At 36.4% G+C, this 72089-nt stretch overlaps 1 protein-coding gene across 7 annotated transcripts; it reads right to left on the reverse strand.

Moving 5' to 3' along the window:
- Positions 1–10053: 10053 nt before the first annotated feature.
- Positions 10054–38563, reverse strand: LOC131047105 (kinetochore protein SPC25 homolog). 7 transcript variants are annotated; one of them, XR_009106093.2, is made up of 7 exons: positions 38326–38563; positions 38105–38170; positions 36717–36863; positions 34354–34452; positions 34101–34234; positions 33844–33966; positions 10054–10505 (listed from the first exon to the last, which is right to left on the reverse strand). XR_009106093.2 is itself a non-coding variant. In XM_057980941.2 (7 exons), the coding sequence occupies exons 1-7, from the start codon at positions 38450–38452 to the stop codon at positions 10501–10503; spliced, it is 636 nt and encodes a 211-aa protein (XP_057836924.2). In that variant the 5' UTR covers positions 38453–38562; the 3' UTR covers positions 10054–10500. The 7 variants fall into 7 exon arrangements, 4 of the variants coding, with proteins under 4 accessions (XP_057836924.2, XP_057836923.2, XP_057836922.2 ...); XM_057980941.2 differs by having other exon boundaries at positions 33844–33939; positions 34139–34234; positions 38326–38562; XM_057980940.2 differs by having other exon boundaries at positions 34139–34234; positions 38326–38559.
- Positions 38564–72089: the final 33526 nt, after the last annotated feature.

Here is a 72089-nt window from a genome sequence, read left to right on the forward strand (position 1 = left end):
AGCTCATAAGTTGTCAACTTAGCAATGATGGAGTCTAGGGATACCTTTGTCTTGTCTATAAACCTCAACTCCTGAATAGCAGCAACCCTTATTGCATAGACCGGTAATAAGGATCTCAGGATTTTGCTAGCAATATTGGAATCATCTATTATACCACCTGCACTTTTGATGTCTCCAACAACAGTTTTGATTCTTAATCCATAATGTTGAATGGTCTCTCCTTCAACCATCTGCATGTCTTCAAACTTTCCCCTAAGGCTCTCTTCCTTAGCTTGTTTCACATGCTCATCACCGCCATAGATATTCTCAAGAGCATCCCATACTTCTTTGGGATTGTCTTTATCTTGAACATCAATAAACTCAATGTCAAATAGACTGCTGATTAGGGCTTCCATGACTTTCCCATTCTCCTAAATCTCTCTCTTTTGATCATCGGTGAGACTACCGGTAGGGATAACATAAGCATTCTCAACATAGCTCCAGTGTTGAGCACCCATGCTTTTGATGTATATCTTCATTTTGTCCTTCCATATTTTAAAGTTGTCTCTGTTGAAATTTTGACCTTCCCTTTTCATCATTAGAGTAGGATCTTTTCCTCAAGCGGTTAAGCTTACAACACAGAGGACTTGGAAGATGCTCTGATACCAAATGATGAATAAATGATGAACAGTTAGTACCAAACCGGTACTGAGAGGGGGGGGTGAATCAGTATAGGCAAAAACACTTTTCCTCAACCAGTTTGACTACACGCAGTGCACTTTGACTGGCAAGCACTAACACCGGTCTAAACCAAATTACTACCAGTAAAACACAGTAAGAATGTCAAAGACATAAACCGGTAACCTTTAGCTTTCCATACAATCTAATACCTCATTTTCACTTCACCCTTATGCATAAACAGGTAATCTATCATCAGAAATATAATGACTGCTAGTTCAACATATTTTACCAGTTTGACATAAAGCACTAAACCATCACATGAAAGGCATCACACATGACACACTGATTTTTCACGTGGAAACCCAACTGGGAAAAACCATGGTGGGGATGAATACCCACAAGTTGTTCTTGAACTCTTTTGAAGTCCGCTATGTTAGGAGCCTAGTCCGATTAGAGACTTTTACAATAGGTTTTGCTAGGAACCAATCCTGCTAGGGATCACCCGGTTAAGGGATGCCTAAATACCAAGTTAAAGGTTAGAACCCTGTTAAAGCTTACCTCGCAAGAGGATTTGAAGAACTCATTGAATTGAGTCACCCTGTTAAAGGATTTACACAAAAGCCTGTTAAAGCTACCCGGTTAAGGGATTTTCCAACTGTTGAAATGGTTAGAGGTCAACAGGTAATACACTGATCTGATAACAGCACTCAATGCCAAGGCAAATCCACTTAAGCTCCTTCTCTTCTGCAATCACACTCTACAGGTATCAACACACTTCTTCGGTCTGGCAAGAATCAAGTATCACTCACTGGGATACACACATACCATTTGCCAACAACTTCAAAATGAAAAACATCATCGACCTTATAGGAAACAGATAGGTCGGTAGCATAAACCCTAAACCCTAAACATTTAGGTTTTATAATCTAGTCAATTCAATCCTGACCGGTGATCACACTGCATCGAATACAACAGTCTTGAACAGATCTCAAGAGGTTCTCCAATGTTCATTCTTTGCCACTCCAGGAAGCTGATAACTCATCACATGCTCTCCACCGTTTACAAAGACTTTGCACATTCCCAAGGTAGATAGGATCACTCTCCATGCAAGATCCTCAAGGAAATTCTTCACGCACACAAGGCTGACGTGGCAACACTATCTAGTCTTCATACAATGCTAACTCGTCACAAGATGTCATCGGTTGAATCGCACAAGCTTGGAATGCATCAACCGGAAACCCTGAAGCTGAGACTACCAACCGGTAGTTATGCCAAATGAAACCCCAATGGAAAACTTTCATTTACCGGTTCTCATTCCAACATACTGGTTCACTTTGAACAAACATACCACTTCTCATTTTCACAAATACCAGTTCACAACACCATACCGGTTCTCATGCCAGTTTGCTTACTACACCATACCAGTTCATACTTCAGCATATTGACATCAATGACAACATACAATATCATCCTGTCATCATGCTCTGCACATATGCCAACAAACATCACATACAATTCATGTTTTGTTGTGTCTAACCAATGTTTTACATGGAGATCATAACAATCAGGCCCAATCATAAGTTTGATAACATCTCTACTATTTGATGAAAGGTCAAGTATTATCATTCCAAAAACTTGACACCAAGTTCCTAACAACATCTTTAATCCTATCAGAACAACGAGCTCTACACATAATTGCCCAATTCCCTTATGAGGTAGTATCATCCAAAGTATTTCTCCTTTTCACATATTTTGATATTGTCCTTCTACTAAAACCAAAATTAGATGACAATGAAGAGATTTGTCTTTTTTGGGGCATTTTTTCATTTAGTATAGATATCAACATCAGTCTTCTTGACATGATATTATCTGTTGATCAATAATTTTTTCCAATGTTCACCAAACGTTTCTTAACATTTTCAACAATAGCTTTTTGTAGTTGAGAATTTTTCCTCTTTTTTATTTGTTGTATCTATATCCAACAATTTTAATGCATCTATTAACTCATTACGAGTAAGTACAATTGATAACAATTGGGCTTTCTCTAGTGTATCAAAATTATCGAAATGAGAAATTATTTCTTTTGTACTTTTATTCATTGACCTCCTTTTAGTATGTCTAGGTTGTTCACTAAGACATTTCAATTCATCCACATCCATTTCAAATAAATGATCTAAATTTTTATAAGAAATATTTATCTTCCCCTTTTTAGCTAGATCCACAATATGCTCATCTATATCAGTAGAAGATAACGAGCCTGACCCCTCTCCAACTTCCATTGATTCAACTTGGGCCTCCTCCCTATGTTCTTGAGCTATGTGTTCTTTAGCCTCATTTGCCTCGACTCTCACTTGAGAACTTCCTTGATGTTAAGCTCGTTCTGCACACAAAAGATGAATATATATATATATATATATAGAGAGAGAGAGAGAGAGAGAGAGAGAGAGAGAGAGTAAATTAAAACAACATCATTTTAAATGCACCTTGATTCAAAATATTTGCTAATCTAGAGAGTTCAGGTTTTAAAAGAGATCCTAAAAAGAGAGGTCCTAAAAATTCTTAAGGAGAGAGAGAGAGAGAGAGAGAGAGAGAGAGAGTAAATTAAAACAACATTTTTTTAAATACACCAATTCGAAAAAATTGCTATTTCTAGAAAGAGGGACCTTAAAAGAGAGAGAGAGAGAGAGAGAGAGAGAGAGAGAGAGAGAGAGAGAGAGAGAGAGAGAGAGAGAGAGAGAGAGAGAGAGAGAGAGAGAGAGAGGGGTTTTAAAAGATTTAAGTAGACCACAATAGACTAATTTCAAATTAGATTATTTTTTATGCATCTATTCAAAATGTCTGATAATTTAAAATAGCACAAACACACTTTTATTTAATCAAATTAAGATAATTTTGAAATAATTAAGATAAAATTATTAAATAAAAAATATTTATTCAATCAAATCAGCATAATTTTAGGTACATAATACATGTAAACTTAAAGAGAAATTAAGTAAAGATACATATGTGCATGATATCTTTGCATTCTTAATTGTCGATATCTTTGTTTCATATATAAAAAAGTACTTCCTTGATGTCTTCTTTGCCCTTGTCTTCTTATTACCCATGTCCTTCCTTTAAATTATCGCCCTTAAAATGACCTTCAAATGCCTTCTTTCACAAAAAATGCAAATTACTTTGTTATTTCGTGTTTAAAAAAATCAAATAAAACATCTATATTTATATGAAATCGTTAATTAAAAAACAATATGTCGGCCAGTGTCCGTACGAACATTGATAGTTAAAAAAAAAGCCATGTTTGTATGATCGCATCCATTACATGGTTCTTTGTGCCTCACACATTCATACGAACATTGGTTTGAATGAACACCCTTCACTCGAAGGGGTGTTCGTTTGAACCCACTTCCTATGCATCTCTCCCTCAAACTCTTCAGCATTCTGCAAAATTTTGGCCTTCAAACCTCTAGTTGAAGGCTCAAATGCGACAATCTTGACAACCCACAATGTAGGATGCTAGTCCTTGAAGCAAACTTTCTAACAACTATAGTTTTATTACATATTGAGTTTATTATGATCTTGTTTTTTAAATTTTACCAAATATAGGTTTTTCACCAAACATGAACTTCTATGTTCAACGCATTGGGGAAAATAGTAAACTAATTCAAAAAAAACTGAAAAATATCTATCCCCTAGGTATTAATGTCTTCTTTCTAACCCAAAAAAATGAATTTCGATATATATAAAACAAATGTTCCAACATACACCTATGTCTAAATTATAATTAGTCCGACTTTAGAACTTAATAAAATAAAAAATATTTGACATATTACTATGCAACCAACTGCATGCTCTAGGTATTGATGTTAGCAACCAAAATTCGAAAGACTCGAGTTTTAATCATTTATGGAAAAAAAGTTATGCGTTTCAAGATGCACCTCACTCTTAAAAATGTTGTTTGTTGTTAAAAACTACTTTTCAAAGGAGATGGAAAAATGAATAAAAAAATATAATTTGCAGACAAGATGTTACAAATCACTAGTTTACATCATCTTCAAATTCTTAACGGTTTAAAAGTTATCGTTGTCAGAAAGAGAAGGTTTTTCTTCGACATGTTCATCCAAGTGTCAAAGTTGGCCAAAAAGTGTAACCCACTATTGTGGGATCACCCTGCATACACAAGCTAGTCAAATTGTGTATGTGAGATGTATGCATGAGTTAATCACATTGTGAATTTATGATGCATACACTAGTCACATTTTGTAGATGTTTCTATGCATGAGTTAATCATTGTGTATATATGTGATGTAAAAATGCACTAGTCACTATGTGGATTGTGTCAATTTGTACATTGATGTTGGCATGGAAGTAATATTTAACTCTAAAGAATTAATTATTATAATATTATATATGGATTAACTTAGAAATATAGGTTTAATTAGTGATTAAGATTGAAGATCTCATTCCAATTGTTTGGATGAACTATTCTAGTTTAATGTATAAATTATGATACTTCTAATCCTTAGAAAGGGGTAGTAAGCAAGGCCATATTGAATGAACCCTCAAGGAATAGGTTTAAGTTTAGAGATTGGTCATGATATGTGAACTTTTCCTCTATGGTGCAAAATTGTATATTTGTGAACATACAAAGCTACTACCCTTGCCTTGATTGAGGTTATAAAACTAGCTCTTCTAATTGGAAAGAAGTTGCTAGGTCAATTAAGAGTGCATTAAAGGTGTAATGAAATTAGTTATAAAAAGAATGGTACTAACTAAGAGTGGTTATTACAAAATTGAAGTTATCCTCAACTCTAATATTTAAAAGTGCTAGCTAAATGATGCAATACAATACACTACGAAGAGGCATACATTAGCCACCAAATTCAAGCATGCAAACTCAACTTGGAGAAAATAGCAAGAATGTGCTTCCTTGGGTAACTTTGTGTAGCGTCCTAAAATTGCGACACTTGCAATTTCGACCGCATTTGGGTCTTCACGATGGCGATGCAACACGGAACCTGAATGGAGACCCCGAAACTTGTTCATGACATCAAAAATTGCATTTTTCAGCACCCTGGCCTGATCCTCCTTGCACCTTGTTGTCCCTGGAGGTGGGACCATGGCGCCCAGCGCCCTGGTCCTTCAGGTCCCCCAGGACCATGGCGCCCAGCGCCCTGGTCCCTGGCCCTATTTTGGGCCCGGTCTCTTATGGGGCTTCGGGTCTTTTAGTTTGCAAATTGGAAAATAATCTTCCTAGGTCGGCCTAAGGTCGGAAAAATCAGTCTTTTAACCCTAATTGACAAGTATATAAACTACATTTCCTCTCCCATTTTGGTAGATGGAAAAAAAAAAAGGGCAGAAACGATATTCAAGCATTCAAGCATTCAAGCATTCCTTCAAGCAATTGAACATTCTAAGTCTCCATTCAAGGCTAAGTGTTGCATTCAAGACAAGGATTCAACCATTGAAGAGGAGATCACATACAACATACAACATACAACAACAATTACACCTTCGCATGTAAGAATACAAACATTCTTACAACAAGGTACTAGTACTTGTTTTACATTACAATCATTTACATTTACAGCATTCTCGTTTCTTGGTTAATTCCAAAACCGGGGTTTGACCTAAGGGCAAACCCCTAATCCCTAACCCCCCAATCGTCCTCGCTTTTTAGTGTGTAGGTTGCAGGTATGCGGCTGTAATTGAAGATCTGGAATCCTTGTGCAGAGACGAACAGATCCCCCTTTGTTTCGCGGATTTTTCGGAGGACCGTGTGCACGCCGGGCGCCATCGTCCCGTCAACTTTTGCTCAAATTTGCAGGACAGCGCCGTCTCGACATTTTACTGCTAATTCCAGGTCCGCAGCTTCATCCCATATTCCTATCTCTGTTTATAAGTAAATCTTTCTCACTTTTCATGCATTCCTAGCTTAATCCTTCTATCTACATTCTTTACAAAAGAGGGTAGCCTTGCTGTCATAACCCTTGAAACTCATTTAGAATCCAATCTTGCATTGTGTGGGATTGGATCTTGTGGGTTTCAACCCCTCTTTTGAATGTAAAGTCTCCTCTAAGTGAAAACCGTCAACCCTAGTGACCCCCTTTCTCTCTCCTTGGAGTGGTGGGGGGAACACTTAGGGTTTGATCGCGATTTTCTGCTTTACACTTTGGTTGATCAACCTAAATGATTATTGAAAGTATGCTAGTGTAAGTAATGAGTATTTGGAAAAACTGTAGAAACATACCAAACATGAGATGAAAAAAGTGTAGAACTTATGTAATCAACTAGTTGCTAAATGAAGAGAAACTTTAACCAAATATTGTGGTCTAGTGAGTTGTAAATTAAAAATACAAAAATTTATTTCAAGTTTAACAAACGGTAAACAAAATATTGAAGTGGAACCTAAGTAGCCAATGGTTTGTGAAAGTACATGGATTTTCTAAATAAAGATTAACATTGAGAATTTTAACCAAACTATGAATGTTCAAGATATTGCAATCTCACTAGTTGTAAAGATATCTTGAAGAAAAAAAATCTGAAATTTATGGTTAAATTTGATTGTATTTTAATTATTAACTTCAACTTATTTTTTAATATTTGCAATCTAACTACTTGGAAGAAAAATCTGAAATTTATGATAAAATTTGATTGTATTTTAATTATTAACATCAACTTTAATATTTGCAATCTAACTACCTCATATTAAAGGATGTTGGGAGGTAATAATACCTCAGTTAATAAATTTGCTCATGTTTCTCTTTTCACATTTATTGGAGAATACATGACTACCCTCATTATTTTGCAATCTTAATTACTATTATCTCTAGTAATTAATGGGTGTAGGTTATTGTTTAAGTATTTAACAAAAGAGGTTTTCTTTAAGATCACTACTCCGTGTGTTGTGTAGCCCTTATGTTATACATTAACATTATAGTGTTCACAAAGTTTGCACTTTATAAATATATTTCACTAAGATGGATTCTAAAATATTGTCATTAAAATATCATTTATAAATATATTTCACAAGGATGGATTTTAAATTATCGCCATTGCAATACTATTCTTATGGTTATGAGAATTTTTCAACTATCTTTTAGATTAATTGTCACAAAAGTCAAAGGGTTATTCAATAATGTGTATAGTTTTAACCTATGTCAAATTATTGACACCCTATTCTAGATTTTGTGGTAAAGAAAAATATTTAATGCCTACATGGGCCAACCCATGTCTAACTCCCAAGCAGAAAAAGATGAAATAATAATATGCAAAAATAATATCTCATATGTGAGGTGACCCCCTTTAGATAAATAAATTTTTAATTAATGTTTATGTGGTCCCATAGTGAGACGACCTCCTAGCAATTCTTATGGTTATGGGAATTCTTCAACTATCCTTTGGATTAATTGGCACTGATGTCAAAGGGCTATTCAATAACATGTATGGTTTTAACCCATGTCAAATTAATGACCCCCTCTAGATAAATAATTTTTTAATTAATGTTTGTGGTGTCCCAAAGTGTGACGACCTAGCATGAAGCACCCACTTTGGGCAAAGGGAATTAAATTAATAAACATTTTTTTCGACTTGCTAGGCCAGCCTCCTAGGAAAGTCATTACCTTGTGTGAAGGGACATTGTGTGGGGCATATATAAGAGGTCCTTTGGAGGTCATTTCATGAAGTTTTCATTGAATATTATGCTGATTTTTAATGCAGATTTGAGCAGATGATAAGAGCAGATCCTTGAAGATTATTTTCAAAATTGAAAAGTAGATTTATTTCAGATCCTATGAGTGAAATTTGTTGAAGGGTGTGAACAGATCTTAAAGGTTAATTATTGCAGAATTGAAGGTTAATTTTGGAATCATGCAGGGCAATTCGTTGCAGACCTACAAGCCAAATTTGTTGAAGAATAGGAGCAGATTCTGAGATCTCATTCAAAGAGATCAAACACTTACCACATAATACTTTTGAAGTTGGTACCTTGTCTTCAAGAGATTGAAGTCTCTTATTGGATTGGTGACCCATGATAAGGTGATTGGTGTCCCCAGTGCGTCCCTGTGGGTTGGTGCCTTGTCTTCACAAGATTGGAGTCTCTTACTAGATTGGTGTCCGATGACAAGGTGATTGGTGTCCCCTATGGGTTGGTACCTATGAAGCTTGTAAGATATATAAAAGCAATATTTTGCCATGGCTTTCTCCCACAAGGGTTTCATCATAAAATTATGTGTGCATTTTATATTCTCCATTACTAGATCTTTCTTGTGTGGATACTTTTGATCATTGCTTTGTGATTGTTATAGTTTAAATAAGTGAAAATTGCCACATACTGATTCACCCTACCTCAAAATAAGTATGTTTTCTTCATTGTCCTCTTCTAATGTTCAAACTTTCTTTTATACCCAATAAGAGGACTCCATAGAGCATTGGTATGAAGATTTTTTATTTATCTAAAACACTAAGATAATCACCACATAAAACGATCTTTCTTGTCAACAAAAGAGCAATTAATTTTGTGCTAATACTTGAAAGTACAATCAGAAAATATAATACACACTAATTGTCCAAGCATGTGCTCGAGAATATTTGAAGAAAAAACACTTTTTACATGACAAGGTGGAAACGAGTTCTTATTTGGTTCCAATGGAGATTGTCTTGAAACTTAATTTCAAGTGAACTAATCATATAACTAGAAAATAAGATCTACGTAGAAAGTAGCCACAAAATAACCACAAGATTGGTTTGAGATGAGTTTGTCACTAAAGATGTAATGCAGAGTTTCCTGAACGCTACACATGATTTTAACTAAAAATTACATTTGCACCTCAAACATTATAAATGTAAGATGTAAGAGATGATGCTGTCCAATAATCTCTTTTGCACCTCAAATATTGCATTTGTAGGTAGAAGATATCAGACACGTATATTCATTTCGTTTGATGCCTCCTGCATTGAAGGATTAAGAAAATACAGAAACATAGTTTTTACACTGATAGATGGCAACCTTAAAAAACACAATGTTAGAACAATGCTAGTAAGATGCAATGCTTAAGAGATGGGAAAACTATTATTGGGAGACCTCATATTTAACACATACAATGTTGAGAATAACAGCTTGATCATGCCTGTCATAAAACAAAGGCTTATATGGCAAACACAAAATAACATGTAATCTTGTAATAAACCACGTATGCCTTAAGTTATTACATCCTTTCAAATTCAAAGTTTTTAAAAGGATTAAAAAACCAGGACCATTACATTTAATAATTTTTTACACTACTCATTTACTTAGACCCCAAAGGTTAACACATTCAGATAAATACAGTTTTTAATTTGATACAGATTTATGTGATGTAAGTGATCCTATAGATACCTAATCAAGAGGGGCAAATCTTAAAGAAATGAAAAGATGTAATTTTATTCCGAGAATGCAAAAAAGTAATAGCAAGGCTAAGACAAAATTGAAATACACATTCAGTCCTTTCACTATAACATATTTTTGGACATGAATGTTTCTTTTGAGGACTTGCTTATTTGCAAAGGCTTTTGTAAAATACTGCATTTTACATAACGTTGGCTTCTAACATGTGTCACTGCCATGTTCTGCTAGGTTTTCTCATTTTGTACCATATTTCAATTTAGTTATTATGCACAACCCTTAATGGAAACACTGTACCAAAGGCATCTATCTCCCACCTCAGAGATATTAAGAAATTACCAACCTTGTCCATTGACAAAGCTATTTGCCACCATTTCCACGTAAGAATGAGCATACAGGCTGCACCCTTTTTCATTTTGATGAGGGATTAATAAGACTTGCCCCCTAACAAAAACCAGTGTTCAACCTGCACTCAATCAAGACAAGTTGAGATTCAAGGAAAGAATATTTTCAGAAAAATATTTTACTTATCAAACTCACAAGTTTAAGGATATAGAAGAAGTTAGTGTGCCATAACAGTTCAGTAAAGTATTGAAACAAAACTCTGTGAAAGGGCCACTCTAGATAAATAAGTACAGAAAGGTCTAGAGAATGAAACTGTTGTACCTAGTCAAACACAACCTACACAATGAAGTAACTGCAAGTCTATAGCATAGTAAATACAAGACACCCAGAACAACATACAGGGCAGCCAAATCAAAGATAAACCACCAACTACATCTTCCTGCGTGGAGGGAATTATAGTTATTCCCTCTTAGCAATAAAAAATAAAAGAACTACATAAATACTGAAAATAAAACAAATCTAGGAGTACAATAATGAATTGCAAGGAAATGTACACCAACAACCCAGAAATGATTCATAATTGTTGATGCGAAAGGGGTGTTTTACTTAGCTAATTCATCACCTAGGTCTCAGGAGTTGGATCATGACAATACTATGTAAGCTAAGTGGTCAATGAGACTTGTTGGTTCAAAGGGCCTGCTGGTTTTGTGATCTTCAAACTGGGAACGTTTCTGAATCTACTCCTATTCTAACCAGATTTTAAATATACAGCAGAAGATAGGTTAGGGATGCAAGAAAATGAATGACTAATATCAAACTTTCATTAATTAAGTGTACCAAATCTACAGAGAAATTGAAACAATTAACCATTACAATTTAATTCAATTTGCAATCCAATTCAAAATGCTAATGATGAAAGATTCTATGGGAAATTTCCAGATTTTTTTCATATCCCTGCCCAAGATTAGGGCTTATTATAAGAGCAGAATATGCAGCAAATGAAACTAGCAAATAAAACCCTAGGTGAGTAATATATACAAGGACCATCCTAAATAAATAATAAATTCTAGGCATAACTAATTAGTAAGGCCTGACTTAGAGCATCAAGCCATGAAAATTATTTAAATTCATTAAATTAAATAAAGCGGGCCAACCTGATTAGAAGGGTTGTGTCTTTGATGAAAGGGCATCATTGAAGGATATAAAAGGAAGGTCATTGTAATTCGTTTGGGCATCAATGCATGGCAACACAAATCCTATTTAGGAGCAGATTCGTAGAAGAAAAGCAGACCAGATGAACTAAAAGCAGAAATAGCAGATCGAACGGCAGAGACCCTCTCATGCCCCGACCTGACTTCACAATTTCATAAATCAAACACAATCACCTATCCCGTGAACTCAGGCTTGTTAGACAATACACAGCATCAGTCTAAAGGGTCAGACTCTAATAGTCAAGCTGGGAGGAGATTTTGTTTAGACAAGATCTGAGTGTAAATTATAGTAGATTTCTGAAGGAGATTTATGCGTAGATTTGATGATCATTATAGCAGACTTATAAGCAGATATATAGCAAACTTGTGAGCAGAATTTAAGGATTATGTAAGTAACCAAACCAGAATTAGATCTGCATCAGTAAATGCAATCATATCTACAGCAAGGCGATCTGTTATAATCTATTAGATTACTGTGGTATGAAGAAGTAATATTGCTTATGATGCAATCAGAAATATGCTTGAATCTAAATATTCATACACTTATCGATCATGAGGAAGGGAATGAAGGAGGGGAAACGGTAAAAGACCTAGTGACTCGGTGTGATGCCTCATAAAGATAGTTGAGGGCTATTGGTTAAGGACCACGAGGCCACCTCATGATGATGGTATTGAGTGCCCTCGTGACCTTATGACGAAATCTTTGGGAGATGTATGGAGACTCAAATGAAACTCCATTCCCAGAGGATCCTGTTGCAAATTGTCTTGTTCCATATCAATGAGTTTTGACCAATTGATGATAAAAGAGCAACTGTGCTTGCTCAATGGGAACATTTTAGTTGTCTTGATGACAAAGGGACTTCTACAAATTCTCCTTCTCCTCCTACAGAAACTTCTATTGAGGCTTTAGTTTCTACGGCTCCTAATCCAAATTAGAGGGTTCATTATCTTCATCTATGAGTCAACATCTTGAGGTTGAGGACTCTAGTAATCCAGCATTGGTAGAATCATTTGATGTACACCCTATGGCATCTGGTGTGGACAACTTTGGGAATGATAAGTGTAGTCATATGGCATGCACTAAAGATCTCATCTCCTTAATCTATTGTTGCATTTGATGAGATTTGTGTTCCTACATCCATGTCTTCTCGTGATTCAGTGAAGCAAGACATTCATAATTTTCCAAGCGTGACTACTTGGGATGATCACTTGATAGATATTGCAGGTTTGTTTAGAGATACCTATCTTGCAAACTTGGAGGACACTATTGAGGATATCAATCTCCTCTTTGATGTTGCTTCACATCAAGTTGCATCACCTTTTTCATCATCTTGATCCTCTTGTTCCTTCTCTTCCTCATCATTTGTCACAGTTTGGCATTGGTGTTGAGACCTTTGATCAGCATTTGGAGGACTATCTTTGTCTTTGGATTATGTTCTACATCCATTTCCAAGAGATTTTGGATTGTCATCTTCGTCAATGTGGCCTAAAACGCCTGATTGGATTGTGACAGCTTTTGGCATCAACATAAACATAAAGACACTTGAGTAGAGTTCAGAGACATCACACTTCATCTTTCTTCCCTCATCTTCCTTTCAGGAATGGGAAGACATCCTGCATACTATCTTGCTTTGTTTCTTCCTAAGGGGAGGAATGTTGTTCAGTGAGATTGGATCATCTTCAACATTCAATGTCAAGCATCAACCATCATTGCAAGAGACTCTACTTTGAGGAGAGGTTGCATGGTCTCTCTTCTTCTACTCTCTTATGGGGGGACTTTTTCCTTGCATGGAGTTTTATCCTTTCATTTTTCATTGGGAGCATTTTATTTTCATCTCTCTTTTGGGGAGGAGGTTTATTCCACTGAGTTTTCTCCTTTTCTCCGTTTGTGACAGAAGACATTGCATTTGTACATGGGTACCTGTTGTGACCTTTTCACACATCACACCATTGCAAACGGGGACCCCCTCTCCTACTCTCCGCGTCTTGTTAGTTTAGGGTTTTGGTAGCTTGGCTGGCAATTTTGAGTTTCCAATGCTAGTTTTGTCTAAGTGTAGACCTTTTTAGCGTAGACATGTTTTAGACATTCAAGTCGGTGATATTTTGGTGCCCAAGTGTTTTAAAGTCCTTTAGAGGTTGTTTTCTCGCTCCTAGGAGGTTATTCAAGTTAGGTTTGCACTTTATCTCAATGAAATTCCTTTTGTCTCGCTCAAATTTTGGTAAATTTGCCTAAGTCCCGATGAGTTTTATTGAAAATTTGAAATGTCTAGATGATTTTGAGTGGTTAATTTATTAAATTCCTGATGAAAAACCATTATTTAAGGGTCTAAACGTCAAAATTCCTGATGGGAAGTGCTTTTCCCCCCACATTTCCGATGACCCATGATTTTCCCCACTCTAAATCCTAATGGGATATGAATTTCTACTGGACTTCTGATGGACCTCATTTTCCCCCCATTCACATTCCTGATGGAGGGCGATTTTCCACTAGGGAAGATAAAATTTGACTAAGTGTTGGGAAATCTTCTTAATGACCTACTTTTTTCCCTTAGGAGTGTAGATGACTTTTATGTAGATGAAATTCATGTTCCTAATGATGATCAAGGCTATTCATGATCAAATTTTAAGGATTTTTGTGCGGATAATGATTCCTGATGAAGGGCGAATTTCCACCAATGCAAGTATTGATGAAATTTTGTCTGGATGACTATCTAGATAGGGGTCGATTTTCCCCAAGGTGATTTTTGAGACTTAAGTGATGAAAATAAGTTGGAATTTTGATTCCAGATGCACGGCGATTTTCCCCTGGAGGCATTTTTGTGCAAACGTGATGATTTTCATTAGGATTTTTATCCCAAAGAGGGGCGATTTTCCCCCATAAGCATATTTTGGCATATTCTAATAAATTTTATTTTGATTTTTTAATCCAAATATGGGGCGATTTTCTCCTAGGGGTCAAAAGTTGATTAAATCTTAAAAATTTATAATAAATCAGCCCCAAATTTAATTGTTTTTGCAATTGTTAACGATTATTTAAAAATCAAAACAATTAATTAATGATTTGCAATGATCATTTAATGATTAGATACTTCTAGAAGCAAATCAATTTTCCCCAAGCAAGTATAAAAAGCAAAGTTTTATCCTGCATTGCTTGTGTGGTGAAAACTCAAGGAGAAAACAAGTTTAAAGAAGGTGTCCAGCAATAAAATATTATTATCTTTGCTGATGGTGATTGCTAAGTGGCAGATTGAAGGCAAGTAATTGGTTTCAGTTGTGGACACCATTTCAAGAGCTGGAATTGCAAGTTGAAGGGCGATTTTGTCTAGTTCATGCTTGGCGCCCCATTGAAGAAGGAGACTACAATAATTTAAGTGGCTGATTCAGCCACCATTGTTGGCAATTTGAGGACTTTTTAAGTTTGGTGCCACGCCTCTACTTGGGTGATTTTGATTTGGGAGGCTATTCCTCTCATGTTTGGGCGACTTTGTTGATACATTTGCATTTTCCAAGGCTGCCATTGTTTCTAGACTTAGATGGGCACCATTGCTGAAGTTGATCAGACCTCCATTGCTGGCTGGAAACACATATTTCACCTACCAGCAATTTCATACTAAGGCGATTTTGGCTAAGGACTGTTTTGGGGAGTTTTTTGAACATTTTCAGGGGTCGCCATAGATGTTGCAGGTCTGAAACACCATTGTTGCAAGCTGTCCTCAGACTTAAGTCCATTTCCAGCCACCTTCTAAATTGGGCGATTTCATTAGGACATTTTTATGCCATTTTATGGTCATTTTTTGGGTTTATCATCATTGTTTGAGGTGCTGGTAAGTCTGAAACTTTAATTTTCAGACTTGTCTTCAGACTAATTTTCTTTTACCAGCCCTCCATTCATGCCCAAATTTGATTATTTTAACTTGGGAAGATTATTTTCATCATGCATTTGCATTCCACATGTCTGCAACATTATTTAAGTGACTGATTTTAGGTGTTGCAGGTTGTCTTCAGACTTATTGGCAGCCATTACTGAGCTTTGAAAGGCATCTTCAAACAATTTTTGAGTGAAAATCAAACTTTTCACACCTTTCTTAGCACATTTCCAGATTTGGTATACTCCTATGACCTAGATTTTCAATGAATTTTCTAAGTATACTAATGTCTTCAGACTTAGTTAAGTCTGAAATTGATGATTTTTAAAGGTTTTATGAGGGTTTTGACCCTACCCTTATCATACTCACATTCTATTTTCAGAATACGTTAGAAATGTGGAAAAAAATTCCTGATTTTCATTCCTACAAAGTGTAAAAACAATTAGAAATCAGAACTTATCTAATTCTGAAAATAGCTATCAGGATGAATTTTCCAAAGTTATTGACTTCCAGCTTCATGAAAGTACCATGTCAAAATCCGGGATTGGAGTTCAGAAGGAGCAATTGAAGATTGTCCAAGAGGGATTCAATGATACAGTTCAGGTGATCAATGCGAGGGTGGATAGGGAGATTGAGGAAAAAAAAAAGTATAAAGAAGGGAATATCAAACTTAGAGAGTATATTGCAAGGATAAGGCATGAGAATCCTGTCTTTGTTTCCCCTATTGCAGTTGATCGTGAACTTCATATTGATTACAAGGCAATGAGGGCTAAACTCTTGGAATTGGGAAAATGGATTGAAAATGTGAAGAGACAAGCGGATGACTTCCTTACTCAGTTTGTCCAAGCATTTGATAGGACAACAGCGCTTATATTCAAGATACAGTATTTGGAGGGAGTTTGGGATGAATTCCAACCTATTCAGGAGAAGACTATTCCCCACCTTAGATTTTTGAAGAGGATTCCTATGTCCACATTGATCAGGGAATTTGTTGTGCATGATGGAGACAGATATGATTTCAATGGCTGGTATTGTTCATTGGCCATGAAGAAATCCAATTATGAACACACACGCAAGGATTGTGCAAAGATGGAAGGATCAATTCAAGAGATACAGTCAAAGATCCTTACATCTATTGAAGAGTTATTGGGAGTAGATGTCAGTGATGTCAACGGTCTACACTTAGCAGAATTAAGAGATAAAATGAAGTTCATGTACTTCAATCAATTGAATTCTTTGAAGAAGAATCAAATGGATGATTTGGTTTCCTTGTTGATCCATGTCCATAATTCGCTGAAGCTTATGCCAGATTGGGAGAACACTTTAGATGCTTGTTCCGATGCATTGGATGTGATTGATGTGCAGCAAGATGTTTTGCCTAGCATTTCCATGGAGTTAGATTTTGTATTGGCTAAATTCTTGGAATATGCTGTGAGAGAAAGAGATGCAAGCTGGAATAATCTTCTAAAAGATTCCCTACTTGATGATTAGGCATTATTTTATTGGGCCATGTGTTGGTGGCTCCATTTTTTATGTAAACCCTAATTAGGGCAACTTTAGGGCATTGTTGGCATGATCTTGGCCCTTGATTTTAAATGAATCTTGGTCATTCATTCTTTTGAGACTCTATATAAACCCCATTGCCTCTCATTTGTAAGAGAGATTTTTGAGAATTGTCAGTTATATGCTACAGATTTGAATATAAATCATTGTTCGACATGATGGTGATTTTTGTTTAAGTGTTGTGTGCATTTGAGGTTCTCATTGCCTCCAAATTAGATTAGAATTTGCTTTGAAGTATTGTTAGATTGAATGAAATAATTTGTTGAATGCATTTGTGTGGAATCCATTTAGTCCATACCACTAGCCTCTTATTGATTGTAAGTGTGCCTTGCGTGGTCAACTGGAATTTTATGTGCACTTAACTTCAATTGTTATACATTCATTGTTATGCATTAACTTGAATGGTATCAATGTTTGATGGTAATGATTTGAACATCTTGGAGATATACCTTAGATGATTGCACTAAGCTTGTGTCGAATTGTTCAACTTGATGATGGGACCTTGCCTAGTAGGATTCCAATGAATCATTCACCCCTTTTCTTGCATTCTAGGCTTTAGAATAGAATTCCTAAACCCTATTCTTTTTGCCCCTTTTTTTTTAAATCTTTGTTGGATTAGGACAGAGAGCTTCATTGCAAAATCCTAAGTCGTCAACATTCCTATTCCAAATCTGATTCATGAGAAGTCTCCATATTGAAAAATTACGTAAGTCCCCAAGTGAAAACAGCAATTCACATCAACCATTGAGTTACCCACATGTCAAGAACTGACCGTAGAAACCTTGGAATCATCATATGACCTTCTAGTGATCTTAGCATACAAGGTGATTTTATTCAAGAGAGGGTAAAAAATACTTTGGTATTTTATTTTGTGTTCGTATGTGCGTAAAATACACATGAGCAGTACCTAACATGGCCTAGTAGTTGAGACCCATCATCATCTTTGCATCATTTGCATTTGTGTACATAATCCCTAAGTTGCATTAAAAGGGAGGTGTTGATGTAAAAGGGGTGTCCTACCTAGCTAATTCATCACCTAGGTCCTATTTACACTTGTTACTTAAGTGTACTTAGGGTACACATAAATGAGTTATCACTTTATGTCCCAAGTCATAAGATTAAGACGTGTCATAATTTTGTGCAATCCTATGTTCACCTTGGCCCATATAACTAAGGAGTTCCCTTTGTATTCTCAATTTATTCAATCTATCTATCATTGCATCCTTTGATAAAATAGAATAATTCTCTTATAGCTGATATCTCTTATGCTTTCATAGAAGTTCTTAGATCTTGGGTGGCTACAATCCTCAACCAAATCTTGCATAGTATAGAGCATTATATACCAACTCTTACAATAATACCCAGCACTTGTACACCTCTAGTGACTATTGTACAGTCAAGTGCTCCCAAAACAAGCTTGAAACCAAGCTCTACCTTGAAGCGAATAACGGCATATACAAACCCAATTGGCTGTAAAAGCCATTTCAAATAAAAGTACAAGTCATATAAGGCATTGGCATTATTTTAGAACTATATATAATTTGGAGCCTGCAACAAGAAAGATGAAGAAAATATAGAATGGAGATGTTACTTAGATGGAACATGCTATTAATGTGCTCAAAAACTACTTCTAACAATAAAAGGAAGATCAATGAGAAGGTGCCAAGGGAGGTCCTCTTTTAAACACATGGAAAATGCTAGTAGAATCAGATTCTTCAATATTGACAGCAAGCATTGGCTATGTTCAAGTCAACTTTGAGAAAGCATGTAAAAATAGTCCAAGACAAGCACAGAGTTGAATCGAACTAATGATAGAGTTTCTCCAATTATCATATGGATGTCTTAGGGTTTCTTCTTGATTTTAAATCCATATTTACAACCACGAGCTTTGTTTGTTCACTTTGCTGATAGTAGCCTTTTCAGTAAAAATTCATATCTGTAATTTATACTAGGAAATCTACTATCACCAAGCAAATTTGATGACTACTATAAATATGAACTTAAATTCATAGAAAAACTCCAAGACATCCATATGACAATTGGAAGGACTTGTAACTTACATGATAACTCCAAGACATCAAATTCTTGTGTATCCTTAAGATTGTGGACTTTCGTAACAATAGAGAGTAAATCATTACCTAAATTCCCTACATTGGATTGACCTATATACCTTGAAATAGATGCTATGCTCCTACACACTAGCCAACTATGGCATGGATCTGGAGACTCTTGACATTTACCATGCCAACCACCTCACCCTGTTGTTGATATGTAATACCATCAAGACAAGGGAAGAAATTAACAAGTCAACACACGTCACAAAGAGGATTGAGAAAATTATTAATAAATAATGCCTGCATATTGCATCCCTAGTTACACTAATGATGAAGATAATGAAGCCTTCCAAGTACAAGGCATCATATACTCAAACTAGCAATGGCAATTGGATAATGTTTCATAATAGACATAAATGCAGGCATGTTCAGATGTACTATATTAAATTTTCATGGACATCAGAAATTGCATGGCCACTGCAATCTCCAAACGGATTGGAAAACATTATAATACTAACAACCGTTAAAATAACAATGGCTAAGAGAAATTACAAACTGTTGTCTCGTGTTCCATTTCGAGCTCACAGGAAAGCATAGCTTGAAACAATTCTACAGAACTCAAGGCCTTCAATGATTGGAACTTTGTCCCTCCAGCTCCCCATTATCAACTAACTATATGTAAAAGCTGATGAGTTGAATAATCAACTCTATCGTAAGCTTGCTTTAACAATGACAACTGGGTGAGTAGTATCCTAGGCAAGAATTTAGTTGGAGTCCACAGTATCTGATATAAGGTGAAGTACAATGAAACTGGCTACAAATAATTGAGCTGCCAATAAGCTTAAACCACAGTTTGGAAAACAAATAAACATCTTCTAAAAAAGAGATTATCCTAAGAAACCCAAGATCAGAACTCTCTCCTTAGGCATGGCAGGTTTCTAAAAGAAAGACTGGCGCACTTTCTTCAAACCTGAAATCCCTCTACTGTAGTGATTATGGAAGACTTCAATGCAGCCTTGGTTGAAGAATTAAAAACTCACAATGTCAGCATACAGAAGAGGCTTAAAATGACACAAGTCCAAATGAAGTTTTATACAGTTTCAGATCTCTGGCACAACTCTAATCACGGTTAATATTTTAAATGCCCAATCTAGCTTTTATGTCAAGCTCTCAGTTATTAGGCAGTACACAGTCCATCATACTAACTTTTGTAGCTACCCAAAAAGGGAACTCGTCTGATTTTACAACTACTATGTCATGCCCCCACCTTAATAACGTCTTCCTTGAGATAAGTTCAGATGTAAAAAATTGTCTTATTAAGACTTCACGATTTTCTGTGATCTCAGATCAAAGGAATTAATATATTAGGTGGTAATTATCTTCATAAAGTAGGGACGTAGGCAACAACTCTAAAATTAATACATAAATCGAAGTATCTACAACGACCCATATATGATAATAATATATAACGAATAGATGAAGTGTTATATAAAGCTTTAATAATACACATTAATAAGCATTAATGGGGTGAGATTACAACAGCAGTTCATTAATTAAAAGACAAAAGGCAATTTATTAAGAGTCACGACTTTTGCAAGGGTAATAATTCTCAGCATGCATGTAAAGAGATGATTAGGAGTGTCCCATAGAAATGAATTCAGATCACAATCCAATACATGTAAAGATTACCATACAAAATGCTTCTCAGCATCAAGAGATGATGCAACATAATGAAAAGAAAGAGGCTACTCAAGGTGCAGTCCTTTTGACGCATGGAAACCAAGAAACCTTCTAAACAACACTCGAAAAACAGTTGCACGAAGCAGGAACCAATGGGATGGTCAAATCAAATAAGAAAACTATAGACAGCACCATGCTGACCTCTAATATTCTCAAGGCTCTCAATTCTTGCAAAAGGTCTGGGCCTAAAAGAGGCAATAAAATAGCTTTCCAGCAAACCCATCGTATGATGAGGATTGCAAGGCAGCAAAGAAAATGGCTAAAATATGGGGTAATAACAGGGAATATGTAAAGTTGGTCAAATTGAAAAAAGAATTATATATGCAAACCAAAAGAAAGGAGTTAATATCACTTGGGAGGCACAATCCAAGAGGATTTTGGAGAGAATTGCAACAACAAAACATCAATAAAGAGAATAATATCACGGATCTTGAATGGTTAAGAGTATGCAAAGCATCTATATGAGAGAGGATAAGATAAAGACAGCCCTCCAATAATTAATTCAAGAACTAAATTTTTCTCTCCAAAAAACATTAAAGAAGGAATAAAGAAGTTGGCAATAGGTAAAGCTCAAGACATAGATGGTTTACAAGCAGAACACTTAAAATGGGGCTTGGAGGCCCTCACGCCTCATATTAAAAGAATATTCAATGAAGTCATTCGGTATGGGTTTCTGGCAAATTGGACAACTAGTGTTGTCATCCCTCTGCTCAAAAGTGGTGACATCAACAACCCTTCAAACTACTACACTATAATGATCAATCCTCTTTTTGGTAAACTTTTTGGAAGCATGATAGAAAAACAGATCAGTGTTTGGGTTGGAAAGGAGGGAAAGAGGGCGAAAGGGTAAGCGGGCTTCAGACCAAAGCATTCTACTATTGATCATTGCATGACACTTAGACACTTGATTGAGAAAGTTTGGGATAAACAGAGAGAGGAGGTATTTTGCTGCTTTGTTGACTTCAAGAAAGCTTTTTACATGGTACCTAGGAGCAAACTGTGGAGTAGGATGGAAGAATTGGAAATTCCAAAACAGTATAGAGCTGCTATTCATAGGCTGTATGAACAAGTCTGGGCCAAAATTCGAACCAAACAGGGATTTTCAAAATGTTTTGGAAGTGATATCGAGGTCAAGCAGGGATGCCCATTATCCCCTACTTTATTTGGGATATACTTTGACAAACTAGAGGAGTGGATCAATAAGTTTGGTGGTGGAGGGATTTACTTGACTAGTTATGTTATAAAGCTGCTTTTGTGTGCTGATGATCTTATTCTAATGGCAAAAACAACACAAGATTTAAAGAAACACTTCAAGTGGGGATACAAGTGAACACTAGCAAAACTAAGATCATGATTTTTACTTTGAGAGAAAGAAGGTTCATAGGGAATTTGTTTTTTAAGGTAGCCCCTTACAGGTGGTCAATGAATATAAGTACCTTGGACTTGATTTCCACAACAAACTCAGTTGGGAAACATGTAGAGCAAAAAGGATACAGGAGGAATGGAAAGCTTTATACTCATTGCAAAATAGATGCAGAAGCGCTGAGCTATGGGATTGGAAGACAAAGAAAACTCTTTTTGGGCTTTTAGTAGTTCTAGTGGTACTATACGGATGTGAAATTTGGGGTAGCAACACCTCAATAAGAAAGTGGAGACAGATAGAGAGATTACAAAAACATTTAATCACAAGTAGCCTCAAGATTAAATCTACCGTTCCATATGAGATTGTCCTAGCAGAGGCCGGGGCTTTCCCCATTAAAATGTTAGCTACATTTCAGTTGTTAAGCTATCTAAGAAGATTAGATAACATGGAGTCTCATCGCTGGCCAAAAATGGCAGCTAGTGAAAAATTACATAGAAGGAAGAGCATGTGGATGAAACAAAACAGCAAATGGATGAACAAGTGGAGTATTAGCATAAGTGAATGTCCAAATAACAATGGGAAATAAAAAAGCATGTGCAAGGAAAATTCAAAGAAAACATGTAGAAAGGACCACTTGGGAGGAAAAAAGAATACTATATCAAACATTTTAACCCTACATATGACCATACACAAAAGACCTACTATGGAATGGAAATAAAATGGAAAGCAAAAATGCTAATCGCTCAGATAAGAATAAGTTTGCACCAACTTAGATGTGAGACCGGAAGATGGATGATACCTAAAGAGAGGTGGGTAGACAGAAGGTGTAGATATTGCACTCAAGAAGCGGTTGAGACAAAATGGCATTACATCATGGAATGTTCAGCCTAAAAGGATATCTGGATCAATTATATGGAGACATTAAAAGTGAACAGCTTGGGTAATTTGTTCGAAGAAGAGAAGATAATAAGAATTCCAGATTTTTTGGTCAAGATACATAGTAGAAGATCCAAGATGTAGAAAGAAAAGGAAATATAGGTGTCATGTTTTGGGTGTAAAGGTTTTTCTTTGTTGGCTATCTGTGGTTCCCATAGGCTGCTTGGCCTCGTGGACGTGATTAAAAACAATCATTCATTCAATCGTGGAAAGGAAACAACCCTCCAACATCGATTGGGAGATATATATAGTTATACAGTATACCAATCATTCCAAGAAGGAACAATCAAGAAGGGCAATCATCAAAGGATTCAAATTGATATTTTAGAAGACATTTGTCATGTCCTCACCATGACGTCCTGTTGTGACCATTTCACACATCGCCCCATCGCAAATGGGGACCCCCTCTTTTGCTTTCTTTTCTTTTTTTTTCTCGCTCGTTTTCGCTTTCGTTTTTAGGGTTTTGTTAGTTAGTTAGTCGTCTGGATTTAGGGCCAAGCCTTAGGGTTTTAAATTTTGCCTTTTCAAGCCAAAATCCAGTCATTTTTGAGAGCTTTTTGAGCTTCTTTCCTAGAATGCAAAATTTTGAATGCAATGAATTCGCCAAAATGGTCTAATTTTCAATTGGAATGTTCATGCAGAGCTTAAACTTGTCTAAATGATGACCGTCAATGTGAATTTTTGTCTGATTGAATATTTTGACCAAATTTTGACTTTTTTGAAGTTTGATCCTGGGCATTGGAATTGATTTGTTTTCGCCTCGTGAAGTGTTAAAATGTGAAAAATCTTGTTATTTTGGCCTGTAGGAGCAAAATCGCTCCTGTCCCTCAGTGAAGGACGGGAGCTCATTTCCAAATATCTCATTGTCCTTGCAGAGTCCAGACGAAGTTTACGTTTGAAGTGATGGAGAACGACAAGATCTTTCGTTCGAATATAAATTGAAGATTTTCATGAGCACAGAAATGCCTCCAGGAGGAAAATCGCTCCTGTCCCTCAGTGAAGGACCGGAGCTACAATTCAAATTTCACCTTGTCCGTGCAAGATTTTGATGACTTAGCAATTGGAGGACGTCCGAAGGAAGATACTTTGCCAAATGAATATAATTTGAGATGCAAAAAATGAAGGAAAATGACCTATATTGACTAAATCGCTCCTGTCCCTCTCCAAGGGACCAGGGCGAGGTACCTTGTAGCTCTCGTCCCTCTCCCAGGGACCAGAGCGATTTCCTCCATTTTGCAAAATCCAGACAAGGGTCAAGGCAAGTTTACGTTCAAAAACAAGGGAAAGCATGAGATGAATGCATTGAATATAAATTGAAGATTTTTGGGACGTCCATAACAGTGCTAAATGCCTAGTTCGCTCCTGTCCCTCAGGAAGGGACCAGAGCGATTTTTGATATAATTGCTTTTCTTGCAAAGTTACAAATGATGTCAAGGCATGAACGAATGGAGGGAAGAAGGACGAGTCCGTTGAATATAAACTTAGAGCATGGCAAAGTAAGATGAAGGCCACAAGGGAAGGATCGCTCCTGTCCCTCTCCAAGGGACCAGGGCGATACAATGGTGAAGATACGTCCCTCTCAAGTTCAAGGTCGTCCCTCCAAGGTTCAAGACCGATCCAAGCCAGGACAAAAGGTGGCGAGGACATCTCAAGGCATTTCCATCAAACGCAACGTCGCAAGGGTCATCACATGGAAGGATTTGCACTCTATAACCCAGATCGCTCCTGTCCTTTGGCAAGGGACCAAAGCGATATTTACATAATGGCGTAAATTTCAAAAGGCAAACAAGTTTTAAGTTACCAAGAGGGTCGAAAGGACATCATTCCACGCAATGAAGATAATTGCGAGTTGGTACAAACAAGATCAAGCATGTTATGATGAACTTCGCTCCTGTCCCTCAGGAAGGGACTAGAGCGATATTGATATATTAGATTAATCCATGCGAGATTTACGTAAAGACAAGGGTACACAAGGTTACATATGCTCCAGGACATCGTTTGAAGATAATTTGCAAGAGTTTTGAACGTCCAAACATCGCCAAATGGTGTAAAGGCCCCACATCGCTCCTGTCCTTTGGACAAGGACCAGGGCGATCCTATCAAAAGCGCTCATATTCCTCCAAAATCGAAGCAAGGCGAAGTTAAGCAAGACAAAGGACGGCGTTTGGAAAACATCACAATGAAGGATCGAAGGTCAAAAATGCATATTGAACGTGAAAAAATCAAGATCGCTCCTGTCCTTTGGACAAGGACCAAGGCGATACTATTAGAACACTCCCGTTCCTTCAAAGATCAAGGCGAAATGAGGTTAGGAAGTGCGAAGGACAACGTTTGAAAGACATTGCAAAAGAGATCGAAGTTTAAAATCGCCAAGACCAAGGAAAACATGTGGATCGCTCCTGTCCCTCTCCAAGGGACAAGGGCGATGATCCTTATAACATCGAAGGTACCTTGCAAAAGCAAGTGGAAATAAGCGCTAAGGACACAAGCAATGATATTTCGAAGGTCAAAGGACGCAAGGTGAATGCAAAAACATGGAGATCGCTCCTGTCCCTCTCCAAGGGACCAGGGCGATAATGGTCATGGGACGCACTTGCTCGCACAAAGAAGAGATCCAAGTTAGAAGGACCACCAAATGATTGATTTGGGACGTGAAAATGAAGGAATTGAACGTTAAAAACGCAAGAATCTAGACCAAAATCATGAATCGCTCCTGTCCCTCTCCAAGGGACCAGAGCGATGAGGTACGTCCCTTTTATTTTCATATTTTTGGCGCCAAATTAAACAATTCGGATTTCCTTAAATGCTAAATCGATTTAAAAATTGAAAATCTTATTTAAATTGGCATTTAATATGGCGTAAATCTTTATTAGTTATTTTTGCCTTTATTAAAATCGAAATTTGCAAATAAAAACGCAAGGCATTAATAATTAATTAATTAATATAAAAAGAAATCGATTGGAGCGCTCATTTATGGAGGTCGGCCTTGTTATGTCATTGCAAATCATTTAAAAATCGTTTAAAATTGTTATATTTCATCAAGTCGGCCAAAGAGATAAATCGATGGGAGCTATATATATAGGGGGGTTAAAACTGTTATTTTCACATCATTATTTTACCTCTCTACATGCGAATTAAGGAAGACGAAGGGAAGTGTTAAGTGTGTTCAAAGATAGTGCGAATATCATCCAAGGTGGCGCAAGTTTCATTCATCCAAGGGTGGTGCGCTTAGCTATCAAAGGTGGTGTGATTCCAAACCAAAGGTGGTGCGAGTTTCAAGGTTTATTTGAAACCACGTCCAAGGCGAACTTGAAGACCACGCCGAAGTACGAATTTGAAGATCCATCCAAGACCACGCCTAAGGCGAACTTGCTAAAGACTTGGTGATTTATTAATGCGAAATTGAAAATCACATTCTCTCCAGAGGTGGCGAAGTCAATTTTGAGGGGATCATATTGAAGATTATCTTTATACCTCAATTGTGCCTAGGCGAATTTTGTTTTTTTTGCATTCTAGAGTTAGCTCTCTATCGAGGTATGGCGATTTATTGTTATTGTTTTATTCATTCATCGTCATATTTCAAATTTTGAAATTTTGATTCTTTAAATCTCTTAGCTCAATCGTTGTATTTTAGGACATGATAACTCTAGGGACTTATCATGAGGTTTCCTAAAATCTATCTCTCTTATTTACGTTATTTATTGCAAAATCTATTTCTTATAATGAAATGTTGTGTAGGTATGGCGACCCCAAAGGCGGGAGCATCCACCAGTCGCTCGGCCCTCATGAAAGAAGATCAGAAGACCGAAGAAGTGGAGACCAAGATCGTGTCCAAGTGGAGCAACATTGGAGATACAAACTTGGGGAACTTTAGCACGAAGAAGTTCCGAGAGGTCCCTTACATCGGCAAGCCATCACCTGTCGCCCGGAGAATAATAGAAAGTGGCATCATTAAGGCGGCCGGTTTTCCTCCAGCCATTCAGTGTCACGAGTTGATGATCGAGTGTGCCCGTCATTACAATCCACAGTCCAGGACAATTGTGTCCAATGAGGGAAACATTTTGGCGTACCTTTCAGAGGAGGCCATAAGTGAAGCCTTCCATCTTCCAGAGCACAGGGACATGATATACAAGAGCATTGAAGGAGCCAGATCAGTGTACGACGATGATCCAGATGCTTGTCTAAGCATAATCAACAAGAACTGGCTACTCAAGAGTCGTCCCCGTCTGAGCAAAGTACCGAACACACCACACCGGATCGATTTCCAAGAGGAGTACAGAGATTTGATCACCATGCTCAACAGAGTTACAGGAGCACCTCATGCCTTCTATTTTGAGAAATGGATGTTTTACTTCATCCAGGTGATTGTTCAAGGGAAGGGTACAATACATTGGGCTAGGATAATTAGCCATTGCTTAGACGTACAGTTGAGAAAACTCAGGGCTACTAAGTCCTTCCACATGAGTTCATACGTCATCTATGCCTTAATCAGGAGCGTTGAGTACGCAGGACTACCTCACAGAGGAGTGATTGGAAGAGGACCCGGTGAGGTCAGAGTTTGCGAATCCTATACCTACTTGCATCATCCACCAGGGAAGAACTACAAGTTAATCAATGATACTTTCACGATGAACATCACAAGGACGTTGCAAGGAGGGATTCACAACAGATTATCTCAGGATGCCCAGGAATTCATCAAGAGGTACGGTGCTTGGTTCATTCAGTTTCCCAAGTTCACTTACATCAGAGTGTATGGATGTCCTTTACCTCCATACATGTTGCCAAGGTATCCGACAGATAGAATTGTGTTACTTGAAGTAACAAGGCAGTTGGCAGCATATGTGAAGGCATTCAGACACCGACATCAGAATGGAGTTCAGGTACCTATTATTTTGGGTAATTCGGTTGAGGTATGTCCCAATGTCTCAGCCATGGATGATGCAGAGAGGGAGTTAGCCTTGTATCCTTTTTCATCTTTTGCTTGGAGGAATAGTTTTGATCCTCATGGACATTTAGAGGAGACAGTCGGTAGAAGATTTAGACATGAGTACCAGATTGAAGATTTTATGATGAATCTCCTAGATGATCTCGAAGTGAAACGTAAGATACATTCTAGATTGCCTCTGGATTTCATCAGGAAATGTAAGATTTACAGAGTAGCCGACCAAGCTCAGGACAACGGCAGGCACATCCAATCTTCATATGATAGAGAAAGCAAGACAATAAGTTTGAATTGGAATGAGCCCGAGGCCGTGGATTTAGATGAATTGATGGCACCAGTCTTGTCTTGTACTCGCAGATGGGTAGATGTTTAGCACCAGAAGTTGAGAGAACAAGGCATAGCCATGTCTTTTACTTTGGAAGAAAAGCCAGCCGAAGGAGGAGCCAGTGTTAGTGAAGGCAATCCTAATCCTAGGAATTCAGGTGAAGGTAACCTTCGATGTGCCAGTGAGGGCAATCTCCATTCGAGAGGTTCAAAGAGAAAGGAAAGATCAGAAAAGAAAGAGCCTTCCAAGAAAAAGCAAGGTGCCAACAAAGATCAGACACCAGGTATTTCTTCCAGGCCAGAGGATAGAACAGTTCGAGTGGAAGAATCCATGGAATCAATGGTACAGAATGACAGGCAGGAGGAAGAACAGGCACAGCATGTTTCATCCGATGGATCTCTCCAAGACTATGATTTAGAAGAAGATAATGAAGTAACATCTCCTCCCAGACAAGAAGAAGTAGTACACAAAGAAATTCAAGTTCAAGAGACAAGATCAAATATCCCAGATTGGTTGAAGGAAAGATTGACTAAGGTGATCGTAATCGAGGACGAGGACAGTGCAATCGATCTAGAGAGCCTTGTTGGACGTTCACATATGACAACAGAGAAGAAGGAGGCTACAAAGATGTCCAAGATGATTCGAGATGAGACTGGATCTAGAAAACTACAGATAGCTACACCGGCAGCAGACAAATATGAGGGTGAGATCCTAGCAGAGGACTATCATATACAGACTATTGAGTTAGGACCATCCACAGCAGAGCAGACTTTAGATGATGCCACCGACACATTTGAGGCATTGAAGGATAAGTTCAGAGAAGAAGTAGAAAAGAATAGAAAGCTTGAGAAAGAGGTCGGTGCATGGAGAACATATTTCAGTCACATCAATGAACCTTTGGGACGTCAGGATCCAGTTAGGTCACCATTGCAGGCATTGCCCCTTCAATCAATCAATGAAGCAGAAAGATTCAGGAATATGGTCCAGCGTACATGTAATTGGATGGATAGATCTCACACGGTGGCCATTGAGTTTATTACAAGGATGTCGAAGATCACCCACCAGGCTATCCAAGTCCTTGAGATAATCCACAGACTGATGGCGACAGTAGCTGCATTTGCCCACACCAAGGACGTTGTCATTCCTGTCTTGAAAGTTATAAGACATACATCCAGAAGAATTTTAGCACAAGAGAAGATCTTGGAAGGCGATTCTCACAGTTTGTTTCAGTGGTCGACCTTACTCCATATAAAGAGTGTTCTCTTCGAGGACATCAGTATTAGATGTGGTCAAGTTGAGGAGGTGATCAATCCGATCCAGGACAGAGTATTTGAGGTACTTCGTACCATTCTTGGCAGAAGGATCGAGATCGAGACAGATGTGGATTTACAAGAATTTGAGAATAGAATCAAGATCATCTTTCGCAAGGACGCAGATGTTACAGATGAATAGTATGATCAGATGTATGCCACCATGCTCCTGATTGATAGAACGAAGGAACTTGAACCTACCTGGGACACAGCTCTTCTAGATGCATTTGATCAGGTTATCCACTTAGAAGAGAGTATCAAGAATCTTCCCGAGATTCCAAGCACAGAAATCGAAGGAATTGTGACAAAATTCATTGCATATGCTAAGAAAGAAAATTGGAAAGGGAATAAGATTCTAGATGAAAGGTTGTTACAGATGACATGACATCTTATTTCTCATTCGCTGATACCTCCTAGATTTTTGTGCCAAATTTAATATTTGGCTATGCATTTAATATTGTTCAGTAAAAAGGAGGTCATTTGTAACAAACCCTAATTAGGGTTTAGGTGTCATGATCTTGTCCATTGATTTACTTTCAATCTGGACCTTTCATTGTAATTGGGGATGCTATTTATACCCCCATTTTTCATTTCATTTGTATTAGAATAGTCAATAGAGAAATAGAGAATAGAGTTGAAGTTGTAAGCAATTTTTATTTTGTAGCAAGATTGAGTCTTGAAGAGAGAAGTTCAAGCAATTGTTGTATATGATGACTTGGAAATCAATAAAATATTGAAGTTATGGTGTTTTGTTGCAAATTTCTTAAGTTATCTTCATGGTTGTTGGATGTACTTGAATCACGCTCAATCAAAGTAGTTTGTTAATTTGAAAGACTAAGTATGAGATTTGATATTTGGTAGGATTCGCAATCCAAACCACTAGCTTCTTGCTGATTGTAGGAACGCCTTGCGTGGTCAACTGGAAAACATTTTGAGTCCTTAACCTTCAAGCATTTTCGCATCTAGGATATGTACCTTCGTAGTAGTGTCCTTGGTCTTTGATGCATTGAACACCATTATTACCTTAGAAGATCGCACCAATTTCAATTGAGTTGTTATCTTATGGCAAAATTGAAGTTGGTTGAGTCTTGCCAAATCTCATTCATGCTAAGTCATTCATAGGGTTAGACTAGATTAGACCTCTCAAACCCTGTCCTTTTCCTTTTTTTTTGAAAATTCCTTTTAGATTAGTAAAACCTTCGAACTTTTGAATCCGTAAGAAGCCTTGAAGGAAACAGCAAATCACATCATACCACTAAAAAAGCTTGTCCACACGTGGAGACCCCACTAAAAGAACCTTGGAGTCCACCTAACTGATCCTTTTTGCAGATCTTCAGCAGTTAGAGACTATTTTCTCAAGAGAGGATAAGATGCCTAATGGTATTTTATTCTGTGTATGATTGTGTATAAAATACACGTCAACACGTCCCCATCCGCATTAAGGAAGAATGGGGAAATTGCCTTATTGGAAGTAAGACTTCACAATTTCCTCTCCATCGTAATTATTTGTAAACTCTGTAGTAGACCGAACCAAGTAAAGATCATTGAATGCATTCCTTCGACCCTCACCAATAGCGATTACATCTAATTCTGAAAGGTAAAATTAATCAAGATATGTTATGATGGGACAGTTAGATAAAACAGAATAAAACATCCCTAAACGATAGTTATGAAGGAACAAGTAATTATGAAGAAATACAACTCTTCCACAATAGCCACCACATGGAAGAGACACAACCCTTTGGATCCAAAGAAGAGATATATAAAGAATGTGCCAAGCAACCACGAAGGATCATGGAACCATCAAATCTTATCTCACAAAAACACTTCATTCTGCAGATCGGTTACTTACTACAAATCATATGAGATTCCTTACACATAATACAAGAAGTGTCATTTGTACATATCTTGCATATTCTCATCTTATGGTGTATTTTCCTTATAATTGTTATATATATATATATATAGAGAGAGAGAGAGAGAGAGAACGAAAAATATGTACTTGCATATGTTCTAAATGTTCATAACCAAGACTTTAGGAGAGGGATTCACAAGTAGGGGAACGTTATTGGGGTCATCTTCTAGGCATGCCACCTCATGGTATTAGACGAGGAAGTCCCATGAGGCCAAAGGGTGTTGCCTAGACTTCCTAGGCACCCTATTGTAAAGAGCTCTCATACTCTCTATCTTGGTAAATAGATGCATTAATCATAAGGAATAGGATAATGGTGGTAAAGTTGAGGAAAACGGTGATAGGATACCTCACTAGGTATTCCACCTCATTTGGATGGCACATGCCACAAGGCCAAGGGGGGATAAGGTCCACCCTTGGGCCTAGGGTAGAGGGTCTATAGGGCACCCCTCTTAGTCATCCTATCCTATGCCCTTCTATGATTGAATTCTCTCGAGCATAATTTAATCTTGTAATTAGGACTATGCTTTATATATGTATGATTGGTGTTTTCTAATTAATAGACCGATTTAATAAATTATGATTATGTGTATTTCCTAACCTACTTGCAGGGTTTCAATCAAAGTAACAGGTATCTCTAAACCCCACTCTACCTCAATTAGGGCAAAATTTGGGTACTTATAATTTGGGGACATTACATACTAAAGCCAAGAAAGCTGATAAAAACAACAAGGCTTCATGTCAGATTTTGTCATTACTAAACCAAGGAAAGATGATAAAATTAACTGAGAGGTCATGAATATTGATATGTTACTGGTATTACATCTGAGCAAGACTTCAGTTCTACGGAGTTTGAGAAATATGTATGATTTGACTAGAATGCCATATTCACTGTTAGTTTTACAAAAGCTCTGCAGTTGCACAGACAATATTATCTCTGTAATATTTCTAATATCCTAGCAAGAAAGTGTTATGACAAAGATTGCAGCCAAAAGGTTAAAACAACGAATTTATTATGATTTATCAAGCATCAAGATATTCAAAACAGAACAATTTTAGTACCCTCCTTCAAGTTACGAAGCAAGGGAATGTGTGAAGGGTAATGCTACTTAGAATAGGCATTCAATCTCTACTAGCACAACGAGTTGATTCATTATTTCATCACATAGGAGATGACAACATGACAGATTTCCAATACAAAGAATATGCTTAATAACTGTTGTTTATTATACTGAAACTGAATTAAACTCAAACACTGATTTTCTTTTGTATTCTACATTTATTCTTGCTTCTAAGTTATGCGCCCAGGATCTCTTTTATAGACTAGATTATCTTCTGGGCTTTGCAAAAGGTGAAAAAATTAGCAGACAAAATGCTTTATTCTAGAAACAAAAACAACTTATCTTCATGAATTTAGAATGCCTCTAAATATAAAAAAAGCTAGAAATTGTAGAAGAGTCCAGTGGTCAACACAAAGAAACAACAACAAAAAAAAAACTAGAACTAGGAACTTTCAGTGCCAAGCTGCAGGAGAACAGCAGACATGCAACACCTTTGAAAAGCTAACAAATGTTGTCATCATAGGTAGGCAAAGCACACATCCAATCACAAAGAAACAGCTAAGCTTTGACTTAAGAAACTTAAACCCCTCACAAAGAAAAAAGTAAAGATGTCAAACATAATTTTTCATATTGCTAGAGTCATTCACAGGATGTATCTTTGCAGATAGCTCCTACAAAACTAGTGTCAGCTCATCAGGTAACAATGTAAACAAAAAGTACAGTTGACGGACACAATGCAAAGTCCCAAAAGGAACCTAAACAACCCCTCACAAAGAAAAAAGTAAAGACGTCAAATAGAATGTTTCATATTGCTAGATCATTCACATGATGTATCTTTGCGGATAGCTCCTGAAAAACTAATGTCACCTCATCAGATAACAATGTAAACAAAAAGTACAGCTGACAGGCTCAATGCAAAGTCCCAACACAAGCAAACATTGATGAAGTACAGTGGCTGCACGACTTCATCATTTCAACTATGCTACAATCCTGACGTACATCTTAATATCCTTGCCTATTTGTGAAAAGAGTATATGTCTGTTTTTTAACCTTTTTAAGCTTTAATGTTTGAAGCTGGCTGCTTGTACCCTTGCCAGACAAAATAAAACCTTCTGTTTATCATAAAATGTATTAAATACTAAAATATACTCGTAGGTGATAGCTAGATCAACATACCCTTCGATGAGTGTTCTTGAAACTTTCCCCTCATAACCCTTACAAATTTGAAAAGATCATTAGTCCGATTCAACTCATCAAGTAATTCTTCAGTACCTTCAAAGATGGGGTCACAATCCAATACTGCTTGTACAACAAGGTATTATTATATCATTAAAATTAATTAATATTAAGAAGAGAAAAATGGATCAAAAGCAAGTAATAAGAAAATCCTCTTCGACATTAAATTGTGCTTTTTTAAGAAAAGACTAGCTTACACTATAGAAACAATTAACTGCAATTAGTATCAACATACAGCTGTAGCAGTCGTTACTTCTGCAATGACGGATGCTGAATGAAAACTCACGATCTGGACATATTTGATCAACATTGACAAATATGAATTTAATGCCTGAAGCAGACAGACAAAAAATTACTCCATAATCAAGATGTTACTGACGTGAAAATGCTCAGAAAGGAAAATTGCTGGTGTATAAAGATATATTATAAAATCAGTTTTAAGTCTCTCACCATGTCCAGATTCAATACGAAAGCCAAGTGCTCTATTGTACCATGCCACAGCCTCCTTTTGCCCTCTCTTGAATCCAACATCAGGCTTATCACTGTCTCCTAGCATTGTCAATGTTTTTTCAAACAAGAAAGAAGAATGTGACTCAGAATGTTTGTAAAAGGCCACATAATCATAAAGATTAAACCCAAAGTCATAATCATAATCAATTTCCCTAAAATCCAAATGTCAGAGTGTAAATGGTGCCATTAAATGCTCTTTGTGAACTGGATACACTATACTTTTAGTCTAAGTTGCTAAATCATGGGATTTTTCTGGCGATTTCAGGTCCGAAACGTACCGGAATCAGATTCTGAAACGTTTCTCCTGTGGGTGCGTCCAGGGTTCGTGTTTTTAGATGCCAAAATGTTTTTGAAATATTTTGTGATTCTAGTTTGATCTTTTTGATTTCTTAAGATCTACAGTGCTGATTAGTGAGCTCAGAATTTAAATTAGTATATTATGTTTCAAAATTTTAAATTTGTAATGGTTTTGTTTAGCATAAGTATTGGCATATGACATTAAGTATTGGCATATGACATTCTAAACTTAATTCTAGTTTTGAGCTACATACATACATACATGTATGTATATGTATATATGCATATGTTACATGTGTATGTATGTATATATACATATGTATGTATGTATGTATGTGTATATGTATGTATATATACCAATGGTGAACAGTAGCTTCCTTGGCTTTTAAAAGCTCAACTTTGTTGAATCGCAGTCCCTATCATTTTCAAAAGCCTGTTTTTGGTGGGAAGGATTTTTGTGCAAGATCTACCATAATTGTGTCTGGCACAAATGTAGCAACCATATTGTGCTATTAGATTCTCCTGGCCTCTATTGTAACTTGTACCTCATCAAGATAGTTCTCTTCTCTTCGGTGTACTCCATGAATAGATATTTCAGTAATATTAAGATTGCTTTATCCATTTTAGACAATTAGACATTCGCACAAAGATTGTTTGTTTTAGTTTTCATAACAGACTGGAAAAAGATATCAATCTAGACTTTTGTTTATTAAATTCAGAATAAATGTTTTTCTGCACTGAGGTTTACAGCAGTTATGGCAGGTTTATAGTTGGGCTTGTAAATTTACACAAGGGAAGAAAAATAAGTACAACAACAAGCTGCCACTTTATTGTCATTTTGTTAGTTGATGGCCGAGTTGCATGGAAATGGATACCATATTGGATATAATAGAAATACAACAAATTTTCAAGATTCCCAAATACAGATACAGCTAGATACAACAATTATAAAAATATACATATATTCAGTAATGCATATATCTAAAGGTATTAGAACATAAATTAAACATATTTCTTTATAACCATTTTGATTTTTAAACTTCAGTTAAAAAGTAAATTGATAATTCTCTGTCTTTAGTGATTTAAATATGTGTGTGTAAGACAGACAGAGAAACAAGGAGAGAGAAATCAGTTTTTTATGGTTATTTTTTTTATAATATTGAATGTTACTACTAAACAGGATACAGCATCAAAAAGTGCCATATCAGATAAGGCCCAAATATAGGCTTGAGTGATCTCGACTTATTTGGTTGGAGGATGTATGCCAAACTATTGGCCCATGCGTGGTTAAGGACTGATTTAATAAGGTGTCCCTACGAAACAATCTCTAACTATGACAGCAAGCACTCATGCAGAGAAATCAATAGTATCTTCAATCGTCAGGCATTTTGGAACAATGACAAAATGAAGAATGCCTCAGTGCCCTAACTTCAAGGCTTATCTCTAAAACATACAAAGCTCTATGAAAGTTGTTGTCAAACAATCTGGGCCTTCTTGGCCCCAATCATATAGAAAATTTAGAGGAACTAAAGAAGGGTATGTCCTTTTTTTCACCGTGCTTTGATAATTATGTAAACCCTCCTATAAGGGATTTTTGTTGAATTTGTATTCAACAGGAGGTATCCCCTTGGCAGTACTTGCCTAACAAAAAAAACCAAAAATATATATGGCATCTTGCAATGCCCATCTCCAACTTTTTTTGAAAATGGTGTATCAATATTGTCTCCCATACGAATATATGTCACCATCTCTTGGTAACAATGCATCTAGGTGATGTTCACAAGAGTGAAGTACTAGGAAATCTTGGAAGGTCACCTATCCCAATACTATTCCAGTTTAAGTGTGCTTACCCATGTTGTTTTCCCCACAATCAAGCTCATTTATCTTGCAACACCATTTTCAGAACTTCCAGCAGGTATTGTGCATTAGTAACCATTCAATTAGAGCTCCCTAGCTCTTTCATTTTAATAAATTTGCAAATAAAAGCAAAATTTTAAAACACATACCAGTCAACTGATCAGATATTATCATTTCACGCTCACACCTCCTTGCACTCAATTCTTGCTTCATCTTCTTAAGGTCTTCAATTGTGGACTTAGTGGAAGAAAGTGACTCAGCATTAACCAGCCATTGCTCACGTTTGTTTCCATTCACTGCAAAACAAACAAGTCGGCAATCAATAGAAACTTTAGAGACATTCTAAAGCCATCTATTTTGAAAATATAAGCCCATATTTGACATTCTAAAATCAACCTAAATATAATGTACTTTTGTGTGTGAATTGGTATCACTTGCAAATGTATTTTCTAATATCATATAGATTTAATTCTGGTTCCTACATGTGTACCTAATTTCTTGGTTGCACATTTTGATCTGGCGTAGAGGAAGCAGGGGCTGGATATTTACAGGAACAAGTAAACATAATTTTCTTCAATTGGCAATTAATGTCTAGTTTCATGCTTAATAGGAATATTTTTACAAATTTGATTTCCATAAAAAACTTGCTGATAGAGATTTTGCTGATCAGCACTCAATAGTTAAGCACATTTTGTTCGTGTTAGAAATAAGCCACACCCGGACCGACGATGGACTGGTCCAAGAGGGGCCAGTAGCTCAGTGGTAGAACACTCTAGCAGCGTATGGAAGGTCCTAGGTTCGAGTCCTAGCTGGTCCATGTTTCAACATGGTATCAGAGCTAGGTCCAGCCTAGGAGCCCCAAGCACACGAGAGGTATGGCTTAAGGAGGGGTGTTCGTGTTGGAAATAAGCCACACCCGGACCGATGATGACTGGTCCAAGAGGGGTGGTAGAGCACTCTAGCAGTGTATGGAAGGTCATAGGTTTGAGTCCTAACTGGTCCATGTCTCAACACATTTCACAATTTTAATACAAAATAACTTCTAAGATTTATTGGTAGCACCCACATGGAAAACCCTTATAACATAACAGCTCCTCCATGGGACCATTGCATAATTTTGTTTTATAAATTCAAAGATCTAAGGAGTAATTTATTCTGCCTAATGTTCTCAAGACTAGCATTCTGCCGGAACGGCACCCCGGTGAGCCTGTATAACAGCTAAATGAATTCACTAGTGGAATGTGTAATAGCCTAAAATGCATTCAAAAAATTTTCCAAGTCTCATATTATTTTCCAGTGTCTCTTCAGCTGGGACAAAGAAGTACTTGAATGGCAGGCAACACGATGGAGCTGACAAATTTCCAATACCCAAACCATTGAATCAGAGGACAAAGAGAAACCATATTAATGAGCATAAATGAGTTAAGTAGGCCAATAGAGAAGTCTCTGGGTAAAAATCCCTGTAACATAATCTTAGCTGAATTGCAATGGTGAAAAACTAGGGTAAGAGGATGGCATGTTACAAATTTTAACTTACCCGCCTTTGTGTGAAGATAAGTCTGCTCCAACTTGCCATTAAGTGTTTCAAGTTCTTTAATCTTTCCTGTAAAAGAGCAATAGAAAAAAAAGGAAAGATCGTCACTTGTGAACATCTAGAAAAGAAACGAAATAGATTTTGTGGAAGCCATATCTTATGCACCATTGCTGTACTTTTTGTCTTGAAACGATGAAACGCAAAGGGAGAAAAGTTTTAAAAACCTATATAATGAGCAATATCGCGAGCTGTGTATTTACAGCGTTCCAAGGAATGGATGCAGGTGGACTCCCAGCGATCTAGTCTTCGACGCACTTCTTCCATGTCTCTGTAAATTCTTTGATAATTCATTTCCGATCGATGGAAAAATTATGGTTTTTCTCATAGAGGAAAATTTTGAACTTTGTAAGTGGAGGGAAAAATATATTTTATAATGTAACAGCGCAATGCCCAAATTTTGGAATGAGCTTGAACACCACTACTACCTAGGTGTGAAGGAAAACAAGTGGAAGTATGTGTCTTAATTTAGAAATAGAAATAGTCAAATATCATTTGAATTATAATTGAAATTGAAATATACGTATTGTAAATTAAAATTATATGTATTGTAATTTGATTTTTATTTTTATTTTGAGAAATGAAATTGTATTATAAATAGTAAGATATATTATAATATTATATATATTTTTAAGAGTTGTGAAAGATTTAGACTAAATTAAATTTTTTAACTTATTTAATAAATTATTATAATTTAATTTATAATTCATTTAGAGATAAGATTAGGGTTAAGTTAGGGTTATCTTTAAAATTGGTGTTAGATAAGTCTTAGGTTAAATTTTTAGCTAATTATATTATATCATTTAAATATTATTCTAATGAAAAATTGCAAGCTAAAGAAAAAAAGTAATCTACCAAAATTAAATATTCGAAGTCATATTTCTAATTTATTGAATTAATCCTAAAAATGCGAATAAAGATTTGTCAACTATTCAAAAATTAAGTTTGGATTATGGTTAAGTTGTAATTATGTTTAAAGTTAGTGTTAGGTTATGTTTAAGTTCATTTAGAGATATGATTAGATTTAAGATTAAGTTAGGGTGATATAGATAAACAAATTAGGGTTCTTATAATATTGTATTTTAATTATTATATTATTATTATTATTATATTATAATTATATTATAATATTATTGTGAATTTTTTTTATATTAATTATTTGTTTTTTTTGTTTTTTTTTGTTTTCTTATCGATAAAAGGACGAAGCCGAAATTTTATTATAAAGAATGAATGTTACACCTCCATTTTGTGTGGGCATCGGTAGGAAAGAATGGAGGGAAGAAAACCTTCGATCGAGCCCAGATCCTTTAATGGATCAGAAAAGTCAAATTGATATTTTATCTAACTAATTTTATTCTACAAGAAACATGCATTCTTGGTTACATACATTTCTAGGAAATAATGAAAATTTCTTAAGATCAACCTTAATACATCCTATATGTTGAAGATCAAACCTATTCCTCTTTAGATTTCCTTGCTAAGGTATACCATGCCATATGAATCATAGAGACCGAGATTATGCCTGCAAATGAGCACTGTTGCTCCTACTAGCTCATTTAGAAGCAACCGTGTTCCTTAATTTTGCAAAAAAGAGCACCTTAACACACCTTACAGCCAATACCATTGTTAGTAGCACTAAAAATCCTTGCTTATCAATAAATTGTCAACAATTAAATTCAACCTTCCATTCTTGTTGTTGAAATCAGCCTCTCATAAAGGTTATTGTACCCTGATTCATCTCTTATTTTGGGACCACATGTGCCATTGTTTGTTTTAGTATCAATATAAGAGATTACTAAGGCTACAATAACCTGAAGGGTAGGTGGAGTAACCAGATATTACAGAGTGCATAAATATTCATAAACGAAACAAAACTAAAAGCTAAAGTCATCATGATTATACTGTCAAAACAAGTATCAATGACATCTCATACAATTCCATCTGAGCTTGTATGTCGTCGAGCCATTACATTGATTGTATAGATCATGATATGAAATCTGGTGTATATAAATATCTTAACAGAAAAAAGACAACCCTATCCTCCTTCACAACTTATTTCCTGTATGAATGTAAGGCTACCAGAACCTAGAAGGACAGAGCATTTTTTATATTTATTATTATAAATATTAGAACTATATTATTAATTTATTGTATCAAATAACTAAAATAATATTCTTAATTTATATATTTTTTGTATTATATATATGTTATATTTGTTTAAATAAAGGTTTAATATTCTTAATATATATATATATATATATATATATATATATATATATATTTCTGACCGCGCCCCTAAAAAGTGCCCCTTCAAATTTAAGAGCATGTGGTTTAGAGATGACAACTTTCTAAACTTAATTGAGAATTGGTGGAGCAGCTTTGTTTTCTCAGGCTCGAAGATGTTTATTGTTGCTAGTAAGTTAAAGCTTATAAAAAGGAAGCTCTTAGAGTGGAATAGGACCAATTTTGGTAACATCTTTGACAAAAAAACCCTAATAGAGAATGATCTTAATAAGGTTAACATTGAGGTACTTGAGAAGGGGATGGATGAACATCTCTTCCTTAAGGAAAAGGACCTACTCTCTGAGTATGAGAAGATACTATCTTACGAAGAGATCTTCTAGAAACAAAAATCTAGGAAAACTTGGTTGAGTGATGGGGACTGGAATACCAAGTTCTTCCACAACAATACCAAGCAAAGGAGAGGGGTCAACCGAATTTCTAAGATCACGAACTATCAGGGATCCATCCTATCTAAACCGGATGAGGTTGCCTCTGAGGCAGTCAGGTTCTTTGAGAGAATCTTATACAATCTTGAAGGCTCCAACCTTAGGGGCCAACTCAATATTATTAAGAATCTCCCAAAACTCATTACCGATGACCACAACCAAGTCCTATTAAAGAAATTCTCAGTGGAGGAGGCCAAATTTGTCCTCTTCGAGATGAATCTGGATAAGGCTCGGGGCTTAGATGGCTTCTCCACCAGCTTTTTCCAAAAATGCTGGGCTTTTATGGGGACAGAAATCACGGATGCCTTAGAGGGTGTAAGGAACTCTGGTAAGATTCTCAAAGAGGTCAACAATACCTTCCTCGCCCTCATTCCAAAAAAAGAGTATCTTGATAGCTTTAATGACTTCAGACCAATTGCTCTCTGCAACACTTTGTATAAACTCTTAACTAAAACCTTAGCAGCTAGACTCCAGAATCTCCTCCCCTTAATTATTAGCGAAGAACAAACCGACTTCGTAGTGGACAGATCAATCTATGATGGGGTTATTATTGCCCAAGAGGCCATTCATTCGGTTCAGCTCAACAAAACCTGAAGCATGCTAATCAAATTGGACATAAGTAAAGCATATGACAAAGTTGATTGGCGCTTCCTATGCAAATGCATGGAGTCCTTTGGCTTTTCCAAAACTTGGATCAACCTTATCTTTGAATGCATATCCACCCCTAAATTCTCGGTTCTGGTTAATGGTTCTCCAGAAGGTTTCTTTAGTAGCTCGAGAGGGCTCAAGCAAGGTGATCCTATGCCCCCTTCCTCTTCATCATCATGGCAGAAGCCCTAGGCAAATCCATCTCCATGGCCAAAGAGGAGGGAAGGATCCAAGGAATCCCCATCACCAGTGGCCTCCCCCCCTTCACCCACCAGAAATTTGTTGACGACACAATGCTTTTTAGGCAAGGTTGTGCGGGGGAAGCTCGGGCCTTCAAAGGCATCCTCAATTCCTATATGTTAGCCTCGGGTCAAGAGGTAAATCTGGCTAAATCTGCAGTTTTTTTGTTCAACATAGACCCTTATTTAGGAAAAGAAATCTGCAATGTCCTGGAAATTAGTCAAGGAACCCTTCCTTGCAAATATCTAGGCATTCCCCTTGACAGGGGCAGAAGATCCTCAAATTTATGGGAAATCTTGGTGGACAAAATCAAGTCTAAGATTAGCACTTGGAAGGGGAAATGGCTCTCCTCAGCTGGTAGGGCAACTTTGGTTAGATCGGTCTTATCAGCTATGCCCATTTACCAGCTCTCCTGCCAACATCTATCTTCTTCCAAACTTGCTGAGCTCAACAAGCATCTTAGGACCTTCTTTTGGCAAGGTGCTAATAGCAGCCACAAAATCTCACTTATTTCTTGGGACAAGATTTGCACACCTAAAGAAGATGGTGGTGTTGGCATCAAAAACCTACGAGATCAAGATAAAGCCTTGGGCGCCAAGCTAGTTTGGAGATTGTTCAAGACTCCTCACCTCAAATGGGCAAGATTACTAAACCACAAATACCTTAATGGAGTAAATCCAATCCAAATCTTCAGAGAGACCAACCCTCCTAGAGGATCCTACCTATGGAATTTTATGCTCGATTGCAGGAAGATTATCTTTGACAGGCTAACATGGAACCTAGGGTCCGGGGATAAAGCCCTTTTCTGGTTTGATTCTTGGGGAGGGTATAAGGCCACTGAGAACCTCCATGACTTTGGGGCCACTCGGGCCCTTCTTGAATCACATAGAGGTGCCTTTTTAAATAATTATCTCTCCCCTTCAAAGGAAGGGGCTAGCTGGCAGTGGATCGAAAGGGAAGATGAAGCCATCCCAGAGAAGGACAAGCATAAACTTATGTCAATTCTCAATTCTAGTAACTTTGTCTTAAGTCATAACAAAGACAAGCTCGTATGGGAGGGTTCCTTAAGAGGGGAATACAATCCCAAGGATGGGTATTCTCATATCTCCAAAGCATTTTTAAGACCTAAGTCAGTGCTTCCCTTGAATCTCTGCTGGGATAGAAACTGTTTGCCTAAGGCAGGTATCTTCTCCTGGCTTGCGATCCAAAACAAACTCCTAACTATGGACAAATTTAGGTGTATGGGATCTGAGGGTCCTAGCAGATGTCCTCTTTGCAAGGCAGACGAGGAGGACACCAATCATATACTCCTTAACTGTCCCTTTGCTCATCAATGTTGGATATGGTTCACCAATAAACTTGAATGGTTTGCAGCCTTCCCCCACACCATCTTAGGAATGCTCAAGGCCTGGCCTCTCCTTAGGCGTGGATGTCTCTTTGAAGGTTTATGGATAGCTCTCCCATCATCCATGATGTGGGAGCTATGGAAGGAGATAAATAGACATCTCTTTAAGAATGAAAAACTAGATGTCCTTAGAATCATCAATAAGATAGAGTCAGCTGTCACTAAGCTCATGAACAATAGACTTACCTCAGGCTCATTAAAAAATGCCTCTATATCTTATTGGGATGAAAAGATGAAAAAACATTGGATGGGCTTATCCTTCCCTCCCTTTGTAGGAATGGGCCCTATTGCTAGCCTTCGAACAAGGGTGGCATGTAGATGGTAGCCCCCAAGTGAAGGTTGGGTGAAGCTAAACTTTGGCGGGGCAGCCCAAGGCAACCCAGGGCAAGCGGGGATAGGATGCGTTGTTCATAACTAGGAAGGCAAAGAAATAGCAACCCTGGCTTCTCCGATCGGCATCAACACAAACAATTGGGCGGAATTGATGGCCCTGGTGGAAGGTCTGCTCTTATGTAGGAAACTTGAAGTTAAATTCTTAGATATTGAAGGAGATTCGGCTATAATTGTCAATGCCCTAAGGAAAGGGAGCATGCCTAATTGGAAACTTAATACCTTGCTATCAAAGGCTTTGGACTTATGCAAAGGTTTTGATAGGTATACAATTAATCATATCTATAGGGAAGGCAATAAAAGGGCGGATGAGCTAGCCAACTTGGGAGCTGATGGCATCAAGCTCCTTTCGATGCCATCCTAAGGCCAGGTCCTCTTTTTCACCCTAGTATCTGTCTTCAAGACTTCCCTCCCCTTATGTTTCTCTAGCATGGATCCCAGCTACCTCAAATCAGCCCCCCTATTCTAACCTTCCCTTGAACCTTGGAGTTCATTGACATTCAGACGTATACTTGTTCTCCCAAACTTCAGCTTAGGCAGCTAGGCTTAACCCCTTGATTTGTATTATCCTTTATTCATCTTAGTCTCTCCCATCTTTCCTCTCCACCCAATTAGTCCCCCCACCTTCAAGATCGCGAAGAGGTAACACCCCTATATTCATTTTTGGTAATTGTCATCTATATCGACCTCGTGTTAGCCTTCCATCCTCTTACTCTGTCATGCTATCGACATATATATACACATTTAAATCTATATATACAAACAAATTCTCCCACTCCTGCAATCCAGAACCTTTGTAGAACTATCTGGGACAGAGTAGCTCTCCCATCCCAGACGCTCATATTATTATTCTCCTATCAGATAATTATTAACCTTACATATATATTTATAAACATATCTAGATATTTACATATCCATATATATATATATATATATATATATATAAGGAGATATTGTGCGGTCTCAAACTTTCTCTAATACAAACATCTATATCAGACTTGATTCTCCTTTCTCATATAGATAGTTACTCTATTTTATTCCTACACACTCTTTTATATATATATTCATATTTACATATATATATTTATGTAGATATAGATATATATATATATTCATAAACTCACATGTTTATATATATCTGGGTAGGTTTTGTTCCTTGTAGGCACACCTTCATATTTCATAACCTTGGGTTGCCAAATCATGGCTTAGGAATGATATATTGACTTAAAACTTAGGTAAGTAAGGCCAAGCTCCTAGAAACAATGGTTATATTTATATATAAATACATATATATATTTATATATATAAGAGGATATATACACATATATAATATTCATATATATATAACATATATATCTGCAGGTATACATATAGATATAAAGGATATATATACAAAGGATATATATATATATATATATATATAAAAGACATAAATATTCAAACAGATATATAATCATATATATTGAACATCACAGAAATTTTGAAACTAACAATTATAATATTTATATGACAAACATATCAAATTTAATTTACATATATACTTTTGACTCATGTGTGTGTGTGTGTGTGTGTGTACTTTAGGTATATACATATACAGATATACTTTATATATACTTTTATATTAGCATTCACATATATACATTTAGATATATAGACTTATATATATATATAAATAAATTCATATATAAATTAATTCACACTTACAAACCGATACCAATAATAATGATTAGTAATCATTTTCATATTTAAAGTCTACACTGTCAAATCCAAAACATACCTATAGAACATTTTATCGTAAACTTGAATTTAATTAAATTTTCATCAAGATCTAAGGAGCAGCTATGCCCTCAGGCTTATATGCCCCTCATCTCACGAAACATAGGACAATTAGTAACTTAGCAGGCGGTGGCACTCATATCTAAACACAAAATTACATAATACTGAACCCTCAGATAGGTGTACTTGATCATCAAAGCATATAGGATCCCCAAGAATTCCTGATCATTATGACAAGTCAGGGCTTTGGTGTGTGGCGTACCCATTTGATCATCCGCCAAAATTAATCATGGCTCCTCAATAGGATTTTCCTACATACGACACATCATTGAAGGATATGCACTATTTCTTAGCCAATCAGATTCATCCAAAGTGGATTATGGCTTGCATGTATTTAGAAAGAATAAGAAAACTCAGTTCTTTCACCTCAATAACCCATTCGGCTATTTTAAGATGCTCTGTAATCCATCAAAGAGCTAGAATTGAGGAAAACTGGTGATGGATACCCCGATCAAACTATGCAGTATGAAGAGGCAAATGGCTTTTGAAGGGGTTATTACCAAAGATCCCCTTAAGTGTATCATGCAACTTCCCCATACCTTAGTGATTGATGTGGTTGAGAGCATCCTGGGGCCAGACTTTCTCACAAATTCAAACAGGAACTAGGGCAAACATGGATGTGGCTGCCATGTTTCTCATTGTGACGGTTACATCGTCCAAAAATCGGAAGGATAAAAGTGCTCTGTGTAAAGAGGTTTTCATTGCCTCTATATTAGGTGATCTAGAGCGAGTTTTAGTCAACATTGACAACGAATGGACTATCCCTCGGCCGCGGCACTATGATATTCTCATTCGAAACAACAGGTCGGTTCCTAGATTCCCTATCATCTCCACGGATGGTGAGTCCTTCACCAGGGAGAGGATTGAGGCAATCAATAGAAATGTCAACTTTCTACTCTACTTGTTTCATGTGCGACACCCTCCAATATCCACTTAGTTCGAGGACTTCCTCAAGGTTGAAGGCCTGGTTCTGGATGATGAGAATGCTTCTTCCTCGCCTTCAGGGTCGAAGTGAGTAGGCTCGGCCCTCGGTGTGTGCATGGGACCTTTTTTGATAGTAAAACAGTGTTATTTTTGCAGGGGATAATCTTGTCACAAAATGTTAGGATTATACTGGTGTCCCAATTTCGATATCTAGTAAAACAGGGTTTAATCTTTAGTTAACAAAGATCGGGGTAAAGATAGTAACTAGTATCGAATCTTAAAGACAAACTTAAGTGACCTACAGTACATTATATTAGTTTGTTTTAACGGTTAACCCTAAAAAAGTTACGAAGACTAAATAGACATGATGGAATATCTGTTTATATAGACATATATTAGCATTCTGTTTTGGATACCTAGCAATTTGAATATATACTCTAGATATTTACAAGCATCTGGATGCATGCATTTACTGGTATTTATTCACATTGGGGGAAATCATTTTAGATGGGTAATATTGGCTTATTTTAGAATACTAATCATTGGTTGAAGTACTCTAGTGCCATTTGCTGAAGATTTCTATATTTTGATATCCGTTTGTCATATCTTAAGACTTTGGATTAAATGTGGCTAACATGCAAAATTCGGGCCTGGACAGAGATTATATCCAGCCTTGAATAATTATAGACTCTGTCATCCTCTCTAATATAAATTTATAGGGAAGGGGAGGTTGGAATGACCGAATCTCATTTACCTACTCTTGTTATTGTAGCCTGGATCTCATCCTTCACTAGGGATTGCATCTAGGAGCATAAACAAGAGTTGGTAAACTGAAGATTCTATGTTTGGATGGGTCATGGTCGATCATGATTGGGCCTAAGATAAATGAATTCAGAAACCCAATTCAGTTTAAAGTTTTATACCTCTTTATTCATGATCTGTGAGGATAGGTTTCACATGATATTTTATTATGGTAACTTTCTAGCTTTACAGATAAAATTTCATTGGGGTTTTTGGACTGAATGATACTAACAAATCTGTCAAGTGTTTGAGAAACTAACCATGCAGGCCAAACAGGTTTATCTCGGGTAATTAAGGGATAATATATACAACCAAAGAACAATTTCAGAGCCAAGCCGTTGGAAGTTGAGGGACAAATGATTATTGAAACTTGTAAAGTAGGGTTTGTAAGGGAGGGGTAAAATAGAAATACCCTCCCTCCTGATCGCCCTGGCCCGAGGTGACGATGTATTAAAATCTGAAATTATTGTATATTTAGACAAGACTAGCTGGACTATGGTCTCGGGTAAGGCTAGAGGTTTTCTTGCCTCCACTCTTTCCTACCGGCGCCCGGACGAGTGGAGTAATGTAAAACTTCAAAATAATTAATAAAATTCTTGGCCTCGGCCTCTTACCGATCAAAAAAAAATTAAAAAAAAAATTAAAAAAATTAAAAATATATATATATATATGTTTGTTTGTTTGTTTATATAAATCTTTAAAAGATTTAAATGCAAAGTCTAAATAATTTAATAGTTTTTGAATAATTTTTTAAATATTTGTTTGGTGGATGTGTAAAATAAATTTGATAAGAAAATTTAAATATTCTAATACCTAAAAACTTGCCTAAAGAAATCATTGAAATAGTGGATCCGTGAAATCCAGTAATAAGATGCAAATTATTTGAGTCAATTAGATTGAAGAAAAATATTTTTTGTAATTTGCAAACTTAAAAATCAAGCATCTTAACTATTTAAAAAATAAATAAAAATATCAAAAGAAAAAATTCATAGAGATAATTGGTGGAAAATCAATTGAATAATAACGAGTTAATGAAAATTGGGTGCAACTAATTGCAATAGTACTAGCCTAACGGAAAGTACTAATAAGCAAACTACAAAAATCTAAGGTGTAGATTAATTAAATTGTAATAATAAAAAAAATTTTAAAAATGGGATATGAGGTTAAGATTTATGATAATAAATAAATGTGTAGAATGTAAATATATATATAATTTCATATTTGATGTTGATGAGAATGTGTCAAATGATGTAAAATGATTTGTTATTATTTTAGAATTTTGAAAAAAAGTTGTTTGGTAAGGTTTTTGAATAAGAAATTTGATTATTTAAAATTCTAGGTTAATTTTTGTATTGAGAAATTGATCTTTTGCACACAAATTAATTTTGATTATGTAATCTAGAACTAGTTTGTCATCATATCTAAATCTATAATAAGTGACTAGCAATGCTAATAAGTACCTTTGAGCACCTTGTTAGGTAGTTGTAATTTCTATTAGTCAAACCTTAAGGTAAGTTGATTCAACAGTTTGTGAACAAATTATCAAACACCCTAAACAATCATGCAGTATGCCAAGTTGTATGTTCCTACAAATGTCTAATGTTAAGTGTTGATGCAATGCTATGATCCTTAATCTAGATCCTAGATATGTGTTAATTGGTTAAAATGAATCAGGGTTTGTCCTTTTATTTAATACCCTAGAATGCATAAAATATTTTGTGCCTAAGTCAATGAGAAAACACTAATTGGAAGTAATCAACATGGACCCAACTTAAAATTTTGAATTTAAAAGTGTATAGTGAAACTAATATAGAATATGGTAAATTGTAAATCAAATCCAAAACTTGGGATGGAAGAAACCAAAATCAAACACGGTTCAAGTAATTTGCCAATTTTTATGTATAAATATGTCACTTGTACATTAGTTATTACACAGAGAACAAATCAAGTCAAAATGAGCCCAAATGAATGGGGAAGTGTGGCATTTAAAAAATTCACCATTAAATTACACCCCCACTTTGACTTGTATATGAACTACTATAATGGTGCATGTCAATGTAAATAATACATTAGTTATTGCACATAGAATAAATCAAATCAAAATGAGCCCAGATGAATGGGGAAGTGTGGCATTTGCAAATTTCACCATTAAATTACACCCCCACTTTGACTTGCATATGAACTACTATAATGATGCATGTCAATGTAAATAAATAATTAATCAATGTGTAATATATGGAAATTGTATTCTTACAAGAAAAGCTAACTTTTTCTTGAGAATAAATCCACATATGAAAAAATTTAAGTGATAGCATTTTTTAATTGATGTGTTCTACATCAGATTACTAAAATGAAGACACAATGAAGTGTGACATTGCAATAGTGTGCAATTTTTGACACTATGATACAAGAAATTAAATATGTTTTAGACACTAAAAATCGATAGTAATAATGGATGGCAATTTTTTGCACACTCCTTGCAATTAAACCATCTAAATTTTTTAAAAGAAAATAGAATTCAATGTGTGGCATCTAGAAATCAATTGAAGTTTAAGCATTGACATAATTACTCGATGTCAACAATATCACATTACAAAAAGTACATGTAAAGATTGCATGAAGGCATTAACATGTGAGATGAAGCCAATCACTATAATCAATACAAGAGGAGATATAATATTCCTTAATGGGCCATTATAAAAGTTATCTCAACATTAAAAAATGGTGTAATAATTCTAACAAATCATTGTAAGAAAACAAGATTGATGTCTAAGGGATCCCTTACGACACCATAACCATGAGTGTACAATGTAGAACCCCTAGATAGATAATCATGAGATTGAAACGGCATAAAGACAACCTGGTATGAATCCATGAGAATGTGTGAAGCTTCTTATTACAATCATAAGCCACGAAGGAGAGTCGATGATAGTATCTCACCTCTAGTTGTAGAATATGTAAGGAATTGGAGAGGAGAAATATATCATCATGAAAAATACAATTGTCATGAATAAGTGTCATCAAAAGCAATGTGTGTCAATTATTAGAGAACATATGTCAAGATGTGATCTTCAATGCAAATGGAACAAATGGAATGATTATGCACCCAATGTTGCCCCACATAGAAGGGGGTGCAAAAATAAATAATAATTTAAACATAGACATGTGTCATATAATATATAAGAATGGAAATATCATAATTGACAACATAACCCATAAGAGCATAAATATACATAGAAAAAATGGTTTAAAATCAAGAATAGAACAAGAATTGCACATATGTCAAAATACAAAATGTAGACACCTAAAATTGTCCCTTGTGAACATCAATTTTACTAATTGTTCCATTCTTCCAAATTCACATTATTCCTCTAATTTCATAATCAATTCGCCATTAAACATTATCTCTAATATTAATTAAATAATCTTATTATTTAATTAATTGTGATTGTTAACTTTAATCAAATGATCTTAATTGTGGCTCGTTCATGGGCCTAGGTGGGATGATCCATCTTTTGGAAGTTTTCATGAGCAGTCGAATGTAAAATGGACACTGCTAGAGGAAGGGTGGATCAAGGCAAACTTTGATGGAGCGTCGAAAGGTAATCCGGGTGATTTTGGGGCAGGTGTGGTGTTTCAGGATTGGATGGGTAACATCGTAGCATGGGCTGCCAAACAGTTGGAGAGGGGCACGAACAATGAAGCTGAGGTGCAAGCAGCACTCTTGGCAATTGAGTGGGGATTTAAACTCAACTTTAAGAAGTTACATTTGGAGGGTGACTCATTGATTGTTATCAATGCAATCATTAAGGGGGAAATGCAGGCATGGATATTAAACAAGTTTGTTCAGAAAATAAAATTTGATTTGAAAAGTTTTAACGACTTCAAAATTTCCCATGTGCTTAGAGAAGGAAATAGAGAAGTGGGTGTTTTATCTAAATGGGCCAACATGTTTGAAGGTGTACATGAATATCCATTGGAAGATATTCGTAATCTCTTGAATGATGACTTGGGCAATTACACGGTGTAAATGGCAACCCCGAGATTTTTTGGAGGACCAAAGTAGTAGTTGAAGGACATGATAATTGGCATGATCAAGATATGGAGTTAGTGTTGGATCGTGTGAACAATTTGAAAGGTGATACCTCGGTAATTCATTAATGAAAATGTAGTGATGACCCTGTATATTGGTGGCGTTGAAGAATGTCTAATGTTGGGTGAATTGAATGAGTGTTAGATTGATTTATGGGATATTTGGTGGATATTTGATTTATTGTGATAAAGTGGTTTTCTGAAACTTATCTGCAGTAGAGAAGGTTTTCAATTCAAAGGTGATGACACTGTAGATGTTTTGACTATGGAGGCAAATTTCACTCTTAAAACATAGAAGAAATTGGTACCTTTTGTGGCCATGGTTTCGAACTGGCATATACAGGGTCTTTTTTCTCCACAAGGATGAGAGGTTGGTGGAGGCGATTAAACTAATGTTGGGGGAGGATATTGTGCAGATCAGTCACCGATATCAGACAAATATGGAAATCTACTCGCTAATTGTTGTATGGGGCCTCAAATTTGAGGAGGAAGTCGATAAGGTGCGTCAGGTGTTGAAAGATCTCATTGCAGAAGAGTATTTGGGTGGTTTGGAGTCAATCCTTGAATGGGTTATTCTGAGGGTTGTCATTGACATCTCAGAAGTAATGGAGGAACCAGGGGACCCCATACCGTTTGTTCGGTGACCAGAGGATGAAGTCAAAGACAGATGTAGAGCATTGGCATGGCGTGGCTAGGAAGCCTTTAAAACATTTGCAAGGCTGATGAGGGTGGAAGAGGATCTCAATGCATTTCACCTGCTGGCAAGAGTGAAGATGGGTCATGAATTGTGACCAAGGGCGCGTACAGATGAAGCAATACAGATTTTGGCCAGGTTTAGTGAGGAGTTTCCAAATAATAGTTAGTATTTTAGTTTTTAGCTCTTGTCTAGTTCTGCAAGGTTGTAGGTGGTGTTAGTAGTTTAGTATTACTACTTTGATAATGCTTTGATAACGGTTGGGCGGGTTTATGCTTGTTAGACTGTTTTGAACTGCCATACCGCATTTTATAGTATTTTTTGGTGGTTTTTGATGGGTTGCTTGTTGCACAAGTTATCTGAAATGTTGATCTATGAACAATGTACTTTTTTATTTTGAAATTAATACAATAACTCTATTACCAACCAAAAAAAAATGATCTTAATTGTTTAATTAAATTCAATTTCTACTATAAGTCCCACAATTAATTAATTTCTTTAAATTATTTAATTTGCTAATGATGTCCTATTAATTAAATAAATTTTTTAATTTATTTGATTTCATTTTCTTCCAAGTTCAATTATTTCTCTCCACTTTTTCACATTTATTAAATAATTTTGAATTATTTAATATAATTACTAATTACCTTTTTCTTCTAGATAATAAAATAAATTTATTTATTTATTTAATTATTTTCATATGCATTAATTAAATAATTCTTGAAATTATTTAATTAAAAATCTTTCCTCAAATTTAAAAAATGGAAACAAATTTCTTTTTTTATTTGTATTGATTTCCAAAATCTATCCTCAAATACTTTCTCAAATTAAAAAGTGCAAACAAATATCTTTATTGTAAGAATTTGTCAAAAACAACCAAGATCTAGAGCTTAATGAATAACACAAACAAGAGAGATAAAAGATTGATAAGAACAAATTGTATTCTCATCAAGATACAAAATATGATCAACTGGATTGGATTGGATTACATGCTGAGCACATCAGCATGATATGTGGCCCAATGAGATACAAGGGTAGGTAGGGGTAGGTAGGAGAAATAATAGAATATTCCACTGAAGGTAGATCACCCACCAAAGGTGGGATGAGATAACAAGATGACACCATGAAAGGTGGAATTTCTCCTACAACCATCTTCCCTAAGTGTCTCATATGAAAACTACAATGAATGCATTACCCTAAGTCAACTTAAGTGTAATTATGAGACATAATTTATACCAACACCCCTCTTTAAGTGTAACTTAGGGGAATGTAGACTCAATATAACCATGCAAGATGGGTCTCAACTACTAGGCCATGTTAGGTGCCCATGTACAAATGCAATGCAATCTCTCACAAATGGAGAAAGGGAGAAAACAACGTGGGAAATACCACCCCCCCCCCCCCCCCCCAAAAAAAAAAAAAAGAGATGAAAATACAAAAGAAATCTCAAAGAAGAACGAGAAGGACAAAACCCCATGTGAGAAAAATGGTGCAGGAGCACCCTTCCAGACTCTTTCTCTTTCTTTGTCTTATTGGTGTTATGCTTCTTTAGAAGCCATTGTACATAAAATAATGAGCCATGTGCTCATAGGTCCTCGGTAGAGTCCTAGAGGAGATCTTAGGGGTCATAAGTCAAGATTGTGATTTTCTTGAAAATGGAGGGTATGTGTGTCCTGGAGTTGTTTAGGGGTCCTTCATATCATGGTGGTGTCCTTAGGTTGGCTCATTGTGGGTCTAGGAGTCATGAAGAGCAACATTGGGAAAGTTGCTCAAAAGTTGCAAAAGTTGCATGACAACTTTTTAAAGTTGTCAAGCAACTTTTCCACCATGATGTCGAAATCCTTAGGTTGGCATGGACAACCCTAAATGTGGCACATCGACTGAGGTATGGGTAGTATAAGATGTTACAAACCCTAATTTAAAGGGTTGGATGTCAGAGATTGTACGGCTCAAGCAAACTGAATTGACTGTTACTGTTTTTGGGTTACCAGTCGGTTTGAATGTAGTTACCGAGCAAACTAATGGATTGATTTGCAAGCAAACCTGTGTGTAATGTCTTCTTTGGTGTATATATCTTCATTGTGAGTGATTAGATTAGCTTTTTGTTTATCGGTTGAGTGTGTTTGTAAATAATTTGTAAGTTGCAGTCTTACTGTCCAGTTTTGGACCGATTTGAGTAAATGAAGTCTTAACTCCATTCCCTGTTGTGGAACCACCATGAAACCATGGGGAATGGATGTGAAGACCCTGTACTATAGACCCAAGCAATCAGGGCCCTTGAGAATGTAGGGAGGCCAAGCAAAGACCCATTCCTAGGCGAGACTGGACAATGCCCGGTTAGGAATGGTAGTTGGTGCAGAGGTCTTGGAGAGCAAGGTTGAATAGTGGAGAGTGCATCCTTTGGAGGAAGTGTAGAGGAGTGAGTGAAGCACCATTGGTGTGAAGGAGGAGCCTCTACCAATCCAAACAAGGTGGCCTAAATTCAAATCACTCTCCGTGACCCAGGTAAACCCTAAAAACCCTCACAAAAACCCTTAAAACCCTTAAAATCCACCTAGTACAGTGTACAGACACTTGGAGGCCTAAGAACCTAGAAAATCCTTGAGTCCTTGCCAAATGACTGATAGTCCTTTTTGGGAGATTGGGTTGTTTGTACACCGTTTGTGATAGGGAGCCCTAGAAGATTGGTTAAGAGGCCTAATTGGACCTAATCCTTGTAGCCCTTTTTGAAGGCAAAAACCCAAATTTGTGAAATCGGTAAGGGGTTAGAATCTTGAAACCTCTTGGGGGCTCATGAATGGGTGGATAGACCATGAAATAGACTCGCAACAATCTTGCTAAGATCTTGGAAGGTGTGGAACAATATTAGCCCTTATTAGCCATAGTAAAGGGGTTGAAGTCTCACGAGAAGGTGAGACCTTAGGAGTAGCAAAGCAACTCATTGGTGGGTGGATTGGGAAAGGTCAGGGGATTCCTCAATCAAAGGAAGTCCTAGAGACCCTAGGGTGTGAGGAGAACACCAAGTGATCCAAGGAAAGGATCCAAGAGCATAAACTAGGCTAGTCTATCCCATACCCCATCCCATCAGATTGGTATCAAAGCAAGTAAAAGACCTGTTGGACTATGTATGTCTCTATATACTAGTGAATCGGTAGGGGAGAGTAGAATGGTTACTAATGCAAAGCTGGCTAGAGAGGTGGAAGAACAGAAGGAGAAAAATAGACTCCTTGAAGAAGTTGTGAGTGAGATGAGGGATAAACTGCAGGAAGTGGTGGATCAAAGGACATAAGGACCTTGGGATGAAGACACCAAGGGTAAAGGCAAGAAGACTATAGATATAGATGACATTATCCCTAAACCTGATCCCTTGTTCAATGAAGAGCCATTTGTGAAGGCTATTAAGGCCTTGAACACTAAAGCCTTTGAAGGATTGCCACATTTCAGTGGAAGAATGGACATAGACACTGTTATGGAATGGATTGAGGGCATGGAAAACCACTTTGAGTGTGAAGGAGTGACAGAGGCTCAGAAGGTTAAAGTTGCCAAATCAAGATTAAGGGGAGCAACTTTGACATGGTGGAAGTACCTGCAAGAAGAAAGAGTTAGTATGGGGAAGCTACCTATTGCAAATTGGAAAGCTATGGTGGATAAGATTAAGGAGAACTACTTACCAGAGGATTATGAAGTCCAACTTCATAAGAAGAGATAGGGATTGAAGCAGAAGGATCTTGATGTGGCCTCCTATATAGAGGAGTTTCAAAAGCTATGTCTAAGATCTAAAGTCCAAGAAGATGAATCCATTAAGGTGGCTAGGTATCTAAGCGGCCTAAAGTGGAACATTCAAGAGGAGATAAACCTATGGACTCCTATTACTATCCAAAAGTGTCATCAGCTTGCTACTAAGGTAGAAGAGAGGAACAAAAGGAAAGGAGACTCCAATAACAGGGGTAGAGGCAGAGGTAGAGATCAAGTGAATCACCGAGGTGGTTACCAAACCAAGACAAATGAGCAGAGGAACCAAGGAGAAGCCAAGTTGACTAAACATGGTAGTGAAACCAATCCTAGAGGAGGACATTCTAGAGGAAGAGGTGCCAAAGTGGACCAAATAGGGGCAGAGGTACCGATAGAGGTAACTCCTACTTTGCAACAATGAAGTGTTATAATTGTGGACAATTGGGACACCCGGCATATAGATGCCCTAACAAGCCTACATCATCAAACAATGGAAAGAGGGTTGCATATGCACATGAAGACTCTTCAAGCAGCAAGACACCTGAGGTGGACCATATTGAATTAAAGAGTGGAGAAAATTTGATGTTCAATAGGGTCTTGATAAGACAGCCAATCAAGAGTGACCCTAAGCATAGGAGAGCATTGTTTAGGGTGAGGTGCAAGGTGATAGTTGATTTAGGTTCAACTGACAATATCATATCAGAAGAGGTAGTTAGGAAGTTGAAACTCACAAGGATACCCCACACATACCCATACAAGGTGACATGGTTGAATCATGAGCAGAGTGTGTTGGTCAATGAACAAACTTGGGTCGAGTTTTCCATTGGAGGATACAAGGACAAAATCCTTGGTGATGTGTTGCCCATGGATGCATGTCATCTTCTACTAGGAAGACACTGGCAATTTGATAGGAAGGAGATCTATGATGGAGAGGAGAACTCCATTTCCTTTAAGAAGGACAGCAAGACCTTCAAGATTCAGTCTTTGACAGAGAATGAAGAGGGAACTTCAAAGACACATAGTGTCTTAATGGCTACCGGTAAAGAGTTTTTGAACTTGCTACATGAGGAGGAGATAGTGAAGTGTGCCATCTTTGTGAAGCCAAAGGAGGAAGAAGACAAGTTGCAGGCAGAAATACCCAAGGAGGTAAAGCAAATGTTGCGAGAGCATAAGGATATAGTGAGTGATGGAACACTTGCAACACTCCCACCTAGAAGGTCTATAAGTCATCAAATAGACTTTGTTCCTGGTGCATCCTTACCTAAAAAGGCTGCATATAAGCTCACACCTGATCAGAACAAGGAGGTAGCAAGGCAAGTGTAGGAGTTATTAGAACAAGGACTGATTAAGAAGAGCATCAGCCCATGTGCAGTCCCGGTAGTGCTAGCATCAAAAAAAGGAGGTAAGTGGAGACTATGCACTGACTCAAGAGAAATCAATAGGATTACCATAAGGTATAGGTTTCCTATTCATAGAATAGAGGATCTAATGGACTGTTTAGGAGGGGCTATGTATTTTACCAAGCTAGACCTTAAAAGTGGTTATCACCAGATAAGAATTAAGGAGGGTGATGAGTGGAAGACTGCTTTCAAGGCCACAGATGGATTGCATGAATGGCTTGTGATGCCATTTGGACTCACCAATGCTCCAAGCACCTTGATGAGGTTGATGAATGAAGTGTTGAAGGATTTCACAGGCAGATTTGTGGTGGTGTACCTAGATGACATTCTCATCTATAGCAGAACCAAAGAAGAGCACCTTGAGCATTTGAGGTTAGTCCTAGAGAGGTTGCATGAGGAGAAGCTATCCATCAACCTAGAGAAGTGTGACTTCTTGAAATAGGAGCTAGTTTACTTAGGATTTGTGGTGTGTAGGGGAACCTTGAAGATGGATCCAAGCAAAGTGGAGGCAATCTTGAATTGGCCTGCACCTAAAATAGGGATTGAAGTTAGAAGTTTCCATGGATTAGCTCAATTCTATAGGAAGTTTGTGAGGAATTTCAGTGGTATATGTGCACCAGTCCTTGACACCATCAAAGGAGGTCTTAAAACTAAGTTTAAATGGACAGAGCAGGCTAGCAAATCATTTCAAATGTTGAAGCAAGAAGTAGCCACGGAACCTATCCTTCTCCTACCTACATTTGATAAGCTATTCACTTTGGAATGTGATGCAAGTGGAATTGCAGTAGGTGGTGTATTGAGTCAAGAGGGAAGACCTGTGGCATTTTTAGTGAGAAGCTTAATGAAGCAAAGAAGTACTTAGCCTATGACCTAGAGTTGTATGCATTAGTGTCGTCACTAAAGAAATGGAGGCATTACCTACTTCCTAAAGAATTTGTAGTGTTCACAGACAATCAGGCATTGAGTTACATTAATACTCAAGAGAAGCTAAGCAATAGACATCTAAAATGGATGGAATATCTCCAATCCTTCACCTTCACCATTAAGCATAAGAAGGGGCAACTTAACAAGGTGGCAGATGCATTAAGTGGGAAGTTGTTGACTATTCAAGAATTATAGTTGCAGAGCATAGGCATAGAAGGTTTCAAAGATCTCTATGAAGGAGATGAAGACTTCTCATCAGCATAAAATTTTTGCAAAGAGTTTGAGAACCATTTCCATGGTGAGTATGCAAATTACACTCTCCAAAATGGTCTCTTGTTCAAGGGTAACTAGTTGTGTGTACCTAGAGGATCTATGAGGGAGAACCTCATCCAAGAAAAGCATAATGGTAGTTTGAGTGGACACTTTGGGATTAAAAAGATCCTAGAATTAGTGCAGAGGTACTACCATTGGCCAAAGTTGCCAAGGGATGTGAAAAGATATGTAGAGCAATGTGGTGTATGCCAAAGAGCCAAAGGTGGATCAAGCAATGTCGGTTTATATCAACCATTACCGGTCCCTAACAGACCTTGGGAATGTATAAGCATGGAATTTGTAGTAGGACTTCCCAAGACTAAAATAGGCATGGACATCATCTATGTGGTAGTAGATAGATTTTCCAAAATGAGTCATTTCATTCCATGTAAGACTACACATGATGCTAGCTATGTTGCACATCTCTTCTTCGAAGAGATTGTTAGGATTCATGGACTCCCTTTAAGCATTATTTCAGAAAGGGACAACAAGTTCATGGGTCATTTTTGGCAAACATTATGGAGGAGACTAGGAACTAACTTGTCATTTAGCTCAGCTTACCATCCACAAACAGATGGTCAAACTGAAGTCATCAATAGAGTGTTAGGCAACTTTTTGAGGTGTCTAACTAAGGAGTATGGTCAGACATGGGACCTTATCATTCCTCAAGCAGAGTATGCATATAATGACAGTGTGAATAGGACCACTGGTAAAAGTCCTTTTGAGGTTGTGTATGACAGACATCCAAGGGGAGTATGTGAGTTGAGAGATCTTAGTAGTTTGGAGATGAAGAGTGGACAAGTAGAGGACTTCACCCAAACCATCAAGGAAGTTCAAGAGTAGGTTAAGAAGGCCATCTTTGAATCCACTTAAAAACTGAAAGCTAAAGTGGATGAGAAAAGAAGAGAAGTTCAGTTCAGGGTGGGTGACTATGTGATGGTCCATTTGAGCAAAGCTAGGATGCAAAGTGGTAAGCCTACCAAACTGCAGATGAAGAGAGTAGGACCTTGTCAAATTCTGGAAAAATATGGTGAGAACGCCTATAAGGTGGATTTACCTTTAGACTTAGCCATTTCACCAGTCTTTAATGTTGTTGATCTGGTAATGTACAAGGGAGAGATAGCAGAGCAGACTGAGAACCAAGCCAAGGTGTTACAAGACTTGGATATGAACACCTTACCTCAAGTGAAGAGGCCTAAAGTAGAGGAGATCTTGGAATCAAGGGTGAAGAAGTCTACTAGACACCAGGTCTACATGGAGCACTTAGTGAAATGGGTAGATCAACTAGTATCTGAAGCTACATGGGTGGAGGAGAGCAGGTTCAAGACACTTGGAATAGACCTGACTCTCATCTCTTCTTCTATTTCTTAGTTGTGTGCAAAGGGGGAGTATGGTGCAGGAGCACCCTTCTAGACTCTTTCTCTTTCTTTGTCTTATTGGTGTTATGCTTCTTTAGAAGCCATTGTACATAAAATAATGAGCCATGTGCTCATAGGTCCTAGGTAGGGTCCTAGAGGAGATCTTAGGGGTCATAAGTCAAGATTGTGTTTTTCTTGAAAATGGAGGGTATGTGTTTCCTGGAGTTGTTTAGGGGTCCTTCATATCATGGTGGTGTCCTTAGGTTGGCCCATTGTGGGTCCAGGAGTCATGAAGAGAAACATTGGGAAAGTTGCTCAAAAGTTGCATGACAACTTTTAAAAGTTGTCAAGCAACTTTTCCACCATGATGTCAAAATCCTTAGGTTGGCATGGACAACCCTAAATGTGGCACATCGACCAAGGTATGGGTAGTATAAGATGTTACAAACCCTAAGTTAAAGGGTTGGATGTCAGAGATTGTACGGCTCAAGCAAACTAAATTGACTGTGACTATTTTTGGGTTACCAGTCAGTTTGAATGTAGTTACCAAGCAAACTAATGGATTGATTTGCAAGAAAACCTATGTGTAATGTCTTCTTTGGTGTATATATCTTCATTGTGAGTGATTATATTAGCTTTTTGTTTATCGGTTGAGTGTGTTTGTAAATAATTTGTAAGTTGCAATCTTACTGTCCAGTTTTGGACCGGTTTGAGTAAATGAAGTCTTAACTCCATTCCCCATTGTGGAACCACCATGAAACCATGGGGAATGGATGTGAAGACCCTGCACTATAGACCCAAGCAAGAAGGGCCCTTGAGAATGCAGGGAGGCCAAGCAAAGACCCATTCCTAGGTGAGATTGGACAGTGCCCGATTAGGAATGGTTGTTGGTGCAGAGGTCTTGGAGAGCAAGGTTGAATAGTGGAGAGTGCATCCTTTGGAGGAAGTGCAGAGGAGTGAGTGAAGAATAATTGGTGTGAAGGAGGAGCCTCCACCAATCCAAAAAAGGTGGCCTAAATTCAAATCACTCTCTGTGACCCAGGAAGACCCTAAAAACCCTCACAAAAACCCTTAAAACCCTTAAAATCCACCTAGGACAGTGTACAGACACTTGGAGGCCTAAGAACCTAGAAAATCCTTGAGTCCTTGCCAAATGACTGATAGTCCTTTTTGGGAGATTGGGTTGTTTGTACACCGTTTGTGATAGGGAGCCCTAGACGACTGGTTAAGAGGCCTAATTGGACCTAATCCTTGTAGCCCTTTTTGAAGGCAAAAACCCAAATTTGTGAAATCGGTAAGGGGTTAGAATCTTGAAACCTCTTGGGGGCTCATGAATGGGTGGATAGACCATGAAATAAACCTCCAACAACCTTGCTAAGACCTTGGAAGGTGTGGAACAAGATTAGCCCTTATTAGCCATAGTAAGGGGTTGAAGTCTCATGAGAAGGTGAGACCTTAGGAGCAGCAAAGCAACTCATTAGTGGGTGGATTGGGCAAGGTCAGGGGATTCCTCAATCAAAGGAAGTCCTAGAGACCCTAGGGTGTGAGGAGAACAACAAGTGATCCAAGGAAAGGATCCAAGAGCATAGACTAGGCTAGTCTATCCAATACCCCATCCCATCAAAAAAAGTCCCCCCCCCCCCCCCCCCCCCCCCCGCCTCATAAGAGAGAAGAAGAGAGACCAAGTATCCCCCCTTCAATCTAGAATATACACCAATGGTAGAAAATCTAAAATGAATGAAGAATTTGCTCCATGATCGTCGAACAACATTCTTCTCCTTAGGAAGAAACAAAACCAAAGGTGTATCCATGAAGTCTTCCCAATCTTGAAAGAAAGATGTAGGAAGAAACCTCAAGAAGTACAGAGTCTCTGAAAGTTTCTCAAGTGTCTCCATGTCGATGCTGAAAGTTGCCTCCTCCAAATTAGGTGCACTAGTCCACATTGTTGAAAAGGACAATATAAGATCTAGTGAAGATGAATGTAGAACATGATCCAAAGACTCAAGTGTCTCCTCTAAGGATAAAGAGATCTCTGCCAAGTGATGTACATAAGAATCCACAATCATGTCAACCTCGAAAGAATGATCATGTAGAGAATGAATAAGAGGGTCAAAGTGTTCCCTCACAACAACTAAAGAAGGATCATCTCCATCAAAGAGAAGATTAATATCATCAATGATGTCTCCCAAATCTGCAATGTAGGACTCCACAAACAAAGCTAAAACATTTGTCAAGTAGTAATCCCAAGGAACTATATCTGGAAGACAAGGTATATCCTGTTGCACTAAATCATAAGAAGCCAAAACTATAGCAACGTAAACATCATCAGGTGCAATAGTAGATGTGATATCAATAGGAGGAGATGAAATGCAAGGCTCAAGAACTGGATCACATGTGAGAACACCCAAGTTCAAGTGACCAAAGTTCTCCTCAATATTGTAATCCACACAATAAGTATGATCATCATCTGAAGAATCAAACTCATCAATAGGAATGAAATTTTCAAAGGAGTACAATTGAGATGCATGATCCACCACCCCAATAGCAATGATAGCTCTACTCTCCAAGTCTCTAATGATAACTGAATCAAGTGTGAACTCCACAGTCTTCCTTGTTTCCCCATGAGTGATTTGATAGATGGAAAGAAGATTGTTTGTCAAGTGAGGTACACACAACACATCATTGAAGGTGTTATCCCCAATAGTAATAGATCCTTTCCCAATCACACTCATATATGTATGATTGCCCATCAAATTAAGTGGCATGTTGCAAGGCTCAAATTAAGAGAACATGGACTGGGAAGATGTCATATGATGAGAAGCTCTTGAATCTAGAAACCATCTCCCTAAATCATGACTTGTAGTAGTACAAATAACTTTCCCCTTTCCTTCTGGCTATGAGGAAGTGGAAGGAGATGAACCCTTCTTCTTGTAAGTGGATGACAAATCTATGTTATTCTTCTTGATGATGTTTGTCAACTCATCAATTTATTTAGTGTGGCAATGATTCTCACCATGACAAAATATTTTGTAATACGAACATGGTGGTCTCTCCTTATTAGGTGTATATCCCTTTTTGGAAGATGATGAAGAATTGCCTTGTTGTGGAGAGGATGATTTTTCTTTATCTTGTTCCGTTGTTGGCTTAAACTTTCATTGATTCCCTTGATTAGCCACCAAAGCTTTGGACTTTGAAGACTTGAGAATCCCCATCTTAATCAACTTTGCTTAAATTCAAGTATCAACATCTTCGTGAATGCATCAAATGATGGTGGAGTGAATGAAGCACTTGAAGTAAATTGATGGGTTTGAAAGCTAGAAACAAAGGCTGCATACTCTGATGGAATCTTGTCCAACAAATTATAAATCGATTGAGCATCCTTCTTGTCAATGCCACAATCATTAAGCTTTGCTCGTAGCTCAATTGCTTTTGTGACATAATCTTTGATTGTATCAAAATCCTTGGGATCCAACATTGTGATTTCAATGTCAAGCTTGTAGCCCCTAATCTCATCAACTTGACCATACAATTTTCCATATACATCCCAAGCCTCTTTAACTGTAGTACATTTCTCAGTGTGAAAAATGAGGTCATCTGATACATACTTTCTCAAAGTTCTAAGAGCCATAATTGTTTTAAGATCCATTCCAATTGAGCATTTGGATCAACTTTAGAATTTGTTGGTGCTATTAATGTTCCATTTATGTAATGAATGAGTCATTTTTCTATTAACTTACTCCATGCTTTAATTTTCCATGATGCATAGTTATGTGGAGTTAAAAGTGGGAATTTAGGAGAGCCCATAGTAACAAAATAAAATAGAGGAATATAGAGAGAGGCACAATCACACAAGACACCCCCCAAAATTCACTCAATCAAAGAACCCCCCCAAAAAAAAAAAATTTAAAAATGATGATTTGGCACTTTATACTTAGTGTGTGTACAATGGGCCACTTGCAAACAAGGGCAAAGTGGGCTTCTGATTTCAAGATTAAAACTACCTCAAATAGGCTATAAGAGACTTAAACCAATAATGGAAGAGATCTAAATTGAGATCCAAGCAAATAACAAGTACCAAATAGGCCAAAAAAGATGAAATACCGAAAGTACAATTTCTACTCAAAATGGTGAAAAACTGATAGCATCACGTGAAAGTAGACGAAAAAAAATGCACTTTAAAAAAAATGGCACTTGAAAAGGAGGTCATATGAGCCTGAACGAAGCTCAAGAAGTTGCAAAATTGAGGATTGCACAAGTACAATTATGAAAAGTTGAAAATTTTGAAGTCTTTCCATAAAAATCGGAAACTAACCACACCACTATGGAGAGCATGAAAAATTAGCCCAAATAAAAAAAAATTGCACTAAAAAAGGCCTCAAAATGACCAAGATATGAGCCTAAAAAGTTGGATTGCAAAATAAAAAATCTCATTGGAGAGGGGTCAAAAAATTTCAAAAAATGTGTTGATGTTGTGTTGATGTCATCATTTCACAAGATTAAATTTGACGGATGTATGGCCATCACAACCAAAAATCCCCTTGCCTGCATGCCTGTATATATGATGACATCATTTGTATGGAAGATGACATTAGGAGTCTATGTAGCAGTACGAATCGTAATAAATGATGTTTGGATGGGTGACATGGCAACTAAAGTGGACCGGTATGATGGTTGATTGGGTAGGTGATTGTGTGTATAGTTGTTGTGATGGGTGCCAACTAGGCATTGTACGATCGAGAAGAATAATGCCACGTGTCATTGTTGGGTTGAAATAACTACCTACATGGGCAAATAAGGAGCCTCCACGTGTCTGGTGTGAGTGTGTCTATGTAGACAGCATGGACAAATAAACATTTGTTGTTGGGTGGCCACTAGGAGAGATGCGACAGGGAGTTGACTGAGTAGCTATAACAATAGAGTAGGAGGAGCAGTGGCCGTAGTGTGAGTGACAACGGTATGGTCGAGCTAGGGCGACCGAAAGTACGACATCATCAGGGAGTACGGAGCATCTGACAGGAGGATCGTTGGATCTATATGGAAAGGTAGCGCCAATAAGGTCGTACCCTACATGGTATGATCTCTGCAATACAATAAATACACCTTCCACGCAATAAATCTGCCCAATATATATTTTGATAATAATTTTTAAAAAAAAAATTTACATATTAAAAAATGTGATAAAAATAAATGAGAGAATTTTGATTATTATTTGTAGGAATTTTTTATTTGAAAAATCATACCGTATAGCCTAACAAGCTAAATTTTTTCTTTGATACCCCAAAATTGCCTTTCACCAAAACTAGTCAAATTTATACTCAAAATTCAAGGAAACGACCTTCCAAGCTCAATGGCAAGGTCGAAATTGATATAGGACATTCTCAAATTGTGCAGCTCCCCAGATCTAAAAAATGAATGTTCCAAGATCTCTCCAAATAGACTACTCAATGAAGCTCCAATGGCTTTGATACCATGTAGGAATCTGTCAAAAACAACTAAGAGCTAGACACTGTAGAGCTAAATTTGAATAGCACAAACAAGAGAGATAAAATATTGATAAGAACAAACTGTATTCTCATTAAGATACAAAATTTGATCAACTAGATCGGATTGGATCACATACAATGTAAATAAGCCTACTTATAAAGGCAAGGCTATGAGAGCACACCAGCATGACATGTTGCCCAATGAGATACAAAGGTAGGTAGGAGAAATAATAGAATATTCCACTAAAGGTGGATCACCCACCAAAGGTGGAATGAGATAACAAGATAACACCACAAAAGGTGGAATTTCTCCTACAACCATCTTCCCTAGATGCACACTTCCCTAAGTGTCTCATATGCAAACTACAATGAACGCATTACACTAAGTCAACTTAATTAAAGTGTAATTATGAGACATAATTTACACCAACATTTATTTATTTTTATTAATTTTCAAAATTAATCAAAATGGCAACTTATTTTTTTAATTGGAAAATAAGATATGCACATCTAAAAATAAAAAACTTTCCATTTTCTTCTTCGGTCTCTCTTATCTTCATCTCCTCTCATTTGATCTTGGTCATTCATCTTTCTAGGATGAATTTAATCTCAACTGTTCAAAAGATTCTTAATTTCTATTTAACCCCTTTTCTTCTATCATTTCAGCTAGTTATAATCATAATCAAAACTAATATCCTCGATATTTTTCGCCATCATTATCACTTTCAAGCTTTCAATTTGCTTGTGTGCACACGAAATCTGAGATCTATTTTCAAGAAAATTAAGAGGAGACAATTGAGATTCCTTGAATTCGATGGTTTGATGTTTTAATTTGAGTTTCATTTATGCTTTGAATTCATTTATGTATTGTTAGATTAGGATCTTTACAATTAATTTGAGTTTTTAATGGTTTCTCTTATATTCCTTGCAAGTTGATGTTTTTTCCTATTCTACACAAAACAAACAAGGAGAAGGGATCATAAGATAAATCAATAAACTACATCTAAACCTACCTCATGTGTCATCGTGATCCACTATCACTATCAAACTATAATTCATCATAAACTATAAAACCAATAGAATCTGGTAAAATATCTAATATCATATAAACACATGAAATTGTGTCTCTCAACATATGTATTATGTAACCAATTGTATAATCACGTGGAAAAAGTATTTGAGTAATGAGTACATCATGAAGAGAACCCTAGGAATAAGATGCTAAATAAAATCCATTAATGTATGGCATGTATCAAATCTTAAGAAAGTATCATAAATTCACTTATATAATCTTGAGGAAATATTGTCATTATTAATTCTCTTGAAATAAACCAACACTATAATAAATGTTGTCATGAAAAAATAATATTAGAATATGTACCCATCATATATCATAGAAACAACCCCTATTATTGTAATCTCAATACTTTGCTCATGTTGACAATGAATTTATATAGAAAAATAACAAATATAACATAGAAAATAACATGTATTCTTTGTTGTACTCCACTAAATCATAATAAAATAGGTATTAATAAATAAGAAGATAATAGTTCTTGAACTTACTACAACAGTAAATTCACTTCCAAAATGGTTGTTCCAACCCAGTCCCTAAGACTCTTTCTAAGATATTCCTACAACACAACCCCTTAATCAACAAAATTTGGATCTTAGAAAATAAAATCTCTTAAGTGACCCACACAAGCATTTGTAAACCCTAAAAATATAAAAAATGTAAATCCTAGAACAACCACAAGAATAATTATAGATAAATCATGATTAAGTTTATTTAAAACATACATATTGCCGGATGAAAGAAACAAATAAACGTCACATTAACCCTACCAATAATCCTATGAATAATTAATAGAAAACCATAAACCTATTAAGGGTTGAAAGAATCATGTTAAACCTATTAAGTACAATAACATTTACAAGCTATAATGAGTAAAAAACCAACTTAATAGTATTTTCAAAAAACATTAGAACCATTGGAAACCCATTTGCATAACGATTTCATAGAACTATAACTATATTTATAACTCAATTGGTAAGACGTAATGATGCTCTAATAGAATATTATAATCCCTATGAATAGTAAATATCTTTATGAACACAAAATACGATCATGTTCATAAACACCTTTGAATTTTTTCTGTACAAAGTTAAAGAAACAAAAGTTCTCATTCATTCAACTTAAAATTACAAAACATCAAATAAAACAAAAAACCATTATTGAAAGAAGAACTCACAAAACAATATAACATTTAAGTTAGTGAATGCATATAGCAGAGGTGAACAAAAAAACATAAATGAAAGAAACACCCACGATAGATGTATTATGGTTCATTGTCTTAGTGAGGTAGAGAACCTCACTTAGGTCCAACATTGTTCCACGATATAGCCTAAAAGAGAAACAGTGGATGAAGTAGAGTTGAGGACCATTCCATTCTATGAAACTTGCAAAAATTATAAAATGAAAGCATTCAACATATCCAAATGGAAAACAAAGAAATGGTGATGTATACTAGGAAGCATTGGTTACCATTTCATTGGCCCATGCTTACCTTATCACACAAAATCATTGTGAAGAGGAGCAATAAGCATGAACCCATCATTGACAACCATTCCTTTCACAAAACACATGTGGAATATAGAGTAGAGTTGAACATATTTTGGTACCTATTGAAGTGAACACTTAAGAAAAAATGTCTTGACAGTAGGGTATTGATGATCAAGAAAAGTGATGTTTCAAAGCATTGAATTCTTAAATACTTCAAAGGAAGGCACCATGTGAAACAAGTAAATAGGAAGTAATGCAAAGTTAATGTGGCCAATGATGAGCTATAGGATTGACCTTGTTTTACCTATTTTATGTCATACTTTACATGACATTTCATATGTCTTTAAGACAATTGCCTAAACTTTATTAAGTTATCTAAGTTTAATAGATGATGCATGCATGCATGCATGTATGTATTTATGTATGTATGTATGTATGTATGTATGTTTGTCATATGATAAATGAATGTGTTTTGTGGATATCTATGGGATGATATGATTTTATGATGTTAGAAATGATATAAATATGAATGAATACTTTTTGAGGAACTAACTTGTAGATGTTAGAAATGATATAAATATGAATGAATACTTTTTGAGGAACTAACTTGTAGCACCAAGCTCAATTTTTAACCCACAACCAAAGGTGACTACCTGTAGCATATCATCCCCTACAACTCACAAGGCAACAATCACAAAGGTATCAATCATGACGCAACTATCAAGGATGTGAAGTGGTTTCATATATGAATTCTAGATCCTATCAGATTTCATATATGAATTCTAGATCCTATCAGAGTTGGAGGGTTACCAAGAATATATCCATTAGCCAGTTGTTAGAATTTGGCATAGTTTTCTTGTGAATAGGTAAGATTATTACCAACTTATGTATCTCTTTTGAATCTAAATAAAATGATTGTTGATGATAAATTTTTGAGTTAAGTCCTCATTGATAGTAGATGTTACAACACTCAAGCAAGGGTCACTTGAGGGATTGTAACTCTCTTTGTAGCATAGATTATCATTGTTTATAATAGTTAGATTGTTAGTTAACTTGATAGATTAAATTTTAAAGTTAATCCTTTGTTTTAGATTGATATGAATAGTTAATAACATTATTAGAATAATTTATATGTCATATGTTGCAGCATAGTCAACACCCCAATAGACAATCATCAACAACCACTACTAAGTCAATTGATTAATGACTCACAACAACTGTTGTTTAGTTAGATTTACTTTTAGCATTGTTGTTTTTCAATCTAGTTCATTATTTTCAATTGATTTTCTATATGCAGCTCATAGAAAAACTTAGAGAACCCTTAGCAGCACATATAGTGTCAGCATAGTCTGAGAAGATACATCCCTAATTCATAATTAAATGAACCCCTTTGAGATAATAGGTTACTTGATAAGGGATCCATTGGTCCATTGATCCATATATGCATGATTTTTTTGCATCAATCTATTATATTTAGTAGGAGTTTGTTAGCTAGCCCAAAGGAAGAGAATAGAAAACACATGTTAAATACAATGAAGTGGAAATAGATGGTGGTGATGTGCTTGCTTGCCATGTGACATGAAAAACACATTCCACTTCTCTACCATACAATGATGGGGGATGGTCCTAACCCACGATCAATCACCCATCCAAATAGGAATGCATTTTACCCACTCCACCTATCATCGATGTACACATGGAAGATTTCGTCCACATAAGTGAAATGATTTTTTTGGGTCCAACATGGAATTTATGAGGTGACATCTATTTTTTAATAACTTTCAATCCACATGGAAATCCATGCGGACCCTCAACATTAGTCCACTCCACTAAGATCCACTCTCCTTTATCCACCCCACTCCATGGGTTGCAAATCAAACCCAATCCCATTACCCATGTGTAAGACTAAGGCACATCTGAGGATATACATGTAACCCCAACAACCACTAATAAAATTTTGAGACAACCCTCAAAATAAATACCGACACTACATCTATTATTAAATAATGCACATTTAAACTTTTATTTTTGTATTTCAGGTTAATATGTAAAACCATATACTCATCTCTAACATTTTAAAATGAAAGTTCATGAAGATAAAATAAAATCTTAGTAGTGCTTTGATAAATTGATTTTTGAATAGAATCTATTATTGTAGGATCAATATTTGATGGAAAAGTGTACCTTTTTAATGTCTCACATAAAGTATTTTTATATATCTTAGATATTTGTATTAATTTTTAGAGAAAAAATTGTTGGGGTACTATTAAGTTGTTCAATTAAACTATATATTTTTTAGGTTTTTAAAATAAATTTAGATGTAGGAGGTGAAACTAAATTAATATATGACAATATTATTGAATGTTGCTTTCTACGCTCTAGCCACTTATTGACATGCATGGCCCATTAAATTATAATCATCTAACTGAGGTGCCCCATGAGATACATATGCATATCCAAGGCTAGGATGATCAAGTAAAGCACTAACAACACTTTGTCTTGTAGGAGTGTAACTAATATCATCCATATGAGCATCATGTAAAGAAGGTGAAAAAGGATCAAAAGATATGTCAATAGGTAATATAGAGAAGTCTAAACTATACTTAGGACAAACAAGAGAAGGGAAATACATAATGAAATCATGCACCAATGCCATGTGAATGATAAAGCATACAAGATGACTCAAACCATATAAATTATTTATCACTCAAAGTATAAGCTCACTTATTAATAAGGTTTAAGCATCAATATATTTATAATTAACATGTAAAAGTGACTTAATGTGTAAATATGCATTGCTAGAACCATCAAATACATCCACCAATAACTCATCAATAAGAGTGCAAATGTCATATAGAAAAAAGTAATGAATCGTCACATGACTAACTAAAGAATCCACATGAGATGGTAAAGAACTACCACTATAAAGAACATCATTACTATAATTTACATAAAAAAGTAACTCATTTACAAATCACTATCCCTAGACTCCTCGAAAGGGGCATCATGAAAATAACATGAATCTAGGTGTATAGAAATAGGGTGATCACAACATGTAGAAGCAATAACATCACTAGATGCAACAACATCATGAATAGTTATAGAATCTGCAATTTTGTCACCATATAATAAAGGAGAAGTGAACAAATTTAAAATAACAAATTGTGTCTCACTATCACTAGTCATGGGAATAATACGATCAAGATGAATCTCACAAAAATGTGTAGTGAGTGTATCCAAAAGAGAAGGAAAAGTTCTAACCAACTCAATAAAAGAAGGGAAATCATATTCATGATAAAAAATGCCTTATTGGAAATAAATCTTCATCCATGATGTAAAATTTGTGAGAGAATCGAGGATGGAAGGATCATATGCAACAAATGACATGAATAAATCAAAATTAGCAAGGAACACTCAAAGAGAGCCCAAATGATATTATGCTAATTCTTTTTGTACATATTGTTATGTCAAAGTCCAAGATACTAAATCATGCATTAGCCTTAACGATCAAACATAAGACCTTATAAGCAACAATATAATTCATGTTCAAGGTCATAATGCTTGGGGAAATTATTTTTTCATCACTTACAATTAAAATCTATAGATCTATAATAATTTCTTTCCTCAACACATCCAAGCCAATCATGTGGATTCTATTGCTAATATTAAGAAACCTAGAATAGATACGTCTCCCACCTCATATTATTCCTTTGTTGAAATTTTTGGCATTGATGCCCAACCATGTCATTCTAAAACCTAATCTATAACCTTATCCACAAGAAAAAATATTAATAATGGATGCCACAGGCATATTTGCATATCAAGCACTATTTTTCACAAGACAACACAAGGTATTATAGTCAACCTAGTTTCACAATTCAATATTTTCACTAAAGAGTATCTATATAATTATCCTTGATGTTGGCCATTTGGTGGAATTGATTATGTGTTGCATTGATGTTTTGTCATTGATGTCAACACTAGTTGTTTGGATGCTTTACCGACACCCTTCTGGTCCTGGTAGGTTGAGTAGTTTCTGGTTAACTTGGATCCGACATGATCTGGTTGACTTCGGTATAATTTGGTGATGGAACTGACTTGTTCATAATGCTTATACTCATATTTGGTCAATTGGTTTTGGTCCGGTGATTGGATTCTATCCTACTTGCTATGAAGATTGGTTTCTGGTTTTGGCGAGGGTTTCACCGACAAAGCTTTTGGTGGAGATCTATGATGCCTTGCATAATTGGTGTTGGTGCAGCTTCTGACGGAGTTTCAGGATGATGTTGGTGATCGTCTTCGAGACTTGGTGTTTGGAGATCATTGCTGAAACGTATGGACCTATACTTGGTCCCAGTTGATCTAGGTTATGGACCGACATTAATGTAATGTGTGGATAG

The sequence above is a fragment of the Cryptomeria japonica genome, chromosome 11 (genome assembly GCF_030272615.1).
Source record: "Cryptomeria japonica chromosome 11, Sugi_1.0, whole genome shotgun sequence".
In the NCBI taxonomy this organism is placed as follows: domain Eukaryota; kingdom Viridiplantae; phylum Streptophyta; class Pinopsida; order Cupressales; family Cupressaceae; genus Cryptomeria; species Cryptomeria japonica.

What these genes read in the sequence shown, in the direction of transcription:
- LOC131047105 (XM_057980938.2), bottom strand. Translation starts at nt 38,452, where the DNA reads ATGAATTATCAAAGAATTTACAGAGACATGGAAGAAGTGCGTCGAAGA. An exon ending in TTATCTTCACACAAAGGCGG is followed by an intron (nt 36,864 to 38,104) that starts GTAAGTTAAAAT and finishes TTTGTTTTGCAG; the next exon opens with TGAATGGAAACAAACGTGAG. An exon ending in AAGTAACGACTGCTACAGCT is followed by an intron (nt 33,967 to 34,138) that starts GTATGTTGATAC and finishes TTGTACAAGCAG; the next exon opens with TATTGGATTGTGACCCCATC.